The sequence below is a fragment of the Dermacentor silvarum genome, chromosome 5 (assembly GCF_013339745.2).
Source record: "Dermacentor silvarum isolate Dsil-2018 chromosome 5, BIME_Dsil_1.4, whole genome shotgun sequence".
Lineage (NCBI taxonomy): Eukaryota > Metazoa > Arthropoda > Arachnida > Ixodida > Ixodidae > Dermacentor > Dermacentor silvarum.
Genome location: NC_051158.1, coordinates 119,927,428 through 119,999,516, shown reverse-complemented (window position 1 = coordinate 119,999,516; position 72,089 = coordinate 119,927,428).

The following is a 72,089-nucleotide window of genomic DNA, read 5'->3' as shown; positions in this document are numbered from 1 at the left end:
TTTTTCACGTTCTTGGCGCTCACGTTCCTCCTCACGTTCTTGACGCTCACGCTGTACTACCTCGCAAGCAATCTCAATGCTTTCATCATCAAAGCCACTATCTACTATTGCATTTTCGATAGCTGGCCTTTCCATTGTTTCTTCCGCCTCAACTCCCAAATCCTCGCACACCAACAGCAAGTCTGCCCTCGTCCACCTTCTAATGAGATCCATGGTAGCTGCCCCGACTGGTGGTTAGAACTGTTTCCTTAATTTGTGCAAACTCAAAATATGCTACAAATGCCCGATTCCCAGAACAATTAAAATAAACACACAATATTTGAAGTCTGGCGAATCAAAGGAAAAAACCACGCGCTCACCCATGGATGCAGCACCACGCCATCTCGTCCATCCGTCCGTTGTTCCCAGTTCCTCGGGACTCCCTGGGTCGAAGGCTCATTCTTCTTCGATGTTCCCAGTTTCTCCGGACTTTGGTCGAAGGTTCGTCGCTGTCGTTGTACCGAGTTTTTCAGCTGGAATCCCTGGGTCGAAGGCTCATACTTCTTCGTTGCTCCCAGTTCCTTCGCTTTTCGCTCTCAGGACTCCTTTTGTCGAAGGCTCATTCTTTTTCGGTCGAAGGTTCATCCATATCGCTGCCACCAGTTATTGTATCTCGTAGGCGTTGGTTGTGGGAGTTGGGGGACGTTGAGGCGGACTTGGGAGAAACAGGAGGGATTTATTTACATTATGTACAGTGATTAAAATACAAAATACTGAACAGTCATAAAGTGATCGACGGCCGGCAGCATCTCGGACGCTGCGGCCCGTGGCAAGAAGAGCTCTCTTCTCCTCGAGTTGTCGCTCTTTTTAACCCCTTCGGTCTCTCGGGGTCCCGTCATTTTTGGCCAATCGTCGAGCCAGCTCAGGTGTCGTCATTTTCCTCCCCTGGTATTGGCCCGTGCAAGTGCCGTCATATTCGGCCAATGGGGACGCTCCGAGGGCTTCATTGTCCGATGGCTGATTTACCTCCGGTTTTGCCTCCTCGCCTGGAAGCGCTCGGCTGAAGGAGACGGGACGTTCTCGGAACGGCCCTCCAGAGCTGCAAAGCCGCTTTGCACTCGACCAAGGCTTCCTTCCTGAAACCGTGCCAGCCTCCCGTTCCACTTTTGGGAAGAGTCAAGCAGGGGGAGAGACAATAGCTCGACGTGCGGTGCGTGAGGTAGGAGTCGCCAACCTGTCTGACGGGTCAGATAGCGTGGTTGACGCGCCTCGGTGCACCATAATTGGAACGCGACGACCTTTTAAGGTGGTGGGGAAACTTGGGTGATTCCGGGAAAGGGTCCGTATCTAACAACCCTTATACATTGATGTTCTTTCGCATAAACTTAATGAAGGTTGTAGAGTGGGGTTTTCCGCAAGCGTGCAGTAGAATCAACATTCTGTAGCTCACTTTGAATGCAACCAGTGCCAGCTCTAGCCACCCTACCACCGTTGCTGAGGGCTCGTTTCTAAAGAAACCTACGTTTATTAGTGGCATGTTTGTGTTAGATAAATGGTAAGAGCAGTACCTACGTAAAGTACACAAAAAATTGACCTTCCGTATTGCCGAAATCACCTAAAGCCATGCGGCTGAAAGATTAACAGTTTTCAGTCAGTGGTACAGCGTTACACGTGCAGCCTGAGACGATTGCAAGTTGGCTGTTTTGTTAGCGTTTCGTAAACATCACCGATTACAGCACTCTGTTCCTAGGTTCACAGCCAGTTGAGAATTTTTTGTTTCTTTTTTTTCTACTTGACCTACACCTGACAAGGCAAGATGACAGCAAGCAATGCGTCTTCACGACTACCAGATAACCGCATCCATGAGACCATTGGGTCATGCGTTTAGTTAAATTTATTGCTATGCTTTACATGCGGTAGAGAGGGCATGTAAGAACCTTGGAATAAACGTAGTCCTAAAATAGTGCATTACATGCACTGATTTGCATGACTCGACGGGGCAATAGATGTGGCTGTCGAGCGGCTATGAAGACGCGCTGCTTGCTGTTGTTGGCCATTGTCGGGCTTAAGTGCGGAAAAGGTTCTTGCCGCGTCAAAAAATTGTTGCAGTAAATGTATGTATATTATTGTAGCGAACAGAGACGCTAGTGCGTCCGGCTCTAGTCGGTACCAGACGCTTGTGGGTGCAGTGCATTTGCTCGGCAACGGCGCTCGTGCTTGAAAACCGTGTTTCGTTTGATTGTCGCCGCTGCGCTGCTCCGAACTCTAATAAACCCTTTACATTATGCTTTATTATTTTTTCTGTAACGTATTTAACGCCTGAAGCCTTCAGCCACGCTAGCACTGATTGTCGTTGAAGTTGGCTACGGCACGTAGATTCACCCTCTAGTTTTCGCAGGATCCCACGTAGCACATTAGATGACGGGAATGTATGAGTGTATGACAAGCAGCTCGGTATGTATTCTAGCCACTGCACTCTGAAGGTAGCGTGAAGCTTCGCGCAATGCCATTACAGAAGAGCTTGCTCCCCGAATCCGCTGTATCTTTAAAAACACAAACTGGATTGTTCGCACGCGCGTGTGACCTATTTTGAAGCACTTCGTCAAAATGCAACAAGTTTAGAAATCCGTAGCTGTGCATCAAACAAAGATATCGTAGTTCTGTAAGCTGCATGAGTTAGGTCATATAAATCAGCTATTTGTGATAATAAATTTTTCAGCTCCAGGAAATTGTTACAAAGATATGAAAGGGTCACGTAGCTGGATCGAACCAAGGTAATGTGATTCGCCGTCACTTGGAACAAAACTTTGGCCTACTTATATACTTAGTTTTTAGTTAATAGTTAACTATTTGCTCATATATTATATTCAGAGCAAAAGTGTCAGTCAGAAAATTGTAATCATCATAAAAAGTTCCCCATACAGCTAGCTGCGCGGCCGTCTTTCTTAATTCGAGTGCTTTCTTTCAAGTTTGACAAAAAAAAAACGCTTAACCTTGCACTCGGCCGCGCAACGCTTGAAACAGCGAAGCTGGGCGATCGCAGCCCAGCATTTTCCGGAACTGCGCGCGAACTTTTCATCTTATTACTCATGCTGCTGATAATTTCTTTTCGCGCGTATCGGACTTGCGGCCGTCACTGCACGTTGCAGAGCGCAGCTTGCAACACCGACACCTTTCCAATGCCGACAACTTGCAACACCGACCCCGTTCCAATGCCGACAACGCGTTCCAGCAGACCCGCTGCGTGAATGCGCCTCTCTCTCTCTCGCTCTCATTTTATTTATCCCTCTCCCAAGCATAGCGCGCAAAACCTTTTTCACCTTGCAGAGCACAAGCGTGCGAACGCGCCAGCTGTGGACGAAGACGACGACGTTCGAACGCAATCATATGGTTCGCATGTTCTGCAAGCGTGGCTGTATAGCATGTACGTTTTATGGTATGGTATGGTAAAACTTTATTATTGTCCCTCGGAACGCGCGTCAGCACGTTCGTAATAAATACCATCAAAGAAAAAATAAAGTGGCTATATAGCCTAGTGGTTACGACGCTCGCCTCGGAACCGTGGGTACGCGAATGCGAACCCTACCTCGGCAAGAAAGTTTATTTTCTTTAATTTCTGGGTACGAACCACAAATTACGGCTGGCTTAAATAGCTTCGCTGTTAAAACTTATATGTAGCACGTATTGAGCAACAGTAAGCTGGATCGGGAATCTTAAGGATGGCCTACAATTTTGTCACTGACGCTGTTGCTCTGCATATAATATTTAAGCCGCTACAATTATTAATAACTAATGTAATTAGGCAAAATACAAAAATATATATTGAGTAGCGCCAAGTGAGGTAAACAACGTTACCCTGGTCCAGTCCAGCTACGTGGCCGCTTGCATAACTTCAAATGTTCTTTTGGCACAAATATCTCGAGTCACACACTATATATATGCGCTGATGTGTCTTTCTAAAACGATGCTTTCTTTTTTTTTTTGATCCTCAGGACTTCGGTATTCGTCATCGTTACCTCTGCAGATAAACTTGTGAATTTATGTAGACTGTTTTATTAAGTATGCCACCGCATTGCGCACAGAGTGGTGCCAGCATGGCCCTGCCTTTTTTTTTCACTGTCTTAATTTCGGCGAATGCGCTGTGTTGTACAGGTTTGTCAGGTATACCCTCGGCGACAGTTGCTGGTGGTTCTTTTCGTGTTGGCGTGGTCTTCTTAGCAAGAAGTGACGCCTACTACATTGAAAACTATTTTGTGACACGCAATGAACTGATTTAGTACGATATGGTGGGTGTTTCTGCGGCCGGTGAGGTGGACGGAGCACCCAGCACGAAGCGTGCGCCAGCATCTGAGCCTACAATCAGCCTCGAAAATCACTCGTGTATTTATAAGCTCTCGTTTCCAACATCTGCCATTATTCGAAAATTCTCCCCATAGCTCCTTTAGGGTTTGGTTTAGCACCAAGCAGTAGATTAGGTGCCATTCTCATAGGGCATTAGTTCTGGTGTTTACTTTAAAGAGCATTCATACCTATTCTAAGACGCTCCACAACGACCTCGTTAGTTAGACTCTGTTCTGCCCAAGCATAACATTTTTTTTTACTCGTCACATGATTCCGTACCAGCCGCAAAGCAATAAAAACCGTATTTTATTTTCTCTTTTGCGATGTAGTTCGGCCTGTCCTCTACGACGCACTCATCAGTTTTGCAGAAATTGTGTCCTCGCCAGTAGTCCTCGCTTTCATTTTTAGTGTGATATATGTTCGATATTGCTGCTTTACAGAACAATGTAAACAATGAATAATGCTTCGTGCTGAAGCTAGAAGCAAATGTATCATTTTAGCCTACGAACACATGTGGTCTTTGAGTTCTGCCACGCCGTCGGCTTCATACATGAGGCCTAACGCAGACATAACAAAATAGATATATCAAATGCGTAAGAATGATACCGAAGGCTTGCACAAATATTCTAACGATTTGCACTTATAAGTTTCGGCGTTGCTTTGCGTTGCTTTGACCGTACACAAACATTCTTAGGTTCTATTCCCACGCCAAACTGTCCGTAATGAAAACATTTTCCAATTCCGCCTTGTAATTCTTAGACGCTGCTGCTCTTCTTAGAGCGATGTAGCCAAAATATTTCAAACAACACTATCAGAGCAACTGTAAGGCACGTTGCTTGTTTGTGCAGCCGGGAGCTTCCAATTTGTGTAGTTATTACTGCAGCCAAAGAATACGCAGTGGTTCCCCGACGTGCTTGCAAGTGTTGAACAGAACTAGTTATTTCACAGAACCAGTGAAAAAATCTTCAGGTTGTACCACACCACATGACGGCAACCCACCGAGCAGCAACCCGCCGACTCACACAATCCAGAGCGAAGGAAAGGCGCCGTACGATTGTGGCCAGACCTTTCCTCCTTGCGAAGGAGGTGTGTATACAGCTTGCACCATTGAATATGTACCGGCTGCTGTCTTGCGGAGCAGAGAACTTGGGTCAATGGGTAAGTGCCATTGGGAATTGGCGATTCTTGGCCAATCCGCCAAAATGTACGCGCCATTGGGACATAAGCGGAATAAAGCCTAAATAACCATAGATATATGCGCCGTACTTCTCTGGGCCACACACCTCTCAGGAACATTCTTCCCTCTACAGGCATCATACCTTCTATGCATTTTCGTGATGCAGACACCTAAGAGCTACAGGCAACGAGGCTCCTACGGTGTCCTACGTTACAGCTACTAGCTTCGCGTCATTTATATTCGAACATTGTGTTCAATATAAGGGGGTTTCATGTGTCTTTCTTTATATTTTTCATTTTTTTCATCGGTGAATGCCGCATGGTCGACATCAACTGCGTTGTTATTTTTCTTGCAAGTGTGGGGCGTTGAATGTATAAACGATGTTTACGTTACTGCGTGTTCGGTAGTATTCATCTATGTATACTGTGTGCATTCTTCGATGTGAATTATTGTAGTGATTATCCCGAGTAAAATACTGAACTTATCGGCAGTGCACAAGCTCAACGCCTATTTTGATTACAGTGAAGAGGAAGCTGGAATGAAATATCTCTACGGATGAGTCATTTCAGCCTGTAGTGCTGTACTCTTCGAAACACAAAATATGGGGAAATAAAGTGATTGTTGGCGTTTTCTTTAACCTTGTTCGGCCGCTATGTCGCATCCTAATTTCCGTTCCTCCTAGCGCTTTACTATCATTTTGTTCAACTGCCGACTTGTATTTCTCTCAAATGTACGACTAGTAAAGAGGCCACTAAAAACTTAAATTATGGGGTTTTACGTGCCAAAACCATGATCTGATTATGAGGCACACCGTAGTGGGGGACTCCGGAAATTTAGACTACCTGGGGTTCTTTAACGTGCACCTAAATCTAAGTACACGGGTGTTTTCTTAGATTTAGGTGGACGTTAAAGAACCTCAAGTGGTTTAAATTTCCGGCCACGTCCTCCGACTATTATCAGCTGAACATTGTAACTGAGAATGAAGGCCCATATGATCATACGCACAAAAAAGCTGGAGTATAAGCGCACATTTTACCTCGAAATTTTAATGTGAACTTGCTCTAAACCTCTAAAACCTACAGTGACCGCCATTGTGATATGGACAGTGTGACGTCAGGAAATAAGGGACCACCGTTGAGTCATGTTTCAAAGAGTGCGAGACCACATCGGATATTTGGCACCCAACGACGCCAGCAAGGGCATCACCGTTGAATCATGCCCGCAATTCCTTCACTTGCGCGATAAAATGTAGCCGCAAATCGCCGAGACGCACATGCTTAAAGAAGACTACCCAAGGCACCCGTGATGTTTTCGCTGCGGCTGCAATAACTTTCGACGTTTACAGTAAAGTATGCAGAAGGATATGGATTTCGAGATCGGCTTTTGTTATCCGTGAGACGCGTTTCCGAGGACGTGAATTCAGTTGTTCACCACTCAGTGTAGCTAAATTGACGTACTATTTGACTGCGGCATAATAAAATTCAAATACAAATTTTATACACTACGGAATACGTTTAAATTTTGCCAGCTTGCTGCGGGACGCATACGGTTGAACATATAATGCATGATTCAGTCTCGAAAATATGCTGCGATGGCATTTTTACCATTGATATATTACATAACTACTTTGAAATAACCAAACAAAATACGTTGCTGCAGCGTGTGCTAATGAGCTGTTGACTAAGTGCCTAAGTTTTTGATCACTGCTAAAATGAACAAAAGTCCTCGGAAGTGCTTGTCAACTTGCATTCCAACCGGGCGGGCACATTAGGAGCATTACTTCTGTCACCAGAGCTGAGTTTTAAAAATCGGTCGGCTCCAAGTACTGTCATTCTTTTCTGCGTGTATTTTACGATGTGCGAGAAAGTTTCTTACAAAACCCGCACTTTATAACGCTGTAGTGAGTGTAGAAATCAAATAATAGACATCGTGGCCCCATGTGTTCCTATTGGCTGGGAGAAAGCCGTTAACCCCCGTCCGGCTTCGCTACTGTCAATAGCACCATGGCATCATTTTTATGTCGTGAACTGCCCGGGGTCTCTAACTACCAATTATTTCTTACGGCCCTAAGCTTGTAAGCATGAGGGTTTGTCCATTTGTATTCCCTAATGCGTGGTGTTGTAGCGTGGAATAAGGAGGTTAGGTAGGGCAATCGCTGGCTTCCTATCAAACTATTCGAAAATCCCATCAGTACTTATGAAAAGAAAGGTTACATCTGTGGAGGCTTCCTTAAGTACTTCCGTGGCATTCCTGATTAACACGCTTTTCTTGTGACTTTTTTGTTTTCTTGTCTGCCACTTCTGTAATTTCACTTTGCCACGGAAGTATTAGAGGGCGCTTGGACAGAGGGGCTACTTTTCGTTATATGTACTCATGTTCATTGAATAAATTTTAGTTGGAAGTCAACGCTTGCCCTTCGTCCCCACTTATATTTGTGCTACACCCCACACTGTGTATTCAACTTAGTCGTATTAGACACACTACGTTCAAATTTGTAGTGTAATGCCACTGGGATCGCCTCGACGGCAGCCGCACTTGTTTGGGCGAGAGCTACCATGATTATGTTTGAAACTACTTCGATGTCTACGTAATTTGCGTATATTGGTCCGTTGAAGTCACAACTGTGAAGGCTGGGAGAAAACGCTTTCGAAGCAAGAGTGCTCCCTTCTACCAAAGAATGCTGCGCCTCAGGCCAGCTGCTACGTGCTGCAGAGCACTCCACTACTGCGGCGTTGTTCAGTGGTGCTTGCAGACCTCCATCGTCTCACTCCATGTACCTTATTATTCCCTGACAGAAGAAAAAGAATACCTTGTGGAGAACATAGGATGCTGATAGAGTGTCAAGTATGTTGGCAAAGTCAGCAACTGAATTTACCCCAGGATCTTGCACAATTTAATACATTTACATTACCGAAATTTATCGCATTTTATTGAAATCATGCGGTCGAATATCTATCTGTACAGTACATATCGGAGGGAGGCCGTATTTGATGGTTATGCAGTATAGTGACTTACTACATGGCACACGGCATACGGCACACGGGCTTACGTCCACCCCTACTGTATCTGAATGTGGGCACGGTTACCGGGAATCTACAGCAGGACGCTATAGTCACCGCGCCAATGAGGCGGGTTATCGATTACAATGTCGATGGTTCGGCGAGTATCAAAATATTTGAATATAGGTAAACTCTCTACACTGATACCTTTTGCCTATTTCTCCGAAAAAGACTACTTCCACCAACGAGCTATCACTCGAGCATTAATATCTGTTTAACTGTAAAAACACCATATGTGCTATTATTGAAGGCGCAATGCTGTTTCTTTTTTTAAGAACATCATTGTGATAGCTTGTTCTAGCAAATCCTTCTGAGAGAAGTTTTAGAGACGCCATAAGTTTAAAAGAAATGAGCCCACCTCTTGCTGGTTCATGCTTAAAAACGTGCACACCATTGCCATGTGGGTCCGTCCCCCTGCTCTATATATTTTATTGACGCCTCCCCCCTGGAGACCATCATGGATCCGCCTCTGCGTTCAGGCTCACAGCGCAAAAGAGTGACCTCATCAGTTTCAAATAACCTTCCGTCTTACTTTGTTGACAGTGGCTTCGTTCGCCTGCCTTACTGGGTGGTTATTTCACTTGGAACCAGTTTTTGCGACCACCTTAGACCTTCATTCAAAACATTTGAGGGGTAATATTGTAATAGTCCATAAAGAACTGCTTCGACGTTCACTTATTTTTTTTCCGCATGTGCTTTCTCTATATCTATTTTTCTCTGCGCACCTTAAGCAGAGGAGCCTTTCACCATACCGCATATTGTTCACTTTGGAAATGAAAATATATTTTCCACGTAGCATCAGGCATTATTTTACCCTCTGTCGGCAGCGTAGGACGTGGATAGTTCTTTCTTGTCGCGCTTTCGTCATTTATATTTAAATGGGACCATATGCTGCCAATTCTTATTCATATCTAAATTTTTATAGTCCTTGTTCTGTTCATAATTCTGAATGAGCAGTTATCAATCTGCGTTTTGCTTCGCATGACTATTTTAACCATTTGGATGCGGTTACTACCCTGTGGCTCTAGGCCCCCATGTCCGGTCAACTTGTTTGTTGGAAATAAAGTAGACTTTTGTTACAATAATGCCCCTACCGCCACTGTATGCATTGTAAATGAATGAACGCTAGTACGTTACATGGCAGCCTAACTTTAGCCACAGTTCTTTTTGTATCACCAATTGGTGCATGAAATTGTTCTTGCAGGATCTACCATACATAGAAGGCAGAGGAGACCATACAAACAGGCAGCGGGAGGAAACGTTTTATCGCTCAGAAACAACAGCAACAACAAAGATTAATAAAACTGACACTGCTGCGAACGAGGAGATGAGCCTGTTGCAAAAGTAGAGATGAATTACAAGCGCTTTCGCAAAAGTTGTCCTTTCCGTATATACGCATATTTTTCTTTCTCTGGTGTTCTCAACAGTCTGAAAGGCGCTTTTTTCTGTGCCATTACCCCACCTTCATCTTCGTAGCCCAACAAACGTGCGTGTGTAACAGTATACTGCCGCATAACAAACGACGTATCCTCTGAATTCTATCCATGGTGAGCGTTAGCCAGCTTTGACACTCGGCTCTCGCTTTCATTCGCGCATTCTTCCGCCGTACTAGTGCCGCGAAAACATTTCCACTTCAGTCGTCGCACGAAACGAAGAACGATTCTGAATGTGAGACTGAGGCCCTCTCATGTGCCGCTGGAGTAGAACTTTTGTCTGGCCCTTTATACTGTTTTTTTTTCAAGCAACATTGCAAGGCGCATAATGACGCTCGGTATTTCTCCGTCTTCGTGCGCCGCGTATTGCATTCTGCTCTCAGTGATGCACTATAGGCCTCAGTGCCTGTCTAGCACGATGACCCAATTTTTTTTTTTTTGCGTTCGCTTCTTCTTTACCAGATGCAACGATCGCAGCACGCGCCAAAGTTATTTTCTTTCAGAAATAGGTTCAGTGGAGAGAACGTATTTATTGGGAACCAGAATGGGGAGCAAGAAGGGAGGAGGACACAAAAGGAAAAGACAGGGATGTTAACCAGAAGAACGTCTGGTCGGCTACCCTACGCGGGGGGAGGGAAGAAAAGGGCAATAGAAAGAGGGGAGAGAGTGGAAGGAAAGGAGCGGCGAATTGGCACACGCGCACGGTGGACATCACTACGTCAACGGCGTTCGCACAGGCCAGTCGCTTTCAAGAAAGGCAAAAGTGTCTTCTTAGCTTTTTCGGCCGACAAGTGATGGGGACACTGCTCGGGTAGCGCTTGCCCGGACAACGGTCAATCGTCCCGTTCAAAGCAACAAATATTGCGAGCGCACAATGAAAATTTTTAAAGCGACCGCGGCGGAAAAGCTTACTTTCACCTGTACCGGCTTTGAGGGAGCTAGTAACTTTGCTTAGTCGAGCTCAGTATGGATGTGTGCACCGTTAAAAATATGAGATTTTTCTGTCTGTCCCAACGCCACGAAGCAGCATTATACTTCAAAAAAACGTATATATCGCAAATTATTACCAAACTATGTTACGAAAAAATAAGCGAAAATGTGTTTTGATGAGCCGAAACGACGTGGTTACTTTCACCGACCACGAAGAACCTGTGATAAAATAAAAATTAATAAGGGAACACAATAAACAAAAATTTAATTAATTTTATCGAGATGATCGAACAGGCACCGACCTTCCCATTACCATCATTACTTGCTGCTAAATATTCTTCTTCACGCAAGCAACACACCGCGCAGTTTCGGCAATATCCCACGCCACGTTCACTTGAATTTATCAGAAGACCGCCTGCCCGCCGTGGGGGCGTTGTGGCTTTGTGTCGCGCTGCTAAGCCTGAGGGTGCGGGATGGAATGCCGCCACAACCCGATGGGGGCGAAATGCAAATACGCCCGTGTAGCATGCATTGGGTGCGCGGTAAAGAAGCCCATGTTGTCTACATGCTGATAGAAATGTATTTCATGGACAGGTGTTTAGCCACATTCGTACCACCGCTGCAGCAGTTCAGTAGTGATTGCATGGCGTCAGTCCGCGTTCTGTGCACAAGACTTTCTCCTGTAGTTGTTGTCCCCAGTGCCGAAAAATTATTTTTATGTGTAGTAGACGAAAGTTTTTTTCCAGTTATGCAACTCACGAGTATTTTTCGTTCTTTCTTGAAAGCACGGCCTTTAATAATCTTATAACGGCGATGTCACATATTTACCTTGTAATAGGCCAAGTGGCAACCCTCCACAAAGCATAATACAGTAACCTTTGTGACCACTGGATGGTCTGCCAGGGCTACTACTCTTACACTAATACCGTATACAGTGGATGTGAAAACGACGCAGTGGCATCTCAGTTGGTAAGAGCATGACATGTCTCATACCAAGATGGGGGTTCGCTTGCCAACACAGCCAGTGGCTTTATTCGCTCACTCTGAATGCCATTTAATTTAAATAATGAAACTTAAAACCGCAATTTACTATATATTATTTGTTTCAGTTTTTTTTTTGCTTCATGATTCCGGCCAATAATATCGCACCCTCAGGTCTCTCTTCTTCTATTGCATATATATAAAAGATGAGAAGCACAACTTTGAGATTATATTCAGTGTATATACCCAACATTGTCGGTCGGTGGATCGACCTTTTGCACTTGGCCCATTGAAAAATTCAGTTACTATATATATATATATATAAAACCGTTGCTTCACAACTCGTCGTCACAATATATATATATATATATATATATATATATATATATATATATATTGTTACGAAGAGTTCTGAAGAAACGGTTTTATTTACAGGAGATGGAAGATGATCGGAGCGTGATCGTAGCGCTGTCCGGCCTCTCAAGCACTTCGTTCTGTTCGTCTTCTCTCTTTTTGTACCTGTCTTTCGTATCCCTTACATTTCCCCGCAAGCAGACGAAGCCCGTGGGGCGAGTCAGCATAGACAAGCAGGGTAGTAAGGCCTCAGGCGAGCAATATGAGTTAGTTGAGTTCTGCTTGATCGCCGACCATTGCACAGGAGGCGAGCTATTACGTGAGTGAGTTCGCTCAGGCGGTCCACAACTACAAATGGGCCTGAATATTGTTACAAGAGCTTTTGGCACAATCCGCGCTTGCGTTGCGGTGTCCAAAGAAGGACCAAGTCACCTTTTTGAATTATACTTGTACGTGACGGTCGTCGTACCGCTCTTTCGGATGACTTTGCGAGGCCAGAGTACGAAGACGAGCTATTCGACGGGCTTCTTCGGCGAGACACAAAGTCTTCGATACAGAATCGTCATTGTGCAGAACGAAGGGTAAGAAAGTGTTCAGAGGGCTTCAAGGTAACCTTGCATACAAGAGATAAAATGGGCTATAGTTCGTGGTTTCGTGTTCTGCCCTGTTGTATGCATTAGGGATGAAGGGTAGCACGTCGTCCCAGCTCTTATGATTGGAGGAGACGTACGTGGTAAGCATGTTGGTGAGCGTTCTGTTTGTCCTTTCAATGAGGCCATGAGTCTGTGGATGATACGGCGTGGAATGACGGAACTGTGAAGTGCACAAACGAAGTAACTCTTTAATGGCATCAGCAGTGAACTGGCGACCACGGTCGCTGATGATGACACGTGGTGGGCCATGACGAAGGACCACGGAACGCAGCAGGAAGACCGCCACGCAAGCAGCGGTGGAAGAGGGTATGGCTGCAGTTTCTTCATACCGTGTAAGACGGTCTACTCAGACAATTATCCAACAGTTCTTGTTGTTGGATAACGGGAATGGACCCAAAAGGTCAATGCCTACTTGCTCGAACGGCATACTATAACGGCACTCGAACGGCATGCCAATGGCCGAAGGGGACCCGGGACTGCGGTGGTCGGTCGCTTGTGACGTTGGCACGTTTCACAACTAGCGACATAGCGCTTGGTTGTTTCGTACATCTTGGGCCAGCAAAAGCGTTCGTATGAAGCCGAAAGGCCCCGATGTCGCGTCGTCATGCATGGTGCGTAGAACGTCGGAGCGGAGACACTCGAGGTCAACAAGCAGAAAATGCGCTCCATGCCCGGAGTAATTAGTTTTGTAGAGCAACTCATCACGGACAGTAAAGCGACCGCTGCCTTGAGAAGTACGGGCGGCAACAAAACGCGGAGCGAGGGTAAGATCATTCCGTTGTTCTCGCTGAAAGTCTGCCGCGTCAGGGAACGCACAAGTAACAGCAGCGAGACAGTCGTCAAAATTCACAGCATCGTAGTCGGCAGTTTCAAGAGGAATCCGAGAGAGGCAGTCTGCGTCAGCGTGACGACGGCCACTATTGTACGATACCACAAAGTCGTATTCAAGGAGGCGCAGCGCCCAACGTGCTAGTCCACCAGAGGGATCACGCAAACCGACCAGCCAGCATAGAGAATGATGGTCGGTGATAATCTTGAATGGTCTACCGTAAAGATAAAACCGAAACTTTTGTACGGCGAAAACAGCTGCCAGGCATTCTTGTTCCGTAACCGTATAATGGCGTTCATATTTGCTCAGGCAACGGCTGGCATATGCGACAACATGTTCTGCGCCACTGTGACGTTGTACAAGCACCGCTCCTATCCCGATACCACTTGCATCAGTGTGAACTTCAGTCAGGCACGATGGATTGAAGTGACGCAAGAGGGGTGCTGACGTTAGTATAAACTTCAATTGGGAGAATGATGCGTCACACTCTGGTGTGCAGTTGAAGGCCGCATCTTGTCGCCAAACGCTTGTCAATGGGTAAACGATGTTGGCAAATAGGGGAACAAAACTACAAAAATACGAACCTAGACCAATGAATGAGCGAAGTTCTCGTGCCAACTGCGGTGGATTGAAGGAGCTCACCGCTTCAAGCTTACGAGGATTGGGTCTGACGACATTATTGTCGACTAAGTGTCCCAGGACCAGTGTTTGGCGTTCGCCAAACCGACAATTTTTTCTAGTTTAGAACCAGTCCAGCTCTTTCGATGCAGTCGAGAACAAGGCTGAGGCGTTCGTTATGTTCTTCAAACGTGCGGCCAAAGATTACAACATCATCGAGGTAACACATGCATATCTCCCACTTTAGACCACGTAGTACTGTGTCTATGAACCTTTCGAAGGTGCCAGGAGCATTGCAAAGCCCAAAAGGCATAACATTAAATTCGAATAGGCCATTTGGAGTCACGAAAGCGGTCTTTTTCTTGTCGGCAGGGTCCATAGGTATTCGCCAATACACCGATCGCAAATCAAGTGTTGAGAAGTACGAAGCAGCGTGTAAGCAATCAATGACGTCATCGATTCCCGGTAGTGGAGAGACATCCTTCCTTGTCACTGAGTTTAGACGTCTCTAATCTACGCAGAATCTCCAGGAGCCATCTTTTGTTCGGACCAGGATTACTGGGGCTGCCCATGGACTACACAACTCTTGAACGACACCTTTGTTCGTCATCTCCTTGACTTGCTCTGCAATAACTTTGCGCTCGGAGGCTGACACTCGGTAGGGCTTCTGGTGGATAGGGTTTGCTGAGCCGGTATCTATTGTGTGACGAGCGCGGGATGACGGTAAATGAAGGGGTGCATCTCCATGCGTGAAGTCGAATGCAGCCTCATGCCTGGCAAGGACCTGTACCAGTGTTTGCCGTTCCGATATACAGAGGGCCTCGCTGATCATGCCAAGCATTAGCTCTTCAGAATGGCAATTATCGCAAGTAGAACAAGCTGTTGAGACGTCCGCAGTTAGTGCCGCTATTGAGATACATGCGCCTTCATCGAAGAGAACGATTTTCATACCGCGAGGGAGGACAACCGACGTGTATGAACAGTTCAGCGCCCAGAATGTGGCGACTCCTTTCGTCGTGCACACGGCACAGCAGATCACAAGTATACTTTCTAGCAGAGTTTATGCGGAGAGGCCTAACTACAAGGTCAACACAATCAGCGTCAACAGTAGTTGCAAAAACACGAACGGGCGTCAGGCACCACGATGGTGCAATCACTTCATCAAGAACATTCAGTGTGTCTGTGTCCCTGTCTTCGCCACGCGAGCTTTGTTTGGGATGTGCTGATATAAATAACATGTTCAACGATATTTCGCCACAACCACAGTCCACGGAAGCACCGCATTGTTTAAGAAAATCGATACCAAGGATAACATCGTGCGAACAACGAGAAAAAACAAGGAATTCCGACACAAACACTTTACCAGCCAACAAACACGCACAGCACAAACACCCAGGGGATGAAATCACTCGCCGCCTACCCCACGAAAGGTAATACCTTTGTTCCAAGAAAACATAACTCTGTGGCCTAGATGGTTTTTGAAAGCGACGCTCATCACAGACACAGTTGCCCCGGTATGAACTAGCGCCATGGTCGGTATTCCGTCGATCAACACATTCACTTTGTTTTTGCGCATAACAACAGGCAAAGGTGTTTCTTGCAAAGACCGTCCAGCGAGATCACCTCCATTGGCCGCGGATACTAGTTTCCCGGTGGTGGTGAGCAAGAACGGCGCCGACGGGACGGAGAGCGACGGGGACGGTTATTTGGTGGCATCAAACTGTGCTCAGATGCTGGCGAATCGCTGCGTTTGGTCGCTTGGGAGAAGCGGTCCATTGGAAGCAAATCGGTCGTTCAGAAGTCATATGAAGTACGAGTTCCGGGTGGCGAGAACATCGCTGGTGTCCTTCGTGATTGACGGCCTTGGCGACAATACCGAGCTATATGGCCTGTGGAACCGCAGTTGTAGCACACGGGAGGGTTGCGGTTGACAGCATCTTCCTCGAAGCGAATGCTAGCCTGCTGCGGGCGGCGAGAAAGTTCGTTGTCATGTGGATAATGTGTCTGTGCAGCGTCATAAGTAGGGTCTCTGTCGTAGAGACGTGGCTGCTGTCGGGGGGCGAGTTCATAATCCTCAATGCCCCTCTCTGCAGGATACGGGGAGAAGGACGCCACGTTTGGCTCGAAATCTGGTGGTAGGCGGAAGCTACGAGTGCCTGGGTGTGTCACTTGCGCGGGCAGGCTGTGCTCTTCCCGAACTATTTGTCGGATCGTTGACGCAAGATCGAGGGGCTGGTTGCTCTCTATGCTTGCAACTGTAGTCACATTGGCTAGCCTGCCAAACTTCGGCGTGATGCGCCTCGTCTTAAGTTGCTCGAAAGTGAGAGATGTCGAATCATGTCGGCGACGGAAGCCAGGGGGTCTTTTGCGATAAAGAAACTGTAAACATCCTTAGCAATTCCTTCTAGAATGTGCCCGACTTTGTCTTCCTCAGACATCCCAGAATCTACCATCCTACAGTTTTATTACTGCCTCAATGTAGGTCGTGCAGGTTTCGCCTGGCACTTGCGCGCGTCGCAGTAGCGTCTGTTCTGCCCATTTGTTTTCGTCGCGGAGTCGCCGAATCGCTCTTTGATTTCCGAAACAAATCTGCCCCATGTTGTTAACGTTTCCTCCTGATTGTCGAACCACACCAACGCATTATCCGTAGAAACGACACGACGTTCGAAAGCTGAGAAGCGCTGTTCCACTTGTTGGCGGCACTCACCCGGTGATAATGGGTGAGCCAGACCTCGACGTCTTCGTCCGGTCTTCCGGCGAAGGAACGCGCATCTCTCTGTTGTTGAACGGAACCGGTCGGCGCAGTACTTGGAATGGGCCGTTGTTCGTCTGCGTCATAGGACATATTCAACTCCGGTGTATTCGGTGGGAGTCCGGCAAGGCGACGGCTCCGTCGAAGAACTTGTGGTTCAGCCTCCGTCTTCGGGTGTCCATTACCAAGCACCTCCCACCAGAACTGTTACGAAGAGTTGTGAAGAAATGGTGCTGTTCACAGGAGATGGACGATGATCGGAACGCAGTCCGGCCTCTCAAGCTCTTCGTTATCTTCGTCTGCTCTTGTTTTTGTACCTGTCTTTCGCAACCGTTAAATTATATATATATATATATATATATATATATATATATATATTGTGTGAAGAAGAAGACGTGCCTCCGTCCAGCGGCATCGTCAACACTCGGCCCCCTCTGCTCGCGCCGCTGGGGCCTTTGGAGACGGTGCCCCTCGCTACCTCGCCGTTCCTTGAACTCGTAGCGTCCTTGATGGACACCGCCAACAAACCTCTTCTCACTTCGTGGATGTTACTGGAATTCCCCCCTCGCTTGCACCCTGGAGCTTCGAACCCGAACACTTCCACCTATCATGGCCGACAACACAGACCCGCCAGCGCCTGCGCCCCAGTCCACCATCTGCAACGGTGTTCTTCGGCAACGTGATCCGAAGGTCTTCAGCGGTAGAGATGACACCGACGTGAAGGACTGGTTTACGTCGTATGAACGGGTGAGCGCGCATAACAAGTGGGACGACGCCGCGAAGTTGACCAACGTCCTATTTTATCTTACTGGCGTTGCCCAACTGTGGTTCCATAACCACGAAGTCGACATCCGCTCATAGTCAAGTGTTTGGTCGACCTGCTGTCCGCAAACTAGGCACTGAACAGCGCTTGCGAGCCCGTGCACAGCAGACTGTTGAAACTTTCACGAGCTGCATTGAAGAAGTCGTCGACTTTTGTAAACGTGTCAGCGCCATCCTGCCCGAAGCTGATAAAGTTCAGCACATGCTCAAAGGCATCGATAACGGTGCATTTCAAATGATTTTGGCCAGGAATCCGCGCACCGTTTCTGAAGTGGTCATGCTATGTCAGAGCTTCGAAGAGTTGAAAAAGCAACGCACCCTGACTCGGCAGCCTCCGTCGACCGCCGACTCACTATTGAGTCTCGTTGCTGTTTCCCACCACTGTCCACTTTCAGCAGATTCAAGACTTCGTGCGCGAGGAGGTTGCCCGTCCACTTTTCTTGGTCCCCTTCACTCAGGAGCCGTCCTGTCGTATGCCTCCAACGCTCCGCACTGTCATTGCCGAAGAGGTCGCTCAAGCTGTTCCCGTCGCTCACCACCAGCCACTTATGGCCGCGCCAAATACCTATGCGCAGAGAGTGCAGCCTGTAGCCGCGCCTCTTACGTATGCTCAGACAGTGCAGCCTCTTGCGGCGCCTCACACCAATGCACAGGTAGTTATACGACCTCCCCATCCGCCTATTTCGATCCTACAACGGTCTGCACCACCCGCCAGTCCTACTGCTTCTGGGCCGGACCGAGCGTCAGCAACCCATGACGGACGCCTGACAATCGTCCCATTTGTTACGCCTGCTGCACGCCAGGACACGTCGCTCGCCTATTGCCGCCATCGCCTTCTATATTCCGACGACACTGCCCGGCCGTCCCAGTATAGCAGTCAGCCCATGCGCAAAACAGCCCTGAGTCCTTCCCAGCGGTATGTTTCTTCTGACGTCCCTGAATTTCCTTTGCGCCACTCCCCATCTCCTCGTCGACGATCACTCTCCCCAATGCGTCGGAGATCCGCACCCTCCGACCAGGAAAACTAAGCGCCGCGGTTCACGTGGTAAGAACTACGCCATCTTCGAACTGCCCAAGGCCTCGCTCTTCTCCTGCTAACATGGTCGCAATATCTGTCGAAGGTATTTATACTTTTGCGCTTGTGGACACCAGCACCGCCATTTCTGTTATAGCCGCCAAACTCTTCCGTTCGCTGCGCAAGATGACCACGCCGCTGTCTGGATTGTCGCTTCACACGGCAAGCGTGCAGCACGTTATACCTGTCGCAGCCTGTACTGCCCGTGTGCTTTTGCAAGGCGTCTTGTACATCGTCTAGTTTATTTTTCTTCCTGCCTGCTCACATGATGTCATCCTTGGCTGGGACTTATTCTCCCGTCATTATGCCATCATCGACTGCGCGTGAGCTGAAATTGAATTTTCGCCGCTGTGTAACGCACCACCCCACGACGCTCTTGATCAGCCGCCTAAACTGGTCATGCTTGAGGACTCCGACATTCCGCCTGGCTCTTTTGCCCTTGTCCCAGTCGTCTGCTGTGCCATCACCGATGCTACGGTCTTCTTTACACCATCTGACATCTTTATGAGTCACAAAGCCGTTCCACCGTCTTTTGCAACGTTTTACATCGCCGCTGGCACCAGCAATATTTTGTAGCGAGAGCTACATTGTTCGCATTCTCGACGTTTCGCTATGGTCGGTGGCCGCACCGAGAGCTGAGCCAATGCCTAGCAACCGCCGCAGCTGACAGCGCTGCTCGAAGCGCCGTCTGGCATGACGTCAGAGGAGGAGCCGGTGAAACCGCACGCTGAGCCGTTACCTAGCAAGCGCCGGCGTTGCATCGGCGAAGGAGCCGGTGTTGCATTCCATATATAGAAGGGACGGCTTGGTGGAATTCGGCGGCACATATGGAATATGAGTCGGAGAGACTGAAAGAAGCCAGGCTTCGTCGTCGGAACGAATCGAAGAAGAGGCAGCGAGCCGAGGAAACGGAGGAAGAACGATCCGCACGCCTCAAGAAGCGTCGTAAGTACGAAGTGGCCAAGCGAGTGCATTCAGATAAGGATGGTTCGTCGTCTAGTTCGGCATCTCGTACCAGGGCCGCGGATCAACGACGGAATGAAACAGCAACCTAAGCAATAACATTAACCGTACCTCTCACTACACACACCCAGGCATGACTGCGTTAAGCCAGAGCCAGTTATTTGTGTACCATCTCCTTACTGCGTCTCTTACGTTGCTTGTCGGCGAATGTCTCAGCCACGTGGAACGCCTTGACTCTTCGTTCTTTGTTACCGTGCCAGACGAATCTTTTCATCTTGACTCCAACGAGCTCCTCGCCCTTTCAACGCTTGAAGAGTCGTCGCGTGACAAGCTCTCCAGTTCTATCGCCACTACACTCAACCCTGCCGCACACTCCGAGCTCCTTCAGCTTCTACACCACTTCAGAAGTTCTTTCGATGTTTTCAGCCGCAACTGGGCCGAATGTTGGAAATGCAGCACTACATTGATACCGACTTACACCAGCCGTTGCGTCAATGATCGTGCTGTGTCTGCCGACGAGCGTTGCATCATCAACGACCAAGTCGACGATATGCTACGCCGTGGTGTTATTCGACCATCTCACAGTCCCTGGCCCTGGGCATCCCCTGTCGTTCTCGTTCGCAAGAAGGACGTGTCTATTCGCTTTTGCGTTGACTGCCGTCGATTAAGTAAGGTCACGCGCAAGGACGTCTATACTTTGCCGCGCATCTACGACGCCCTTGACAGCCTTCAGGGCGCAGAATTCGTTTCGTCCCTAGACTTGCAATGCGTTCTGGCTACTGGCGGGTACCCATGGCTGAAGCCGATCGCCAGAAAACGGCATTTTTTACACTCGATGGCCTATACGAATTCAACGTGATGCCCTTTGAACTTTGCAACGCGCCTGTAACGTTTTAACGACTCATGGACAATACGCTGCGTGGCCTCGAGTGGTCTATGTGTCTTTGTTACCTCGACGATGTCGTGGATTTCTCCGCCTGATTTTCCGACCCACCTACTTCGAATTAGACATGTTTTGACATGTCTCACCAACGCTGGCCAGTAACTGAACCTCAAGAAGTGCTGCTTCGCCTCGCGGGAGCTGACCATCTTAGGCCACACCGTGTCCAAGCACGGCGTTCTACCGGACCCTGCGAAACTTCGTGCTGTTGCCGAGTTCGCGAAGCCTACTAATGTCAAATAAATTTGCAGTTTTGTGGGCCTGTGCTGATATTTCCGGCGCTTTGTACTCAACTTCGGTTCGATCATGTCACCCTAGACCCAGCTCCTACGCGCTGGCGCGGACCTCTCTTCGTGGTGCCCTGCATGCGCCGTCGCGTTTGCTACACTGCGTCGTCTTCTTACCTCGCCGTGTATTCTTCGACATTTCTACCCGACTGCTCCAACTGAGGTACATACAGACGCCAGCGGAGTCGGTCTTGGTGCCATCCTCGCGCAACGAATGGCCGGCTACTCCGAATACGTGGTCGCCTATGCGAGTCGTACAGTAACAAAAGCAGAGGTCAATTAAAGCGTGACTGAAAAATACTTTTTCGTTCTAGTATGCGCGCTTCGCAAGTTCTGCCCATACTTATACGGCCGCCCATTTGACCTAGTCACGGATCACCACGCGCGTTGTTGGCTCGCCACGTTGAAAGATCCATCTGGCCGCTTAGCTCGCTGGGCACTCCGAATCCAGGAGTACGATATTCGTGTCGTCTACCGCTGCGGACGCAAGCACACTGACGCAGACGCCCTGCCCGTTTAACCTCTATCTCCAGACTCGACCTGCGGAACCACCTGCGCACATCCCCTGTCATCCCTTGACCTTGACCCGATTGGCACCGAACAACGCCGTGACCCGTGGATCGCTTCTCTTTTCGCTTATCGCTCTGGATCATCGATCACCCCGACGCCAAGTTGTTCATTTCGCCATTTGTGATCAGCTGCTCCACCGACGCAACTACGCTCCCGAAGGCCGTAGATAGCTACCAGTCGTTCCCCGCAGCTTACAATCCCAAATTTGTGCCTCCATTCACGACGATCCGCAAAGTGGCCACACCAGAGTATTTAAGACTTACGAACGTATTCGCCATCGCTACTACTAGCGGGGAATGTGCACTTACGTATGAAAGTTTGTAAGTGCTGCCGTGACTGAGAGCGTCGCAAATTACCACCTTTACGCGCGTCTGGTGCCTTGCAGCCGCTTCCGTTCCCTGCCAAGCCCTTCGATTGCATTGACCTCTACGGTCCACTTCCCATGACACCAAGTGGCAATCGGTGGATCATAGTTGCTGTGGACCATTTGACACGCTATACGCCGAAACTGCTGCTTTACCGAATGCTACAGTGCGGGATATAGCCTCTTTCGTCCTACATCGCTTCATCCTTAGACATGGCACACCTCGAGAACTCCTCAGTGATAAAGGTCGCGCCTTCCTCTCCTAATTCGTTGGAGCTCTGCTTTCGGAATGTCTCATTATATATCGAACGAGCACGGCATACCATGGGCAAACTAACGGACTCACAGAAAAGTTTAACCGCACTCTCGGTGATATGCTCGCGATGTACGTGGCATCTGATCATGGGAATTGGGACCGCGTAATTCCTTTTGTAACGTTGGCATACAACATCGCGATCCAAGCTACCACATGATTTTCACCTTTCTTCCTTCTATATGGACGGGAGCCATTGCATACTATCGACACTCTCCGTCCATACCCCTCTGACGCTTCCGAGTGCCCACCTGTGTAGGAAGCTGCCCGACAGGTGAAAGAGTGCCGCCAGCTCGCGCGCACCTTTACATCACTAGAACAACAGCGCCAGAAGGAAGGCCACGCCGACTCACTTTCAAATCCAACGTATGCCCCAGGGTCTCTTGTATGGCTGGCTGCTCCTTGCCAAACTCCTGGGCTTTCCTTGAAACTCGTCTCAAAGTACGAAGGGCCTTACCACGTCTTGGAGCGAACGTCCCCGGTGAATTTTCTCATCGAGCCACTTTCTCCATCTGACGACATGCGCCGGCGTGGACATGACCTCGTCCACGTGGCGCGCATCAAGCCCGACCATGACCCTCTGCCTCCAACCTCTTAGGTCTCCAGGATGGCTCTATTTCTGCAGGGGTGATTGTGAAGAAGGCACGCCTCCGTCCAGCGGCATCGCGAACACTTGGCCCTCTCTGCTCCCGCTGCTTGTCGCTGGTGTCTTTGGAGACGGTGCCCCACGCGGCCTCGCCGTTCCTTGAACTCGTAGCGTCCTTGACGGACACCGCTAATAAACATCTTCTGATTATATATGCTCCTAAGACCCCTTCTACAATACATTACACATTGCCTTGAACGTTGTTTTGGAAATTCACTTGGAAGTGATTACGCAATACATTCAATCTGGGTAGAAAGTACGGTGGATGTGTCACTGTAAAGAAGTGGTTTACTCATATTTTTGTCGTCCGCTTTCGAGGAATTTGACCCTCAGTTGATCTTTGTTTCGTACGAGGTGGCTGAAAGGAGCCTAGAGGGGTGTTTCGAAATCACCGAGATTACATGAAAATTCCGGACGCGTCAGCAACATGTCAATGTACTACACGCAGTTCTATCTTCATCGCTGCGTTTAATCAATCAAATCCAGTTTTTACCACAGGACACAGGAGGAGATGACGGATATAGTTAGCATTTCACGTACATGAAGACGCAGTTTTTGGCATCTGACCGCGACATTTAAATTTTAACATGTGTGCTTCAAGTTCATAACAGTAGACAATAAAAGCCACCTTGAAGAGCCATTATATCACGTAGTTTTGTACGGGTCTCAGAAAGACACACACACACACATAACTATATATATATATATATATATATATATATATATATATATATTGCACGTCAGCTTTCTATACTACCCTTCGCTGAGCTACCCCAACAGCAGCCGCCGCCGCAACAGCCTCCTACACAGCTCGCCCCGACGCTCTGGCGGGTTATTGACGACCACGTTGCTGAGGCACTACCAATTCTGCATCAGCAGTACCCAGCACCTCCACCAATTGTAAAGGGGTGTACTGAACAATTCAGATGGGAGCGTCTATTCGTAATCGAAAAGGCAGGTGACGCAGAGCAGGAACAGCTGGTTGCCCGAACGGCTCACACTCGTGCTAAGCACTGGCGATCCGGCTGGCCCACTGGTTGCACTGCAGGCATTGAACAGTCGATCTGGCTGGCCTTGTCCTTGTGCTTTTCTTCTTCATTACAATATATATATGTATATATATATATTGTCACGTCGCGGTGACGGTGAAGGACGACGAAGTGTCCAAACTGTAACACGTGCACAGGGTTACACAAGCGCGTTGGCTTTTATACATGAGTCGCCGAAGGTTCCAGCGTAATCGCTGGTGTCCGCGTGCTTTCCGCAAGTACTACACAGTTCGCGTCGCACATACAGTCAGATTACACTATCTTAGGTGACAACCGAAACGGAGAAACATCTATAACATTCGAGAAACTTCCCATACAAGCAGGCGCGTCCTGAGCTGAGCGATAACGTTTAATATTTCGTAGCCGAACATGTCAATCAACTACACGTGTCTATATATATATTCAAATCATATAAGTCAACAAACAGTGACACAATGGCACTGGGGCAAATATTTGAGTTCTGTTATTGACATACCAAAAATGATAAATTCATGGCACTGAAAGCCTATGAAAAAACTGGCCGCAGGTGGGATCCGAGCACACGTATTCGCATTACGCGTGCGATGCTCTTACCAATTTTGCTACCGCGGCGCAGCTTTCCTATCCACTTTCCGGGGTATTTATGTTTGACTACGAGATGGAACCCTGGGAGTGTTAGTCAGCGCCACCACTCATTACCATGGCAGTTGAACATCTTCGAAAATTTTACCAATACTAATCGAAAAAAGCACGATTTATTTACGATGTTAAGAGCTTGGAGTCCGCTCCCACAAAGCCTTGCATACATCTCATGCACACTGGCCATAAGAAACAGTTTTGCGGACCATGGGTTGTTGACTTTCCATTACGCCGCCGTGGCAGATGATGTTTGATGCTACAGGTGCGTAATAAAGGAGCGGTGCCAAAGGCTCTGCCCTAAAGTGATGTTAAATAAAAGCATTAAGTCAATTTAGAATGATAACATGTTCTTTCGAAACTCTAATTTCCTTAATTTTGCCAAAGTGCATTCTTTTCTAAAGGATAAAATATAGGTTAAACATTTTCTTTTGCCGCAGGAAGGTTTTTTCTCGAGGAGCTGTCGCGCACTTCATTTTCACGGAGGCTACGTCATCGCCCGAGAAGGATCAATACCGGCTATCACACGCATGAGTCGGCGTATGCGTATACAGCCAGCTGCACAGCTACTTGGCCGGCTCCGTTCCCTACGGAAGTTTGCGTCGAAACAAAAAACTTTACTTCAATATCCTCACTGCAACACATTTACGCCGTCAAGCGCACCCTTCCTTTGACAATCCGAATGAGTTTCCTTGGCTCTCTTTCCCAGTTTCTGTACTCGGACATTTTTCGCTAAGGGCACTTGCGCTTGCGCAACCCAAAATACGGTGTGCGTTCGCCGCCAAACGCAAACCAGCTGTTGCCAGAGCAACTGCTGTCACCCGACAGCTTTGAGCTGTCTGAAAGTTTAGGTGCGGTGGTTGGGCTACGTCGCGTTTCTCCTCCGCCCGGACTGACTGTCCCAGACCACATTTGTTGCCGAAACCCGCTGTGCGTCTTTTGTCGTGATGTGCTCACGTGTGATCTTATTCCATTGGTATAGCGTACATTTCAAGGCCATTGTGATTCCTAACCCATGTGTGGCTACTTTCTCTGTTGCTGTGGCCTTCCGCCGCCGCAGCTTCTGTGGTAATCATGACCTTGGTTGTGAAATCAGACTTTTAAAGGCGAGGCATTTCTTGGCGAGCATTTGACACTTTGACAGCATCTATCTATCTATCTATCTATCTATCTATCTATCTATCTATCTATCTATCTATCTATCTATCTATCTATCTATCTATCTATCTATCTATCTGTCTATCTATCTATCTATCTATCTATCTATCCATCTAACTATCTATCTACTTGACGCCTACGTATTGGTGCTCTCATGGTCGTTTTGTTAACTTGGTATGTACAAAAATTCGCATAGTATGACAAGAGTGTATGGCGAATAAAAATGATAGGTTATGACATGAAAGTCATTCCATGCGTGTCGTTAGGTCATGAAACAGTCGCCTAAAATGACAGTGACCCATAGAAAAAAAAAAAGATTAGCTCCGAAAAACCACTGAAATGGGTTCGGACGTGGCTACTAAGTTAAAGAAACACCAAAGGATGTTGGTAGAAATCATAGTCATGACCATGACTCAGCAAAAGCGGCAATGATTCAGGGAAAAAAACTAACACTAAAAAAACAAATGGAATGGGTTCGGATGTGATACTATGTGAAGTAAAATGCTAAGAGTTGATGGTCGAAGTCAGTAGCATGAATAAGGCTTTCGCCTTCATGTCTCTTAGGTGTAGCTAAAGCGACTCCTGAGGACTCATGACATGAATGTCATGACATGGGTGTCATGTAGATCATGGAACAGACACCTACGTCTTAGTGCTCTCATGGTGGTTTCGTTAACTTGGTAGGCTACCCGAACACTGCTTTTCATACCATTGATTCCGACAGGGCGAGGGATCTGCCGGCTTTCTTTATATATATATATATATATATATATATATATAATCAGAGGGGCTCGATGATTATTAGTGATTTCATAAGAAGCCAAGAAACAATGACTGTAACGACAGCATAGGGGTAAATATCTGGAGTTCTGTATTGACTTAAAGAAATGATAAATGAATGGAAATGAAAGTGGATGAAAAAAAATTCGCGTAGGTTGCACTAGTGGCGCAAGGCTAAAGGAACAGTGGAGCTGATCAGCACCTAGCTGGCCCTGGCCTTACAGGTTATGCTTTTCCGAAATTTGTTGATTATTTATCGATTACCGATTAGCTATTGATTGGCTATTGATTGGCTATGCCAAGGTATTGGCCACGTATTTGGGCTAGGCTAAGCATTGCCAAGTCATTCCCAGCATTTTCCAAAATTTATTGATCATTGATCGATTATTGATAGCTATAGATTGGCTACCGCAAGGCATTGGCTACGTATTCGGGCTAGGCTAAGCACTGCCAAGTCATACCCAGCATTTTCCGGAATTTATTGATTACTGTTCAAATACCGATAGCTATAGATTGGCTATTGAATGGCTATCGCAAGGTATTGGCTATGTATTTGGGCTAGGCTCAGCACTACCAAGTCATCCTCAGCATTTCCCGGAATTTGTTAATTATTGATCGATTATCGATTAGCTATTATTTGTACAACGCAAGGTGAAGCGAGAAGCAGCTGTTCGCAGTGATGTCATCGCTAGGCGATTTTTTGCGAACGCTACGCGGGGAAAGAAAAAGCTTAAACAGCAGCGGTGTTAAAACAACCTACCGTAGGAGGGATACGAACCCGTGTCTTCGCATGACGCGTGCGATGAGCATCACGCGCGTCATGCGAAGACAGGGGTTCGTATCCCACCTGCGGGAAGTTGTTTCTTCACCCACTTTCATTTCCATTCATTTATCATTTTAACATTGCCCATGGAAATCACATAAAACCAAGTAAATCAGAGAGGTTGTTGAAGAGAATGCGCTGCTCCTTTTAGATATCCATATGGTTTAGCGACATCGATGAACAGACAATCTACGTACAGGTCGTGGGCAGCGCAAACTGAGTATACTGCTGTCATGGAATGAAGTAATTTCTTACTCTCTGCTAATCACAGCATAGTGCAGAATATAGAAGTGTTAGCTAGGGTAAAGCGCAGTGACCACAGGTTAGTGAGGCCTAGGATTTCTCTCAGTTTGAACAGTGAAAGAGTAAAATTGGCCAAGAAGAAGCAGGCCAACCTAGACGCAGTAAGAGTAAAAGCAGACCAATTCCGGCTGGTGCTCGCAAACAAATATGCAGCTTTAGAACGCGAAGGTGAAGACAGCATAGAGGTAATGAAGGAAACCGTAACAAGGCTGATCTCAAAAGCAGAAATTTAAGTGGGAGGTAAGGCACCAAGCAACCAGTAGGTAAGCTCTCCCAAGTAACAAAGGAGCTAGTACAGAAACGACAAATCATGAAAGTTTCAAACTCAAGAGATCAGATAGAATTCACTGAACTGTCCAAACTGATCAACAAGAAGAAAGTGAGGGGTGTTCGAAATTATAACGTGAGAAAGATTGAGGAAGACGTAAAATATGGAGGCAGCATGAAATCAGTCAGAAGAAAACTTGGCATTGGAGAAGACACGATGTATGCACTCAAAGATAAGCAGGGTAATATCATCAGCGATATCGATGACAGAGTAAACATAGCGGAAATATTATATACTGATTTGTACAGTACCCAGAGCCGCCAAGCTACTTTCTTTCGAAGTAGCGATGAACAGGATACAGAGGCTCCTTCGATAGCTAGCTACGAAGCTAGAAGAGCCTTGCCAGACATGACCAGGGGGAAAGGTGCTGGAGAAGATGGAATAACAGTCGATTTAATCAAAGGTATAGGAGATATCATGCTTGAAAAGCTTACTGCCATTATACGCAGTGCCTCACGACTTCAAGTCTGCCATAGAACTGGCAAAACGCCAACATTATACTAATCCGTAAGAAGGGAGACGTTAAAGAATTGTAGAATTATAGACCCATTAGCTTGCTTTCGGTATTGTATAAAATTTTCACTAAGATAATTTCCAATAGAATCAGGGCCACACTTGACTTCAGCCAGCCAAGAGAACAGGCTGGCTTCAGAAAGGGATATTCTAGGATAGATCATATCCATGTCATCAATCAGGTAATTGAGAAATATGCAGAGTACAATCAACCTCTATATATGGCTTTCATTGATTATGAAAAGGCATTTGATTCAGGAGAGATACCAGCAGTCATAGATGCATTGCGTAACAAAGGAGTACAGGAGGCATACGTGAATATCTTGCAAATATCTACAAAGATTCGACAGCTACCTTGGTTCTCCCCAAGAAAAGTGGTAAATTACCTATCAAGAAAGGGGTCAGGCAAGGACACAATCTCTGCAATGCTATTCACTGCATGCTTAGAAGAAGTATTAAAGCTCTTAGACTGGGAAGGCTTAGGACTGAGGATCAACAGTGAATATCTCAGCAACCTTCGGTTTGCAGATGACGTTGTTCTATTCAGCAACAATGGGGACGAATTACAACAAATGTTTGAGGACCTTAACCAAGAAAGTGTGAGAGTGGAGTTGAAGGTTAATATGCAGAAGACGAAGGTAATGTTCAATATCCTGGCAAGGAAACAAGAATTCAGGATCACCAGTCGGCCTCTAGAGTCTTTAAAGGAGTACTTTTATCTAGGTGAATTACTCACAGGAGACCCTGATCATAAGAAAAAAATTGCAGAAGAATAAAATTGGGATGGAGTGCATACGGCAGGCATTGCCAAATCTTGACTGGGAGCTTGCCATTGTCGTTAAAAAGAAGTGTACAACCATTGCATTCTACCGGTGCTAACATATAGGGCAGAAACTTGGACGTTAACAAACAAGCTAGAGTACAAGTTAAGGACCGCACAAAGAGCGATGGAACAAAAAATGTTAGGCCTAATGTTAAGAGACAGGAAGAGAGCGGTGTGGATCAGAGAGCAAACGGGAATAGTCGATATTATAATTGACATTAAGAGAAAAAAATGAAGCTGGGCAGGCCAGGTAATGCGTAGGATGGATAACCGGTGGATCATTAGAGTTACAGAATGGATACCAAGAGAAGGGAAGCGCAGTCGAGGACGGCAGAAAACTAGGTGGGGTGATGAAGTTAAGAAATATGCAGGCGCAAGTTGGAATCACCTAGCGCAAGACAGGGGTAATTGGAAATCGGAGAGAGAGGCCTTCGTCCAGCAGTGGACATAAATATAGGCTGATTATAATGATGACGTAGGGACAGCATGTTGTATTTTATTGTGCACACACCTGTCTGTGTGTGTGCGTGCCTGTGTGTGTGTGTGTACAATGGAGTTCTATTTCCAGAAGAGAAAGTTGCATTGTTGAACTAGATCACCCCCGAAGGAGAAAAGAGTGCACAAAGAAGCGACGACTCGCGGCTAAGTTAAATTCATGAAGAGGACCGTGCCCATGTAGACTATGTGACAAGAATAGGACGTTCCGAAACAGTCCTCAATCATTCAAAAAGAATTTATCACGAGGAACAGTTACCAATAAAAGTGTACAGCTGACGTGTGGTTTGGAAAAAGGAGGTCTTTTTATGACTGTATTGCGCACTCATCACCGGCACACACATGACAGTGCTTTCCGATATGAACTGCCTCTCTCACTTTGCGCGTTAGCTTTGTTCCTCTTATCTGCGAAAAGAGAAGCGTCGTAACAAACCAGATGACAAACTGACCCTTCCTTTCTTAGGCACGCTCTAGTTAAACAATGAATCAGCATGAACTGATCCACTTTTTTATGTATGCTGAAAATCTAGCAAAACAAATTGGCAGCTACACCCCAGGTGCGAAGAAATGACAGTGTTATCAATGTTTAGCGGTGTGCTTAAGCTCGTTCGTGGGCGTTCTCGCGGTGCAACACGCTCGAGCGACGCCGCACCCCATGTACCAGCATGCACCTGCTCGGCATTAACACCATCCTGGCAGCTGCCAGTTGTCTCACAACGCTGACGTGATGAGGAGGACCACGAGCAACGTTGAAGTTGACGCACGTCGACGGTGCACGAGATGTATTCTACGGGAAAAAAAGTCACAGGGTCTCTTGTGTTATCCCTAAGACGACTTGAAGGCGAAAGCCCAAGTGCTGATGCATTAATTAGCCACTTTAATTCGCTCAGTTATCCATCGTAAATCACTGAGCCATCTACTTTAATCGTTTTCCATCCCTATTTATTAGCTTTGATACCGCTTAATTCGGTTTGCCATCCCTCTTAATTCACTTGCATTCCTCTTAATTCACTTGTCAGCGTTGTTAATTTGCTTTGATTTCTCCTTATTTGCTTTGATTCCTCTTAATATGATTCGGCCTCCTCCTTTTATTCACTTAGTAATCCACTTATCTCGCTTTCATTACTGGTAAATCACTTTGATTCCATTAATTTACTTTGACTCCACATAAATCGCATTGTCTCATCTTAATTTACTTTGATTTCTCTTAAATCGCTTTGTCCTCCTACCTAGTTTGCTTTGATCACTCTTAATTGACTTTGATTCCTCTTGATTCTCTTTGATTACTCTTTGTTCACTTTGATTACTCTTAATTCACTTTGATTACTCTTAATTCACTTTTATTCTGCTTAAACCATCTTGAGTTATCTTAACTCAGTTTGGCTCCTCTTAAGTCGCTTTGTCCTCCTTTTTAATTAGCCTTCTGGTCCACTCATGCCCCGTCATGCTTTGGCGCGTTTTAACTACATTTAACTCGCTGGAGAGCTCACTAATCATTTTTATACGATACGTGCTTACGGCCTGTTTTCGCTCAAGGACGTTGAAGATCGACTGAACGATGACACATATAACGCTCTCGCCTTAAAAAATGTCGGCATTCGTAGCTTCAAGTTTACGGTTCGCTCCAACCACTTGTATTCCCCGCGGTGTGGCATACAGTGCACATACCTGCAAAGCCGGAACGCTAGTGTTTGTGCTCACGAGAACGAGCTAGTTCATGCTAGCTGCGGCAAGCAGAACTCTGCCCTCGTTATTACAGCGAAACGCACCGCGCGTCTATCGCATGTTCAAAGATCTTCTAAGCCTCCTCCTGCGTGCCCCGCGTGCATCATCGACCGTCACAGCACGACGATGCGAGCGCGTTTCGAGTATGGGCATAATTGGTATCGCTATAGAATGAAGCAGTCGAAGCCCACACATGCCACAACGCACAATGAAAATCTTACAAGCGCCAACAGAAAAAAAAATATGCTACTCAACAAGTGCGCAACTAGCCAAACAGGAACATGTCGTTTAGCCCAGTTGAGTTGACAGACTTCTTTTTTTTTCGTATTTCTCTCAGTGTGCTAGGTGCTACTCGAGGAATGCGATTTCCTGCGTGGTTCCTTTATTCGGGCACGAAGCTGGGAATTCATCGATTGCGTCTTTCGCGTGAGGTCGTCAACCTGGAAAGCAAAATGAGAAGACGTAGGTGAATGATTATAAGGCATGCTATACTTTTTCTCGCATTAGCCCAGCATCTATCAATTTTAGATATTTGGGACATAAAATCGCTATTTTTATGTTAAATATTTCCAAGCAGCGAGGATCAAACGAATGGCGCTTTTGCTCATCCCAAGCCATCCCGCACAATATATTAATTTGCCGTATCACGTAAATGAAGTTCAAGTAAGGAACCTTGTAATGAAATTTCTCAGTCCAAAATGCGCGGCGGCACAAATTTTACGCTCATATTATTTTTATTTTTTATTTTGCAGTACCAACTACACGATTCGTAAAAAACTGCTTGCAAAATAGTTATCAAAAAATCTTCTCTCTGTTTTCCTTTTTTTTTTTCTCCCGAGACTTTATTAGGTGCCGCCGTAGCACTGTTACATCTATAACTTTATATAGGAAGACGGTTAAAAGCCATTCACCCTCAATTAGCGAATATTAGACAACCACTGTGAAACCGCTTTTCTCTATATTAATGTAGAGGCTTCAGGCGCCCATAAAAACAACTGACACGATTGTGTCTGCATAATTAATAAAATAGTTGCCTTATGACAGCTTCTTTCTCTCACACTCTGATCTCAATGAAACATGAAATCAATATGAACTCACATTGAAGCGTAATTGAAATTGGGTAATATATATGTTTGGAAAGATGTCATCAGTAGTGAAAGACGCAGTGTTGGATTTTAAGAACAATATCTTCAAAGGGATCGTAGCATCTCTCGGAGGTCAATAAATCGTGCGGTAAGCATCGGCTTCTAACGAAATGCACTTCAATACATCGGTATACTTTGATGGTGAGTCCGGGCTCTCTCAACTTGTCGCTAGTCTTTCTGAGACAGTTTGTTTTTACGTGTTGTTGTTGTTGTGTTGTTCCTGCGAACGATCCCCGCCTTACCAAAATGGGCCATCTTTAGCAAGAATTGGATCGACGTCACGCAGCATACCGCCGCATTGAGAACGACCGGTTCGAAAACTTTTCTTCCGTTGAGTATACTGTCACGAGCGGCGATCCTGTGGTCGGTGCTTGGACGATGACGACGACGGCGGCGTGATTTTATGTGTGAACGCGCTCTCCTGAACGATTGCTGTAGCGTTGTGCGCCTTACCTTGTAAATCTATCCGTTGTATATATATTCTCCCAGTAACATCTTTGGTGGAGGTGCGGGGTACGCTCGCTACAACACCGGGAACTGGGTCTTCGCAGCGTACGGCGCGTTGCTGCCACCACAATGACCGACCAAGCAACCCAGTGTGAGCAAGGCCCGTCACCTGTCATTATCTTGCACCCTCGTGATCCCGGGACATTCAACGGCACAAGCGGCGTGGACGTCGATGAATGGCTGGCAATGTATGAGCGCGTCAGCCGTACTAACAAGTGGGACCCAACGATAATGCTTGCGAATCTCATCTTCTCTTTGCGGGGGACTGCGCTACTCTGGTTCGAGACGCATGAGGCAGATCTGACAAGTTGGTACGTCTGTAATCAGAAATTACGCGATCTATTTGGGAGACCTATCAGACGACAACTAGCGGCCAAGCAGGAGCTCGCAATTCGTGCTCAGACGTCCACAGAGCCGTACATTTCATATATTCAGGACGTGTTGTCTCTGTGTCACAAGGTCGATAAGGACATGGCTGAAGCGGACAAAGTGGGCCACGTACTGAAAGCATAGCCGATGACGCATTCAATCTGCTACTCTGCAATAACTGCTCTACAGTGGAGTCAGTCCATCGCTGAATGTCGTCGTTTTGAGCTGGTCAAAAGTCAACGTATCACTCACCGCTTCTACCGACTTCCCAATACGGCTGCCACGTCCTCATGCGAAGGTTTAGCCACGCTTCGGCAAGCGCAAGCTCCAGAAAACGTCACCAGGATCGTCCGTCGAGAACTCTAGATCATGGCACCCGTTACCCCTCATGACGGTATGCAAAGCAACAACCTGGCTCCAATTTCGCTTATTCAGGCCGTGGTTCGCCAAGATGTCGCGAATATGGGCATTTTACCCCCCTTTGATAACGGTCATGCTGCTACCAACCCGGTCGCCCCTGTCGTCGCTGCCGCAAGACCGAACACAACCTTCAGGCCACATTATCGAAATCCAGCCGATTGGCGCACACCTGATGACCGGCCCATCTGCTTCACTTGCTCTAGGATTGGACACATCGCCCGCCATTGCCGCAGCCGATGGCCCACGTCCTATCGACCAAACACTTACAATCGCCCAGACCGTGCACCATAAGCCCCGTCGTTCCGTCCTGAGGCATCAAGTGCTAAACGTCCTCCTAGGGAAAACTGGATCAGCCGCTCACCATTGCCCCAGCGCCGTCAGTCCCGTTCGCCCCAACCTCGCCGCTCTCGGTCTCCCTTTGACCGCCTCTCGGAAAACTAGCCAGTGCAGCCCCCGGAGGTGACGCTGCATTTACGACCCGACCTGAAAATCCTGATTGTCCCTCATACCCGATGCAACCTTCTTGAAGTTCTGGTTGATGGTGTGGCAGTTACCGCTCTTGTTGATACCGGCGCACAAATTTCTGTAATGAGCTCAAGCCTCCGGCGCCGCCTCCAGAAATTCCTGACGCCCGCGACTTCACCTACCGTCCGAGTAGCGGACGGGAGTATACCTGCCGTACTTGGAATGTGCACTGCACGCATCACCATTTCTGGTCACCACGCATCTGTTCTTTTTGCTGTTCTAGAACAGTGCCCCATGAGCTCATCGTGGGAATCGACTTTCTGTCCACACACGCTGCCCTTATCGACTGCTCCGCGGGCCTTCTCCGGCTAGAACTTCCTTCGTGCTCCGACAACGTCCATGCCGGCCCACCCCGCCTACGCTCCGTCGAGTTTTTTCGACTGCCTCCGCAAGCCGCAATATACGTCCAGCTTTCAGCCTTTCCGCCCCTACCCGACGGCGACTACGTTGCCTGCCCTATTCCTGAGGTCGCCATGACACTCAACGTCGCACTCCCCTATACGGTGATGACAGTTACAAACAACGGCACCTCTTTTCCCATCCTGAATTTTGGCTACTCGACGCAAGTTCTTCCTCGCGCCGTATCACTCGCTCATCTGACCCCATTGGCCGGCCACACGGTTTCTGCCCTGACCACAGAACCCCCACCGGATTTTTCACCGCCGTCATCGCAGTCAGGATAGGCCTGCGACCACTTCGCCCGCATATCAGGAGACCTCGCCAGGCATAGTCCGCTGCTCTTCGCCGCATGCTGGTTCCCTACCAGGATATCTTTGACTTTGGCGACCGTCCTTTGGGCCAGACTTGCGTCGTCACCCATCGCATTCATACCAGCGATGCGAGTCCTATTCACCGACGGCCTTACCGTGTGTCAGCTCCGGAGCGTGTTGTCATCCAACAGGAAGTGGAGAAAATGCTGGGCAAAGGCATAACTGAGCCCTCATGCCGTCGTTTGGCCTCTCCCGTCGTACTTGTGAAAAAGAAGGACAATAGCTGGAGATTCTGTGTAGACTACCGCCACCTCAACCAGATTACCAAGAAGGATGTGTATCCTCTCCCGCCTATTGAAGACACACTGGACTGCTTGCACGGCGCCAGATATTTCTCTTCCATCGACCTGCGCTCAGGATACTGGCAAATCGCTGTGGACGACCAAGACCGCGAGAAGACGGCCCTCGTGACTCCTGATGGCCTCTATCAACTTAAAGTGATGCCTTTTGGCCTATGTAACGCCCCTGCTACTTTCGAGCGCATGATGGACTCTCTTCTTCGAGGCATCAAGCAGTCCAGATGCCTTTGCTACCTAGACGATGTTATCGTTTTTTCGACGGCGTTTGAAAACCATCTCACTCGCCTGTCCACCGTTCTTCATGTTTTTCGCCGTGCTCGTCTTCAGCTTAACTCGTCGAAATGTCGCCTTGGGCACCGTCAAATCTGCGTACTCGGCCACCTTGTTGACGCTGCAGGCGTGCAGCCAGACCCTCACAAAGTCGGCGCGGTTAGTCAGTTCCCTACTCCATGGTCGGCCAAGGACGACCGCAGTTTTCTTGGCCTGTGCTCGTACTTCCGTCGTTTCGTCCAGAACTTCGCGTAAGTGGCCCGCCCTCTAACGGGGCTACTCAAGAAGGACGTCGTTTTCACTTGGGGTCGTGACCAAGCGGACGCCTTTTCATCGCTCGTTGCCATCCTAACGAACCCACCTGTTCTAGCACATTTAGACCCGTCAGCCAGCACGGACGTTCGTACCGACGCCAGTGGCCACGGTATAGGCCTTGTCCTTGCACAAAGGCAGCACGGCCTCCACCGCGTGGTCGCCTATTCAAGCCGCCTTCTGTCGCCGTCAGAGCAAAATTACTCCATCACAGAACGCGAGTGCTTAGCTCTCATCTGGGCCATCGCAAAATTCCGCCCGTACCTGTATGGCAGGTACTTTTCAGTTATTAGAGACCACCATACGCATTTCTGGCTTTCCTCGCTCAAGGACCCCACTGGTCGCCTTGGCCGTTGGGCACTCCGCTTGCAAGAGTACTCATTTTCTGTTTTCTACAAAGCTGGACGGCTTCACCAAGACGCTGACTGCTTGTCACGATACCCGGTCGATCCCCCTGATACACTGGAAGATGAACCTGACACCTTTGTTCTGGCCTTTACAGACTTCGTCCACATAGCTGACGAACAGGGCCGCGACTCATCATTGCGGCCTTTTATAGCCGGTCTCAACTTACCACACCCTGACCCTTCCCTACGGATGTTTGTGCTCCACAACGACACCTTACACCGCTACAACGCCCGACCCGACGGCCCTGAGCTCTTGCTTGTTGTTCCCGTGCATCTTCGCTCTACCGGTTTGCGCCAGCTTCACGATGCACCGACGGCCGGACACCTAGGCGTGTCACGCACGTATGATCGCATCCGTCGGCGCTTCTTTTAAGCCTGGTCTCTACCGTTCTGTGCGACAGTACGTTGCGGCTTGTGACCTCTGCCAGTGACGCAAGACTCCTGCCCTACTGCCTGCTGGCAGCCTTCAGCCCCTTAATATCCCCGATGAACCATTTTTCCTGGTGGGACTCGATCTTCTAGGGCCTTTTCCAATTTCAACCACTGGCAATAGATGAGTTGCAGTCGCTACTGACCACGCAACGCGGTACGCTGTTACACGAGCACTTCCCACCAGCTGTGCTATTGATGTAGCCGATTTCTTTCTTCACGACGTCATCCTGCGCCACGGTGCTCCTCGTCAGTTAATCACTGACAACTGCCGCTGCTTCCTGTCTAAAGTAGTCGACCACATTCTTCGTTCTTGCTCGACCAATCACAAGTTCACCTCTGCGTACCATCCACAGACAAACGGCCTTACTGAACGCCTCAACCGTACTCTCTCAGATATGCTTGCTATGTACGCGTCTGAGGACCACCGAGACTGGGACATTAACTTGCCTTTTGTGACCTTCGCCTACAACTCTGCTCTCCACGACACAGCTGGCTACTCACCTTTTTATCTACTGTTTGGCTACGACCCACCATTGCCCATGGACACCCTACTTCATCCTCACGCAGACACATCCTCTGCCTATGCTCGTGATGCTCTTGCCCGTGCTGACATCGCCCGTCAGGTTGCCCGCGATCGCTTGTCGGCTGCACAGGTCAATCAAAAATGTCTCTATGACCACCGACACCGGAAGGTGAACTTCCCTCCAGGATCGCTCCTCTTGCTGTGGTTCCCGTCACGTTGCGTTGGCCTATGCGGAAACCTCCTCTCCCGTTATGCTGGCCCTTACCGCGTCGTACGCAAAGTCACTAATGTGACCTATGAAATCGCTCCGCTAAATCCTAAGTCGGCCTCTGCAACAATCGCGAGTGACATAGTCCATGTCTCGCGCCTTAAACCGTACCACTCTCGGGCCCCGGGCCGAAAGTGGTACGGTTTAAGGCGGGAGACATGGACAATTACACCGGGACGGTGCTTCTGCCGCCGGCGGGTAATGTCACGAGCGGCGATCCTGTGGTCGGTGCTAGGACGATGACAACGACGATGGCGTGGCTTTCTGGTGTGCACGCGCTCTCCTGAACGATTGCTGTAGCGTTGTGCGCCTTACCTTGTAAATATATCCATTGTATATATATTCTCCCCGTAGCAATATAAACATTCAGATTGTACAACTTGATGCAGATTCCCCATGCGTACACTGCATTTTCTTCCATCGCACACTCGCCTATAAGCACACTTATCGCATTAGCTTAATCTGGCCGATGCAGCTACGTAAAATAGATTTGCGGCCGTGTTGCTCAGAATATGCCCACGGTATCAGAAACCAAACTAGAGGCCGTGGGTTAAGGTTTATTGATCAATTGCTCTTACCATGACCTTTATGACGGCAAAACACCGTACGATGAAAAGAAAAAATTCAAGATAATAAAATCAATACGTTTAGATGTATTCCATTGCAGTCCCCTTTCTTAAATTGCAAATTCTCATATAGTGGCAGTGCTACAAGTCCCTCACAATGAACTCTCGTTTTGCCGTTAAGCACATACAAAGAAAACGAAACGAAGAGATGTCCGCGAATTATATGAGAGCAGTGCATAGTAGCTGACAAAATAAGTGTGAGCGGTTTTTTTCAATAGTTCCAACTGCAAACGTTAAAACTATAGCATTGTGTCTGGCTCTCAAAATTTAAAATAAAACGCTGCTATTTGTAACAACCGCTTAAGTTTACCACGTCCATTCCTTAAGAGCACCTCATACGTTCGAGAGCGCGAGCTAACAAGATGATGCACTAAAATGAGATTCATGTGCAAGTAACAAGAAAAGTCTGTAAGCAGATTGCAAGTAAAAATATTGAAAAATGTGAGCATTCGTATAGCTATAATTTCCCGTTTATCTCAGCCAAAACCAACTTGTAGGCAGGTTTCCGTAAAATATTTCAAGCAATGGGGACACTCATGAATTCCTTATCATTTCTAAAAAATCTCCCGGAGCACCCCTAGACTAGTTCACTTAATTTCTATGCATACCAACCGATCCGTAAGACTAAAGCAGCGCTGAGCACACCAAAGGTGTACAACTAGATTAGATGAAATGTTAGATGAAATGAAACTAGATGCATGTTTGCCTCAACAATACGCGTGGTAGAATATATAAATGTCCTATCCGAAGTAAAAATTCGCAAAACCAATCTTTGAATATCAAATCCAAGGTCGAATATTTTGTCAATTCTAAGCATATTCCAACGTTGCGTGCCGTCTGATGGTTTAAATGAAACTCATAAAATACTTGACTCATTCACGTGATCTTTCAAAACTGGACTTCGGTCAAATAAGGAGGTCGCAAAAAATAAACCATTGCTCTCATTTATATGACACACCATGACAATTACAACAACAAAACAACCAAGGAGCACGTAAAGATGTATTTGGTGTGCTGTTCTTAATGCGAGAGCATTACATGGCTCATGAAGCGGTAATTCCTGCGGCCTGGCCGGAGATGGTACAAAACGTCACATGGCCACAGAGACAGACCGCGCACCAGGTGTTTCTTCCATTGGTGGAAGTGCACGCAACACCACGTAGGCTTCCGCCAATGAGAGAGGAGTGGCACCGATGGACGAACAAGTCACGTGGTCACAGAGGCAGACCGCGCCGGTGGCCGGTGTGCCTCGCGCGTCGGCGTGCCGCCACTCGGTGCGGTGATTTCGGTGAGTTCTTTCGTGCGCTCCGATAGACTAACCTTCGACTTCGAATTCTCAGTCAGTAGCTGTGCCAAGCTCCCTTGGACGTGCACGCGAGTACGCGATCGAGGCCGCCGTAATGCTTTCGCATTCATCCACGTCGGGATAAGTAAGTGCTCTAGAAATTTTATTGAAGGGGATGCGTGTCATGGTACAGCCATATGAATTGCTTTATTGAAAGTATAGCACGATGAGACTGGCGAAACAGTAAATGTCGTTATTCAAACAGAGCCAACACAAAAAAGTGTTGCGTTCGTATTTAACTACTTCAAATAATTGAGCAACAGTTGTCTGAGGTGTTTTCGCCCACGAACTGCTGCCTCTTGCCAACACCGTAACCGTGTCTCTATTGTAACAGTGGCTCTTGGACTCGTCCGTACTGGCACCGGTGCTTTTCACTTGACATCCAAATCACTTTTTTTATCCATTATATTTGAAAAGGAACAAATATTAGATAGTTTCCAACAGTGAATTCTTTAACAGAATAGCCACAAAGGACAATATATACCACTCGTATTTAAAATTTGGACACTTCTTATACGCTTGAGGATCAAGGTAAAGAGACTTGAAGAAGTAGGTTTTATTCGTGTTATTTCATTTATATACTATCTAATATATTGTTACCATGCGGAAATCATATAAAAATGTATTGACACTATTTACAAGAGACACATCGCTACATAACCAAGATGGCTGTCGAGACCGAGTCCACCTCTACATGTCCAATCGCCTTCTTCTGACTGACGCCACTCTTGGTTGTGCCGGAACAGTATTGCTGGTTTCTCAGTGATTTATGTCACAAGGTTTTTTTTCTTTATTGCGTAGCCCTTTTATGTTTCACCTGTATACCGCGTTCATTTACTTATTTACTGTAGTGATACAGTGGACTCCAGACCAAGTAATCTTGCACAAACGGATATGCCAGAGAAACGGAAAAATTATATGCACTTTGGTTGGCCGCCCATCGGCGCAATGTTAACAAACGTGTGTTACACGGAACACATATTTTGATGCGAAAGCATCAAATAGCTCATTTATCGAAAAAACCGGTCTCCGTTTGTCTGGACAAGTGAAAAACGGCACCTAAATTACCACTGGATGCGACGCCACGTCACGAGTGTGCCTCGACGGTGCAGAGCGGGCGGAGGGGATCACCTGCTGCATCGATAGCGCGCCATATATTGCGTGAGGGGAGAGGGCATCGCCGCTACGCCATGGCACATTCGCTTGCGCTCTCGGAAGCCCGTGTTGTGCGCGCGTTCTTCCCGCGCAAGCTCTCTCCTGCGTTCTAACTGCGCCTCGGTAATCGATACAAATAATTATTGTATAACAAAACAGCATAAATTCGAAAGGAAACACCTGGCCGTAGTGAGCTTCGAACCTACGACCTGACGCTAAAAAGCCAAGTGTTTTACCTACTCGGCTGAAACAGCGTCTCCTAGATAGCAGGCCTTTGCACTCTGCTTTAAGAGTCATGCTAATTGGCCAGAAATTTCCATTGCCCAGCCCGGCGTGACGAAAGCGTTTGCGTCAAATTCCCTGCGGCTTACTCGAGAGTGCCCCATCAGATTCTATGGCAGTCGGGCAAGGTATTATAACGTCACGGATCGAAGTGCACCGGTCTTGTGCAATCTAGGAGACGTGGGCCAAGCGTCTCAACACGCTCGCTTGCCCGCGAGGAGTTCATAACTCGAAGGACCACTGAGCGGTGGTCACTTGGACAACAACGCTTTAACATTCACAGCTCATAAGAAGTGCATAGGTGTTCTTCGATTTTTTGTGAACTCTCCTTAAGCGGAACTTGGACCAAAACTACCACCCAGCTCATCGGCGTCCGACAAAAATGTGCAATGGTGATGATATAAATAGTAAAGAAAATTGCATCCACGAGGAAGTTGTGGCAAATTTAGCGCTAATTAGAGATGTCAACTTCCAATGCTGCTCCCATGATAAGGAATTCGCTGGGCAAGTAACGATCCCTTATAGAAAGAAGCGAGCACTACGAGCACTTGAAGTCATGCTGCATCTACTGCTTCGCTCACACCACCAGAAATGAGAGACCTCAGATGATGTCCTTGCAGCCTGTTCTGAGGATGCCATTGAAGATGTTATTGGAGAAGCTCGTCCTGAAGACCACCATTCTGTTCTCAAAAACTGAAAAATAACATACTGTACCATTCCAGGCTCCTATTTCGGACCTGACGGCGGGAGAGGTAGCTGAAAGCCAGCAGTGCTAATGTGACATTCAAGATTGCGTAGACGATCTGAGAATTATTGCGAACATGAACACAACGTTACCCAATAGAAGCTACAATTTTAAAAATAAAACGCGTTAAAGTCTGTTCATCTTTTTTTCACAATAGTAATATCAAAAATAAAAGGACACTTATCGAATAAAAGTATTGTTGGCGTTCTAGATGTATTTGCCTAAATGGGCGGGGGGGGGGGGGGGACTTCGGATAAACGGAACACATTTTACTGTCCCTTCTAGTTTCGTTTAAGCGACGTCTACTCCATTTTGTTTGCTGTTTCGTGTGAAGAACTGCAAGTCAAGCCCGCTGTGCGTTTAGTTGGTCCTTATTTCATGGTAATGTTTATTGACTAAAATGTATCATAGGTCCATCAATGTTAAAAATAAAAATGCCTAATATAGCAAACCCTACACGTTGCTTGATATTTTGTAAAAGCATGTGGTGCTCTGTAAAAAAACTGTTGCAATACTTTCTTTCTAACCATAACCTTTAAATGTTTGGTTTCACAAAAGCTTTCTTGGGCCTCATTGACTGAACAGTTAACCTTGGCAGTCATGCGTAAAAAAATACAGTCAAGTAGTGATGAGTCAATGTTTGGAGCCGCAATTGTTCTCCTCATTGAGAGCATATCTCATTATTCGCTTCTGCGCTATACGACTACTTGGCTTGATAAATGTGCTCACTTATTGCTTCTTTTGATCGGCTGCTAACAATGAACAACTGCCGCAATTTGTGTTCCCATTGACATGCACAGAAGTGTCAAATCGGCAAATTCCAAACCATTTGGTACGATAATCGACGCGGAATACCTCTTGTTGTATTCTGACGTAGTTTTGAAGAAAATATGTGATTTCGGAAAGACGGAATGTTTATAACCCGGCTGGAAATATTGTACCTTGCGATTCACACTAACACTGTAAAGACAGGCAGGGATGAAGCAGGTTTTCATTAATATCAGTCGATCATCAGAAGCAGTAGCTGAGCACATTTATCAAGGCCAAGTAGTCGTAGAGTTTAGTTCCTTTTTGTGACAAAATCAAAAACTACCTTGCTTATCAAATAACGCGAAGTTCATGTGACGTAGCGATAACGCTGTGCAAAGCCATGCACACGCTCAAGTGCAGCAACATACGCCCCCTTGCTCGGGGCTATATAATCTACGGCTTTCTGGAATAAACGTTCTTTCCCACACCCGCACCCGTCTCGAGCGTGCTACAGTTAAAACAAAGCAAATCAAGTGTTGCGCGGAAAAGGGGCTCTTACGCCCCATTTCGGCGCAAAAAAGTAATTACTGCTCCGTGCTAAATTTGATCCCGCCGTATTATGAAGAAGCTGACTCTAACTTGTGTGCAGCGAAACAATAACTGCAATGTTCTAGCTGTTACATTCGCCGATATTTATTAGCTCAATTTCCGTTGTAGACGAGAAACGCAGGCAGCCGTGCAAAGTCTCCGCTGCCTATGCTAGCGGGAAGCAATACAACGCTTTGTATGAAAAAAAATTATTCAGCTGTGAGCCTTTTGAATGAACTGGTGCCACCGCGATTCCTGGCATCCCTGCCTACGGCATCCTAGGATATAACTTCACACGCTAATTTTGAGCTGGGCCCTGTGTAATCACTAAACTTATGCAGTAGTCGCACTCTACACACGTGAAGCTATACTCCGAAACTTTCAGGGATCGTTCTGCGTTTATATGTGTAGACATTTGGTAAAGTTATGCAATTCACCTATAGCATTTAGACTATTATTGGTTGTGATAAAAATCGTTGAACGAGCAGATTATGGTATTCCCTTCTCGTGAAGAGGAGAGAGCTGATCCTGACAATTTCCCAAGTGGTGCTTCTTTCGTACCAGCGTTTACTGACGGTCATTTGATGTCCCGTCAAGCAATTTTATTTCGATTATTGTAATTTTCATTGTCCCATTCAATATCGACTGTGTCAGTGCACAAAGAGATTTCCTGGCATAGAACGGTGCCAGTGTATCAGAAAAGAGCGTACTTGTTTTTCATGTTGTCTCACGCTAGATTTATGCTCTCAAATCTGCAACAGATACAGGCGAGCAGCTTAGACCTGCACGATCATTAAAATTTAAGCAAATTGAGCTTCCACGCATGAAGATTTAGCATAGTAATGTAATTTCTTTTGTTGCCGTGTTTCAGTTTTTCCAGCATACGTTTGTTTTCAGAAATATTCCCCGCGAGCAAGTTTCTTCATTAATTGTGTGGCTTGCAGCCTTCCTAGCTAAAACAATAATGCCCTTAGAGCGAGCAATATTTTTCCGGATGCGGGCGTTCAGAATAAGAATACAAAGTGCGCTTAACTGATCGAGAGATACCACATAACAGGCGCGCAGTTTTCAAAGTTTAACGTGAGTTCTCTAGCGAGCTCAGATCTCTCTCTTAAGCTCCTTTTGCGGGCAAAAAAGTTATTGCTGCTCCATGGTAAACTCGTTCCCGCCATAATATTAACATTATGTTTTGTCGGCTGCAGTGCGAAAAAAAAAAAACTGAGTCTGCCGGGTGGCGCGGGGTTTTCCCTGCGTCTTCTCTGGACCTCAATAAAGTTATTTCACGCACTCACTCTACTGAAAATGTTCTGAAAATTCTATGCGCAAGAGTTATTGTATTATCATTCTTTAGGCTTAATAATTTATACATGATTAACGTACGATCAGCCCACTGCTAGGTTTTGCCGAACATAACATTCTAATTTTCATTCAATGATTTTCTGAACCCCATCTAATGTCCCAGTTTTCTTCTTCAGTTTCTCTCAACAAAAAGAGACAGCGAAACAACAAATGCAGTCTTAGTTGCATGGTGTATCAGAGCAAAGATTTTCATTGATGATATAATCAGACAAAAAAGAAACGCAACAGCATTCTTCTGAAAAAGGGTGGAAGCAAAAATTATTTAAAGGAACGCTCACAGGCTGGTAATTGTTATCGCAATTTCATCAATTTGATTTCCTTCATTTTAACTTTCTGTTATTTTATACTCAAGGTTGTTTTTGGTTTTGTGACAAAAAGGCACTAAACTAGGATTAACGTTGAACATTGCCACGACAAAGTATACACACCATTGGCGCAAGCGTCATTTCTCTGAACAATATGTGAATGTATTTTTGTCGTAATTTATTATATTATTACGCAGGACAATGATACACTGTATCGCACTAGACTTTCTGATTCGAAAAGTATTATATAAACATGGGCTGTAGGGCTCCGACTGTCAGCAGCGCCATAAACGCAGTGCATTGCTGCATTTTTATGTCACTATAATGCCATACGGCTAGGATACAGCATTGTCGGTCTTCATTTTACCGATATTCGGAGTACTCTTCCGTTTGTTTTTTTTTTACAACTGGCCGACAATTTTTCTAGATGAACCCTTCCGTACATCATTTTGGCGCAAAGGTTACATGCGCCGGACTAACTGGTGATATTCATTCTGCAGGGGCCTTGCATCGTACTACTGCACAGGCGCCGTAGCACGGCAATTATCGTCTTAGCCTCTGGCAAAAATTCCTTTCGATGACAGTCTGTGGCTAAAACCAAATACGTGAAAAGAAAAGTTACGCATATTTTTATCATTTTCTGGTGTTTTTTTTTGGATCCAAACCGACAACGGTGAAACCTACGTATGGCGTTGTGGGAACGAAAATAGAAACAAAATAAAAACTACATCGAGCTATTGTTGTAATTTCCCCCCACAATAAACTTGTTGGCAGCGATATAGTCGCTATCGTGCAGCCTTCCTAAAAAAACTTTCTGCGGCAAGAGCAGCCATGTAAGTAAGGCAAGAACTTGCCTTGAGCGTCCTAGTTGTTCCAAGCATCACAAGATGCCGCCACTAGAATTGCTGCGATGGTGCACGTCTCCGTAGTACCCCAGTTTTATTTAAAGGGTATCACGTTTAATTACAAGCGAAAATCTATAATACAAACAGTCAACTCGAATACGCTACGTTTAGGATGTTCTCACACTGCCGCATGAACCATTCAATGCGACCTCCGTCATCACCACCTGTAGATTTCGAAGTTCCGACAAAACGGCGGACTGGTGCACAGATGCAGCCAAGTGCAAACGATGTAGCTGGGCGCAACTCTAAGAAATTAGGGCATTCACTATTGAAAAAAGTAAAACCAAACACTTTATATGCAATATTGCCATATGTACGTATGGGGTTTTATATGAGATCCAAGTATAACAATAAAATGAATTATTGAAAAGGCGGAATATTGCTATTTGATTCTGTAGGTATAGGTTAAGTACGCCTCCGCTTCAGGACCATTAGACCTACTAACATCAAACCGCTCTATTTTTCTTATTTAACTTATTGTTAAAAGTGAAAGATTGCGTGTGCAGAACAACTACAACAAGACTAGACAGAATAAAAAAGGGTAAATAATCATTCTGTTATAGGCATAAATACACTCACTGCATTCACTAGGGTTATAGCTATAAGTGGAAAACTTTCCCTAACATTTTCAACTTATACCAAAATCGAAGGGCATTCCATATACTGGGTTCTTACTCCTGAAAGCGCATAATAAGAAGGCATTGTGTTCTAGGGAGATAATCACTGTTATCCGGAACAGTGCACCACATAATTGTACCTCTTATCCGAAGAAAAAATTTGACCATCTTCGCGTAGGGGAACAATGAGTAGTATGCGAAGCAGCCATGGGGTCCACCACGGCGCTGACACTGGCGTAGACGCTGGCGCTGTCCGTGGCACTCATCGCGGCGTTCCGTGGGTAAGAATTCCGACGCTGCTCGACGAGTAATGGCTGATCTTGTCGAAAGCCTCAGAGCCGCCCCCAGAGGCACCGGTAACAGTCACGAACGCCACGCGCGTTCGGTGCGAACGTGGATAAAACGCCGACGGCGTCGACAACAGTTCCGCGCGTTGTGGCGCCCCCCAGCGGAGTATGCAGTGCCTACCGTCGCGCCTCTAACCTAAGCTGCTTCGCATTATCGCGCGCGGAGCCACAGGTTTTGCCATTCGTTGCGCAATCCGGAGAGGAGACGAGCGTCGGAGAGGATAGGAGACAAAGAGAGGAGGGGGAGGAGGATGGGCATGCGCAGTGCGGGTGCGGACGCACGGCAGATGGATAGAGGGAGGGAGTGACATAGCCCGGACGCATATTTAGAATATGCAGTGGGTACAACGCGTGGCAACCGCAGAGCCACGCTATTGGCTTACACGCCTGTGGGACACTGTGATGTCACTCCTAGCAACGGCGCCAAGAGACTACTCTCGTTCTCAGTGCTTTATCGCCTGGCTCTTCTTCGCCAGCGACACGGCTGTGCCAACGGCCGCTCGATCGAGGCCGTCCGTGGCTTGTGTTCGGACTGATCGGACGGTTTTTCTCCAAATGATTTGTTTTTAACAGCTGTACGCACGTGTTCTGCGGCAAATGCCACGCCTGACTTTTTTTTTTTTTCCTCCGGCTGTGCGCACGTTGGTGTTCGGACTGTTTTTTTTTTTCCTCGCTCTCTCCAAGTGTTTTGTGTTTAACGGCTGTACGCACGTGCTCTGCGACCAGTGGTAGGCCTGACTTTTCTTTTTTTTTTTTGCGGCTGTGCGCACGTGATATTTGGACAGTTTTTTTTTAACGCCTATACGCCAGTGTTTTGCGGCTAGTGTTCCGGCTGACTTTCTTTTTTCTCTCTCTCTCCGGAGTGTTTTGCACTACCGGCTGTGCCAACGCGGTTGTGCGGCTATGGCCGCTGCGGACAGTGATTGTCGGACGTCGACGCACTTCGCGATGGAATGCGTGAAGGACCACGTCAATTCATGCGCTGGTGTTGAAGTCCTTCGTTCCAACATCACGAATGACGATGACGCTTCTCGATGGATTATATTCTCCAAGATTTATCTCTAATTCATGCCCAATAATTCTGTGCTCCTAACTCCTTGTGTGTATATTGTGTAAAGCGAAAACTGTATAAATTGAAAGCTATGCCATGGTTGTGTCCTTATTGCGTCCTTCGTTCCAACATCACGAATGACAATGACGCTTCTCGATGGATTCTATTCTCCAAGATTTATCTCTAATTCATGCATAATAATTCGGTGCTCCTAACTCCTTGTGTGTATATTGTGTAAAGCGAAAACTGTATAAATTGAAAACTGTATGCCATGGTTGTGTCCTTATTGCGGTGTGAATTGCACACAGTTTTTTAGATATGGTAATGTTTGTATAGTATGTATCGCAACAAATTAAATGTTTCCCTCTCCTGCTTGGTGTTGACGTGATCTAGTGGTCGCAGAAAACATTGTCTAATTGCAACAGTATATACCCTCTGAACAATCCGCAGGCCAGAAGCAAGCTATACATGGAACGTTATGAATAAGGATGGAGACCAAATCATTTAGAAGGGGTGCTTTATTGATCATGACACTTATTATCTACTAAAGTGTTCCGATAATGCAGTTTCAGCCAGTATATTGAAAAAAAGTGTCCCCAGTCAGTGTCCACTATTTCGAATTGCTGTGCTTTAGAAATTCATATGAAGCAGTGCTCTTAAATTACAGTTTTTAGCTTGTACCATTTCCAATGCTATTAATGGCAGTTCGCCTTTAAAAATTTTTAGCCCCGTTGTAGAATAATGGGCATTGCTTTTTGCAAAGCACTTTTTAAACAGTATTTAACATGCACACCACTTACGTCATAAAACTGAAATTGTGCATCTGGAACAACTCCAAAGTACCTTACATAAAGGATATCGCGGCATGGAGAAAACCAGAAAAACAAAATAAAACCCGAGAGTTCTTTTCAACGTGAAGAAATTGGCACATACCTGCGACATTTATTGAGAGAACTTTGTAACATCCAAACAAAATAGGCTCTTTCTAGGACTGTTTATTACGTTTTGTGCAAATGCACCTAGAGGTTAAAACAATATCCAGTGCTTTGATGCCGTGTCGATGTCGAATTGCATTGATAGGACGTAAGCTGCAGAATAATCGCAAGGGTGCTTTGCTTCACTTTGAGGGCGTCGCGCTACTTGTCATTAGTAGTAGTGGTGGAATACGACATCTCATTCTCACAGGTTCCGATCTTGTCGGGATGAATTTCACGCATCGATCCTCGCAGCGTAAGCTCCTGCACCGGCGTATCGAGCCTCGCAGCGTAAGCTCCCGCACCGGCGTATATAGGTCTCGATTATATCAGTCAGCAGGGCACGAGGGCACTTTGGTGGTTGGGACGGAAAGTATCGCTCTAGAAAACGTGAGGGCGTCGAAGCGCGAAGCCCAGCCACGACGCACAAGAGACGCGAAGGGCGCTGGTGATGAGAGCACTTTGCAATGCATGACACCACGGCGGCGTCCCCACAGCCGGCAGCCAATAGCATAAACAGTCCGAATATCGCATGTGAACACAGCCGGAGAAAAAAAAAAGTCAGGCCTAGCACTAGCCGCAGAACACGTGCGTACAGCCGTTAAAAACAAAACACTTGGAGCGAGCGAGAAAAAAAAAAAAAACAGTCCGAACATCCACCTGCGCACAGCCGGAGGAAAGAAAAAAAAAGTCAGGCGTGACACTAGCAGCAGAACACGTCCGTACAGCGGTTAAAAACAACACACTTGGAGAAAACAGTGCGATCAGTCGGAACGCAGCACGTTGGAACAGCCATGGCCTCTCGATCAAGCGGCCGCGGCACAGCCGTGGCGTTGGCGAAGAAGAGCCAGGCGATAAAGCACTGAGAACGAGAGTAGTCTCTTGGCGCCGTTGCTAGAAGTGACATCACAGCGTCCCACAGGCGTGTAAGCCAATCGCGTGGCTCTGCGGTTGCCACGCGTTGTACCTACTGCATATTCTAAATATGCAGCCCGGACCATAAGCTGCTTCGCATCTAAAATCACCGACCTTTTCATCGGGCGAGGAGGAAAGGGCGCGCGACGAGCCTTTCCTCCTCTCTGGCTTGTGCGAGCCGGCGCGGCCCGGCTTGAATGTGTTGGCGGTCGCGCGCTGCGGAACGATTTGGAGGTGTTTTAGCTAGTTCCGAGTGCAATTTACGGTATGTCAGTTCTTACGAGGTCATCCGACAACCACTGTGTAGCCTTTAGGTGCAGCAGTAGCTACAGCATCTCGAAAGTTCTCTTGGATGTGCAAAAATGCGACGCGCATCATCAGGCGCGGTGTGTGTATGTGTTGTGAACTATGTTTGATGTATCGGTTTTCACTCGACGAAGAGTTGTTATAAAACATTTCCATCAGCCACCGGCATCGTTCTCACGCATTTTAAGTCTAGTAGACTTCAAATCACTATGTCTACGTTAGCCTCCTGCAAGAGGCCGAAGGCTTTGCTCAACACAGCGAGCACTGTGGTTGGCAAACCAACATGATACACAATTGCTTCGTGCTTAGGTCGGCATTGCCATTTTGGCCCTTTAAATCACAATATACAAAGGGGATCGCATAAAGAGAATCCAACATCTATTTGTAAGTACACAATTTCCGTAACGTGGGTGAATGCGTCGTAAATGACTGAACTTAGGAGACTGAAAAAGAAAAAGAGTTCATATGTCCTCTTTTTGCGGCAAAATAAAACAGAACACGGGATAACGACGCAATAAGACTCCACATGGTCGGGCCGCATGCTTGGACCACTTGGACCATACGCTATATAGAACAAACAGATCTATAACACAGAATTTAGTACTGCCTCGGGCGCCCGCACAGTCTGCAGCTGGTCGTTCGACCACTCGAAAAGTCTGTACGGTATGCGGTTATTACTAACCAAACTATTTTATTTGTAGACGGAAACCTTGCCTAGCAAACAAGGCAGTCACCCAATGTATCTACAGATAACAACTTGATAAACAGCACGACTTATTCTCCAGCACAACGGTACCCGTGCACGCTGTTAGGATCGTCAATTGTTTCGTAGCTACTCGTTGTAGCTAAACCAGAGCTTAGAATTACTGTGCTGAGAATGCTGCAGTAACTTAACATTCGCGAAACGAATTTTCAGAAATACATAACTGATATCCGACGCTGAATGTAAGCTCAAACAAACGCGCGCACCTTGCGGTGGGTGCTCCGTCCGGCCTAACTCCAGCAGTTACTCCAGCCGCTTAATTACTTCAGACTTAAGTTCCTTCACTACGCCTCACAGGACCGTCGCCCACGTAGAAGATGCCATTTCATGCTAAATATACCGCGCGAGTGCGAAAAAATCCACCAGAAACTGCCGCCGAACGTATACCACAGCATATAACACGGGCGTTCGCCCAAGCCAGCATGCCAACTGCCCATAGATGGCGCCACTGCCTACGCAATGGCGGCGCCCATGAAAAAATGGTCTGATGATGAGTGGGCGAAGCACCGGGGGATCAGTCGGGTACACCAGAGCTACGGACGAGAGAGAAAGGGAGCGCGCGTCGGGAACGAACACCCTTGTGCACGGCAGCGCCCCTAGCTACGGACGAGAGAGAGGGTGCGCGTCGGGAACGAGAGAGAAAGAGTAACGAAAACATTCGGGTAAACCAGAGCTACGGACGAGAGAGAAAGAGAGCGCGCGTCGAACGCTCTTGTGCACCGTAGCGCTCCTAGCTACGGACGAGAGAGAGAGAGAGAGCGCGCGCGTCGGGAATGAACGCCCTTGTAAAACCCCTCAATAAAGAAAAGTAGCGCCATGTTTTGAAGATCGCCGATTTCCTCCTCTCCTGCCCGTTCTCTCGGCGCTCGGACCTCCGATTGGCCGAATGCTGTCACGTGCTCTCGGGCGCTTTTTTTCTTGCTTGTTTTTTGCTCCCCCCGCCATCACGGTGCCAGACGATTGCGAGCGGTGTATGGAGGCACCACGCATCGCATCTCCTTTGCGCTTTTAAGGCGTAGTGTTCGCGATGCCGTGTTGCTCGGCATTCGGATGCAGAACACGCGAAACAGACGGCAAGCGACTCTTCCGGATTCCATCTGCGAAGCTAGACGCGGCGCAGAGGAAGGTGTGGCTTCAAAGAATCAGCCGGGCTGATTTCAACCCAACACAATGGTCCCGGCTGTGTGAGGTAAGCGAGCGATTCTTCAATGATCCCTAATCTCACATGCTGCCACTTGCTGTGTGAGGCTTCGTTAGTTTTTCTCCCTGCTAAGTGCCGCATTGGTCGCGCAGCATGTTCGCGCCGCATTTGCAACTTTCACGACCGGATTTCATCATGTCTTCAAACACACCTGGTTTTTGTTGACTCGGTTATACAATCCATGGCGTTGTGTTTGTGTGGCCTGTGTGGCAATATGATCCGCAAAAGCAGCCTCGCATACACCTGTAAGATGACCGCTGCCGCGCTACTCAAATCAGCAAAAAAAAAAGAAAAAAATGTGTGTGGGTAAGGCTTCCTGCAAGCGAGCGAAGCCACTAGCCTCATTATCGATGGACCGCTTCCGCCGATCGAATGATCGGTAGCTCACTTGTCAGTGAAATCTGTAAGACAACTGCATATATACAGCTGTTGGATCATTCACTCCCGCAGCGTAGTCATTATTAGAGACCCGCTGTGCACGTTAGCCGCTGGCCAACGAGGGACTGGAGCTACTGAAACGCGGAGGTGACGGCGCTAAGTCAACCAACGCTGAGGTCGCGCGTGGCATGGCTCAGTTAAAGCGCGACTTGGAGGCTTTAGGCTCACTGTATCACCGCTAATAGTACAGCCATCTAAGCGCAACGGCATTTATGCGTCCTCTCGTTGTTTCGGCAGCCAGTCATATTATAACGCGAAAAATTCCGATCAAAATACGAGATCAAGAGCGCGAGCGACACGTAGCCACAGCGTTTCATTCGGAAAGCGTCTGCCAGTTCAGCACCGCGTAGGGGGAGCCACGGTCGACAGAAGAGAGAGTGAACGCCGGCGCAGGAGGAGGAGAGAGGAGATGGCGCTACTTTTTTATTGAGGGGTTTTACGCCCTTGTGCACCGCAGCGCCCCTAGCTACGGATGAGAGAGAGAGCGCGCGCGTCGGGAACGGGAGAGAAAAGAGAAACGAACGCCCTTGTGTACCGCAGCGCCCCTAGCTACGGACGAGAGAGAGAGAGAGCGCGCGCGTCGGGAACGAGAGGGAAAGATAAAGAGAAAGAGCACAGCTGCACCTCTAGCGGAAGCCGCGAGTACTAGCATGGCTACGACGGCGCGAGGAGGGACAAGGCTCGACCCTAAGGAGCTTCGCCCCTACAAATGCTTCACGAGCCTCTCTTCAGTACCACGTTTAATTAGGCGGTAAACTCTGCCCCATAATTTGTACCAGGAAACATTTACCGGAAAGGCGTTCCCGCGGTGCTCCACTCTACATCGTGGCTATGTCCTTTATGATTGGGTTGGCCTACAGAATGGAAGATACCGATCTTGTTATCAGGCGACATGGAACATCCTCGTATACGCATCGTACGCAACTCGCCAAAACGTACATTCGATTCTACGTATATATGTATATGCAACATCGATGGACTACAGGTTCGGCGGTCTCGGAATGTGATCCGCCGCCGTCGTGCCACCTGCGTTGTTTTTTACAGTGTAAGCTGTTATGGGCTCATTCCAATCGCCGTTTCGGGTGGTGATGATGCCGCCGCCGCCCCGTAGCCGCTATCGCATGCGAAAAAAAAAAAACACTACCCGCTCTCCGCCGGGATCGAACACAGGCCCGCTGCGTGGGAGGCGGGTACTCTACCACTGAGCCACGCGAGCATTTTTTTTCTTCACAGTCGGCACTTTCAGTTTGTGGACACCAATTGCAACAACCTTTGTCAAAGACAACAATACATAACTATACTGAAACACATATTTTCAAAGTAGCATGCATACATGTTGTGCGGTCAGCCACATTTTGGTTGACACAGTCATGTCAGGTTTAAAATTCTTTTAAAGTTGCTTTATCGCCAGCCGCCGTTCATCAAAACTACAGCCGCTGCACGGGCTTCGCCGTCAGCTGGCAACGGGGATTGAAGTTAATCGCGCTTGCTCTAAACGCGTGCGCGGATTATAAAATATTTTGGTCTATGGAAATGCCTAAATTGGACTGATCACACCGTGTGTTCGTGGTACAGCTCCTTTCTTATAGGGAGACATTCGTATTGTATAAAAGAGTAAGGTGGATTGCTTTAAAAGGCATAGTTGTCCCAAGTGTCTGATGTATATCCTTTACCATGCCGGTGTTTTTGCACCACCTCCTTCACCCTGATTCGAAAGAAAAAAAAATCCCTCTAGCTAACTTGATGCCTCCTACGCCTATACGTTATCGGTAAGCCGAGACCACTTTCACTCACGCGTGCGTTTTTGAAGGCGTGACCTTCCAGATTGCAACGGCACACGCCCTCGAAATCTCGTAGGCCACATTGAAGGCAACCTAGTACAGTGCTGAGCGATCCCAAACGCGATAATTGGTATGCACGGCGGTCGTCGCTTTTCGCGCCACCGGCAACCGCCGGAAGGCAAGTGCTAGTTTCCTTTTCAAGGAACTTGCGCGCTCCTAGTGGTTGCCGGATTTCCTAAGTTATCTTTAAATTTTGTTTTTGTGAAGTTTAAATCGGGCGAAGCGCGGGAAGTGATCGTCTTCTTTCGTTCACATACAGCGCCACTTTTCAAAATGCATGGACTGCTAATAATTAATAATATTCGATTTTAAAAATTAGCTATGGTTGTATACCAAAAGGTAAATCTAACTCTACTGAATTTTCAAACAAACTTCTAGATAAAGATCACAGCTACAACTTACGACATATGATTTACAAGAAAGACACGCTTCGTACTAACTAGGCAAAAACTAACTTACCAAATTTCTGATTTCCTTAACGAGCACCCTACGGTAATGACAATAATTGAAGAAAACTCTTCCATTCATGTCTTCAAAAAGAATATGCATTCCTATCTTCTAAAAATACCAAGCTAACTTCACACCACTTTATAACTTCCTTCTCTTATGTTATGTAACTTGCACATGCTACACCTATCTGTTTCATTTTTTTCTCATCTATAGTTGTGTATAAGGTATTTTTGTGTTTGCGTATGTGTTTGCGCTGCCGCTGCGTATCGGCTAAAACCCCTCTACCTTCGCAAAAGCACCGCCATCCTTTGAACAACGCCGCTTGTCTCTCGCCTGTATCTCAGATTGGACGATGAAAGCGCGCGCTTTCACTTCGTGATATTTTTTTCCGCCTCAGCGCCATGTCCCTCTGCGCAGCCGCCGTCGCCCCCGGGCCCCCGGCCGGAAAGCTTCAACTGGAAATTTCGAGGGGGCGCCACCGTCGACTTGCTTTCGCAAGCAAAAAGTAAAGAAAACAACAAGCGGTTTAGGAGAGGAAATGGCGGGGGAGAGAGGAGAGCGCGGTACTTTTGCGAAGGTATATAGGGGCTTTAGTATCGGCATGGGACCGAGTGTCTCGGTGGAGGTATAGGGAGTTAGCGACCCTGCCAGCGGTGGACGCTGGGGACACCGAGATGATGCATTGTGCAGTACAATAGTTGGCGGGGCAAGTTCGTAGATCTTTACAGGGAATGTGTAATTAGTGCAAATGACGAGGGACAGTGGAAGTGCGCTTGTTTTCGTCATTTTCCACAGTCTGCTGTCGTTCGCGCTGATTAATTTCCTGAAATGATGGATTGTGGTATAAATGAACGCGTGGGCTTTGTGGCACGTTGTGAATGCATTTATATCCCCAGTGATGTTCCAGTGCCCACTGTCGATGCCAAAAGCGACGGCGGCCATTCTCGCCGATGATCACGTTTGAATCGCTGAGCAGTACGCCTATACATGTGTGCGTCAGTGCGTTGGTACAATTTTAGACAATGCGTCATTATTACATGACACACACACTTATCTATTTTTATCTATTTATTTCAAGAGTACTTCCAGTCTCTGATGAGAGGCCTTAAGCAGGAGTGGTTACAGACATGAGGAACCATACATCGAGTAAAAGGCTCGAAGCCTGAGCGAAATGAAATAGTACTGAAACAGCATGTCATTGGCGAACACGTATCATTTAGCGCTAACATTGTGAAACCATTCCAAAAGAAGAAAATGCAAACTGCTCTTAGCGCTAAGTTGACGAAGATTTAGGAGACAGAAAAATAGAAAACTATAAGGATATATGTATACAACGCGCGGCAAATGATTTCAGAACATACATCCTATCAGACAAACATAATGAAATAGACTGTGTAAAAATGTAAAATACGTAGCAGTGGCAGACGCATCCGAAAACACATGCGTTCAATTACGCGCTAGGGCAGGCCTAAAAAAACGAGGGAGGGCAGTCGATGTACCCCGCTCAATTATACAATTTCTTTAAATAGTACTAAGAATGATTCAATGGTGTCGCAGGTAACCACCACAGCAGGAAGTACATTCCATTCCCTAATCGTTCGGAGAAAGTATTGTTATGGTGAAGGGAAAGAAGGTGACGCGAACGAGAGAGAGACGAAGACTCTGGCAGTTGCCTGAACGCCATATACTTCGCTTGTAAATATACATTCTTCTACATTCGTGGGCCTGCTTTCTTTGATGTTACGATGAAGGGAAAGAAGAGGGTGACGCGAACGAGAGGAAGACGATGACTCTGGCCGTTGCCTGAACGCCATATACTTCGCTTGTAAATATACATTCTTCTACACTCGTGGGCCTGCTTTCTGTTGCGGAGACACGATATGGCCACCTAAGAATGGGGCTGGCGTCACTGGTGTTGATGCGATGCGTGACAACAGATGTCTGACCAAGTGGACGGTCGTCCAAATCCAAAGATATCCCGATAAGATGACAGGAGGTGACGAAGAGCTGTTGTTTGCTCGGAAGGAAGGTCAGGGGCGATTATCTTACAAACATCGTCCGCAGGCGTCGAGCACGAAGGAAATGGGTGACAAAGGTGCGTTGGTACTCAGGAAGGATTCGGAGGCCAAAGAAGAAATCTCAAATTTTTCCAAAGGAGTGATAATTGCGACGGCAATACCGTGTGGCAGCACATGCGTCGAAAATCCAAAATTGAGGATGGGCGCCCGAGCGCGGTTTTCGAGGATCCGGATTAAGGTGCTCGGTAGGGCAATACGGCGTGACAAAACCACGTCAGTAAGCGGGGACACGACGTGCTCGCCATCAGATAGCGGGAGGACAGGGCGTCAGGAGGACATTGGCAGCCGCCTGTGGAGACAGCCTTGCAAACTCAGCAGAACATAAGCGGGGTGAAGCACAAGTTGTTGCGTCTGCGTCGGCAGGAAGCGGCAGATCCAGCTGTACAACACCTGCGGAGCAGTCAATTTGGGCAGAGTGTTTCGAAAGGAAGTCGAGGCCGAGAATTAGGTGATGTGGACAGTGCTCAAGGACGATAAATAAAACAACGCTATAATGGCCCGCAATGGTCACACGTGCTGTGCACATTCCAAGAACAGGTGAAGTACTCCCATCGGCGACTCGCACAGTGCACGGTACGGCGGGCGTCAGAACCTTTTTGAGCCTTCGGCGGATAGCAGCGCTCATAACTGAAAGCTGCGCTCCTGTGTCAACGAGAGATGTAACAGGAACACCATCAACTTCAATGTGCAGTAGGTTTACACGTGTAGGCAGGGTCAACAGAGGATTTGTGGGCCGGGTCGGAGTTGCAGCTTCACCTCCGGGAGCTGCACCAGCTAGTTTCCCGAAGGGAAGTGACCGGTTGCAGATGGGGACGAAGAGCGGTGAACGAGAGGCGAACGGGACCGACGGCCTTGCGGAGACGGGGAGCGGCTGGATCTTGGTGGAGCACTCTCGGCATTGATGTTCCTAGGCGGCGTGTAGGGCTAGAAAGTGCGATTGTCTGGTACTTGACGGTAGTGACTCGGAGACGACCACCGAGGAGACGACGACCAGCGGTTACCGCAATGACGGGTGATGTGTCCACTACCGGAACAATTAAAACAGATGGGTCTGTCATCCGCTGTGCGCCAGTCAGCGGGGTTGCGGCGGAGTGGCGGAAAGCTTTGCGTCTGGGAGCGAGCGGCCGGAGAAATCTGGTAGGTGTTCGTATGGCGGACCGAGCAGAGAGATGGAATGCCCAAACTCGCTATCTCCTCCCGAACGACCACTTGTATAAGCGAGATAGCGGGCACACTTTCCCGACAGTCGGAACGAATTGGAGCCGGAGCCATGGCCTCAAGCTCACGGCGAATGATACGCGTTATATGTTCTGATCCTGTCGGCTGAACGAACCGCGGCGGGTCTTCGCACGAAGATGTCGTGGCGGTATTGGACAGTCTGTCGAAATGTTGAGGGACGCGGCGGCCTTTCGCTTGTTCGAAGCGCCGCGGCACTCCTTTATAATTGCATCCACAGTGGCACAATCCTATACGCTTCTGTTTTGCAGTAGTAATCTTTAAGCTGCTTACCGTGGCTAGACCGAGTTGAACGACGAGGGAGAGGCTCGGTAAACGTGTCCTTGTCTATGCCTAATGTTCCATGATAGAGCAGATCTACCACAAAAGCAACGAGCTAGAGATAATGAGAATTCATTGAGAGTTCATGAGAACTTACCGAACTTGTTTTAGAGCAGTCTCATCGCTGCGAGTGGGCGCATACACAGTTTTGAAGCGAAAGCTTCATTACGCTACCTCGGGCAGCCGTCAGTGACTCAACAGTTTTCACCTTGAGAGCTAGAGGTCAAAACACAAGATAGCATTAAGGCGTGTTTATAGTCCGACGTTATCGGTGTGCGTGTGTGCGTGCGTGCATGCGTCTAAGCGAGTGTGTGTGTGTGTGTGTGTGTGTGTGTGTGTGTGTGTGTGTGTGTGTGTGTGTGTGTGTGTGTGTGTGTGTGTGTGTGTGTGTGTGTGTGTGTGTGTGTGTGTGTGTGTGTGTGTGTGTGTGTGTGTGTGTGTGTGTGGATGGGGGAGTGGGGCTCTTTGTTGAAGTCCCCCTGATCCAACACATTCTTGATTTGGGGCTACGGATGTAGCCACCATACTTTTTGGAGATTTCGTGCAGGAGCATCCCCATCCTAGAAGCTGCTGGGATGCAGGCTTGGCGACAATCAGACCAGACACTACACTAGTGGGCGAAACACATCGCTTATAGAAAAAAATCACAGCATATTCACGGGGTGAATGATGATGAGTGGGCGAAGCTCCGGAGGGAATCATCGGATCTCCCGCTTAAGGGGACGCTAGCACAAACGCGTTAGAAACGTGCAGTACTCTCTAGTAAGGGGGAGCGGCCACAGCGTCTTACGCAGCCATTTACACATGCCGGAACGTGCACCGCGTTTGCCGACGCCATCACATGACTGCTGAGTGAGTATATCCCCCGTATTCATAAACGCTCCTCGACTTGAACTTGACTTGCCACCGCTTTGGGCAGCGCGTTCGAAACGCGTTGAAGGTAAGGCGGAGAGGCCACAGCGTCTTACACCAGCTTCTTACACGGGCCGTAACGCGCTAGCACAAACGCTTTAGAAACGTGCTAGAAACGCGGCCTTTCGTTAATGTTGGGTATTTATTGCCATCGTGGTGCGTGTGTCCATGTCCGCTTCGTGGCGTAGTCACTCCGCGTTCAACTTTCGAGAAGGACGGACGTGTGATGGCTCGCTCCGTGCGAGGTTCTTCGGCGGCCGCTGCTGGCCGCGGTGACATGTTTTCTTCTGCACCCCCGGATTACAGGATTTTGCTCCCGGCATTGCCTTCGGGAGAGAGCATGCAGCAGTGTGTGTTTTTGCACGGTGATCTGGCAAAAAGACCATATCGTCTGGAAGATTTTCGAGAGCCACTGGAAGAAGCGGGCATCATCAAGAACATCACCGGTATAGGAGCCTTCCAGATGAACCACATCTGGCTGATCAAGCTGCGCACCAAGGCTGACAAGGATGCTCTGGTGAAAACGGGTGGACTTCAGGTCAAAGGCGGCTTCTGCGCTGTCATTGACCCCATCCAGCAAGACGTCACCGTGAAAGTCCACTGGGTCGACTTTGCTGTCCAAAACGAGAGCTTTCGGCAAGTGTTGAGCAACTTTGGTGACGTCCTTGAGGTTTCTAACGACAACTGGTCCGTCGCTGGCTTTGAACATGCGACGTCCACGACGAGGGTGGTGCGAATGAGACTTAAGGAAGGTGTTGTGCTTGCCGACCTGCCGCATCTTTTCAAGTTTGGAAGTGGCACCGTCCTTCTTGTGGCCCCGGGTCGGTCACCGCTTTGTTTGAGATGCCGCAGGCAAGGACACATACGACGGGACTGTCAGACGCCACGCTGTGGAGTGTGTCGGGTGTTTGGACATGAAAGCCAAGATTGTGCAAGAAGTTACGCTACAGTAACTAAAACGGTTATCCCAACAGACGACGTACAAGAGAACATAATGGACGCGGAGGAAGCTGAAAAGTCTGCTCCCAACAGCGACATCAAGGAACACGTAGGCGAGGTCCAGGAGACGGACGCCAAGAAAGCTGGAGGGACAATGCCTGACAGCCAGGACTTGACGAAGGCAACTGAAGTGCGTGCGGAAACAGTCTGCGCGCCGGAGGCACCGCTCTTAAGTCAAGCAAGTGAAGAGGAAGACGTGAGCGATTGTACCGAGACCACTACCGAAGAAGAGAAAGCAGACGCTACGGGGGCGACCGCGGCGCGCGGGAAGCGTCTCAGAACGGGCATTCCGAAGTTGAAGGAGGACAGCACCGAACGCAAGGTTAAACGCCTGGAGCGTCAGTGGCAACGCGTTGCTGGCGCCAAGGGTAAAAAAATATGTCCCCGAAGTCCGGTCGGCGTCAGCGTCGCCGGTGCGGGGTCAGAGACGCGACAAGTAACACCCTGGTATTCCCACTGCAGGGTAGAGCCACGGTAAGCGTTGTACTGTTGGTTCGCGCTTACAATCAGTATGATTAGTATACCTGCACCTTTACGCGTCGGTACGCTCAATCTACGGGGTCTGGGGTCTAGTCGCAAGCAATATCAGGTCAAACGAATCATGCAAGAAAGAGACCTAGACCTGCTTGCGGTCCAGGAGACTAAGGTTAGCAGAGAGGAAGCGACCGACAGATTGGTAGCACAATTTTCCTTACGGTACAATGTATGCGTGAGCCATGCGGTGGGAACATCAGCTGGATGTATCTTGTTTGTTAAAAAGTTGTCGCAGTTTCACCTGAAAGGCGAAGCATCAATCGCGATAGCAAATTTGTAGAGAGCTATACGGAGTAATGATAGTGGCTTTATCAGCTGTGTAAACTTGGAGATGCAGCAGCACCGGCAACACGCCGAACTGTTGTCGACGCCGTCGGCGTTTTGCCCGCGTTCGCACAAAATGCGTGCGGCGTTGGTGACTGTTACTGGAGCCTCTGATATAAATAGGCACTTGGTGCCGCAGCTAAACGTCGCCTCCCTTCCCTCCCCCTCCCCCCCACGGCCTTTCGCGCGTCGGAAGAAGGCGCGTTTGCTCTACATATATGGTGATTGCAAAGGAGGAAAAAGACGCCTACTTCTGCAGCCCTTAAGGGCGCACGGCGCAGAACGCGCGTTTGTTCTCCGCCGTGGGTTCACTCCCCGTGAAAGCGCGCGTCCCTCGCACCCTTTCACTCGCACATAGCGTTCGGCGGCGCGCGGCGATGATTTCATCCCCATTGACGTCATACGGAACCTCATGGCGATGGCGACGGCAACGGCGACGGCGACGCCAACGGCAGAAATCTGCTTTTGAGTGTCCATATAATTGCTATCGCAATAAAGTTCTATTGGCATTGTTGTGGAAACGGTTACAAGCTGCTTGCAAGGGCGTTTTGTTTTATGTGACCTTACTTACGAGGAGGCAAATTTAGATTTATTTGTGTCTACGCACCTACAAAGTCGCATGAAAGATGTTTGTTCTTTCGCGAACTGAGTATGTATTTTGATTGTGAAAGGTGTGTGATTGTGTTGGGTGACTTCAACTGTGTGCTTAATGAAGAAGACCGTTCAACCACTGCTAGTATAAATGATGAAAGTGCGGCTTTTCTTAAAGAATGCGTGAGAAAATTTTCTTTAAGGGATGTGGCACAGTTCGCAAGGGGTGGAAGTCGCCAACACTTCACACACTTTCAAGGTACCAGTCATGCACGACTAGATCGTGCGTACGTATGTTCAGAGATTGCGCCTCTGTGTCAGAATTACGATGTTGATGCTGTCTCTTTTAGTGATCATTGTATAGTGATGTTTGAGATAGGCCAAAAGCAAAAAAGAAAACTTGAATGGGAAAGGTGGAAATTGAACACTAAGCTAATCAGCGATGAAGTGTTCTTAGATAAAACAAAGAAAGAAATTGAGCAGTTTTTTAGTGACACACTACGCAGTGCCGCAGAAAAATGGGAGTTGTTTAAACAAAGGGTAAAATTGAACGCAATAGAAAGAGGTGGACACATGAAGTATCAAGTTCACAACAGGAACAGCACCTGCGGCAAGAGCTGGAAGACTTGGTGCGAATCGAAACAGCTCATCCGGGTGTTATGACACAAGAACTGCAAGACGTTAGAAGAAAACTGGAAAGCTTAGAAGAAGATAAATACAGAGGTGCAATTATACGTGCACGAGCTGAAAAATATCTCACGGGGGAAGTACCAACAAAGCGAGCTTTGTCAGATGAAAAGGCGTACGCTCGAGGAAATGAAATATTAGAAATAGAACATGATGGTAAGATATCGAGAGTACAGAAAGTTACCATGACAGCATTTGAAAGTTACTATCGAGACTTGTTTGCTTGTCGTGAGCCAAAAGTTCCGGGCTACGAGGATGAGTTTCTGGGAGAGATGCCGACACTAGACGAAGAGGAAACAATTTTATTAGAAAAGGATATTAGTATGCTTGAAACTGAGAGGGCTATTGAGGGACTAAGCTCGGGCAAATCTCCTGGTCCGGATGGGATTACCGCAGCGTTTTACAAGGCGTTTAAGACGGATATGGCAACAGCATTGCACGAAGTATTTGCAGAGGCGCTTGAGCGGGGGACTTTACCGCCATCGTTCAATCGTACGCACACAGTACTAATCCCAAAGGGCAAAGATAGTAATATATTACGTAAGGTAACAGGATACAGGCCAATTACGTTGATAAATGTTGATTACAAGATTTTAATGAAAGTTCTTGCAGCAAGGCTACAGGGAGTTATACGGAAGTTAGTTGGGCCGCACCAGACATGCGGCATTAGGGGTAGGAAAATATTTACAAACATTCATGTAGCTAGAAGCATTTTAGAATATTGTGATAGCGCTCTCCTCAAAGTAGCGATGCTTCAAATAGATCTAGCTAAGGCTTTTGACATGGTACCACCTAGTATTCGCTTCTTGTTAATGAATTACGTTGGACTCGGTTCCATCATATGTAAAGGCATCAAAATGGCATATCAAAGTTCATGTACCAATTTAATTGTAAATGGTGAACTTTCACAACGCATACAAGTACTCTCTTCCGTTCGACAGGGTTGTCCGTTAAGTCCTTTACGTTTTGCTTTATTCTTAGAACCGCTCTGTAGAAAAATACTTAATAGTACAGGAATCAGGGGGTTTAAGATACAATCGTGTGAAGTCCGTGTTTTAGCTTATGCCGATGACGTTGCCCTGTTTGCTGTAGATAGGGAGAGTGTTAGTTCATTATTAAGAATTACTGACAAGTTTTACGAGAAAAGCGGCAGTCAAATTAATAAGCAAAAGAGTATTGGTCTGTGGCATGGCCAGTGGAATGCCACGCCCGGTGTTTTTGAAAATATTAAGTGGCTCACAACACCTAGCACTTATCTGGGGGTACCTTTGGATAGGTATCGTGAGAACGAGTCACTCTGGCTCGAAAAAACAGATGAAATGCGTGCGATGGCCGAAGCATGGGGCGGCCGTGAATTGTCCATTTTTGCACGTGCCACTATTTGTAACGTTTTTCTCGCCGCGAAAATTATGTATCTTCTGCAGGCACTGCATTGCACACGTAAGCACATTCAAAAATTTCACCGCATCTTTGCCACGTTTATCTGGTGCTCTACGTGGGAGCGAACATCAAGGACAAATTTGTTTCGTCGAGTAAAGAGAGGTGGTCTATCGTTGTGCCACTTGTTTCTTCAGCAAGTTGTATCGCGTTTCATATTGCTAAGAGACGAAAGAGACCCGTTTCTGTGTTGTTGTTTTTTCAAACCATGTTAGCAGGTGTTATACCCGATTTTTTGTATCATCGGCCATTGGCCCTCGTTACACAATGTCACGGTTCTTGCGCGAAGTTATTACGTCCTATCGGTTCCTCAGAGCAAGATTTTCACTTGAGTACTTCTCCAATGTAAAAAGAAAGCGTCTTATGAAGGATCTTGTGGAGAGTGTGTTCCCTGTACCATTGTATCGGTTAATGTTTCACGAAGGGCGTGGGCAAGACGTACTCAAGAGGGTTAAAAATATGCAGATACCAGCCAACGTTAAAACTTTTTTCTTCAAGCTTCACACGGGAACCTTGCTGGTTAAAACGTGGTTAGAAGAAAAAGGCATTTATGTGCCGTGGGGTAGCAGATGCTTTCTGTGCAACAAAGCTGAAACTATTGAACATGTTTTTATTGACTGTAATAATGCTATATTCTTTTGGGATATATTACAGAGAACTTTAAAGATAGACCTACCCCTCAATCCACATGGCATTCGTTTTCTGCCGCCTGAACGCGATTTTGAACAGATGGAAGTTATCTTCTTACTCGGGCTGCATGCAGTCTGGCATTCTCTGTTGGCATATAGACACTGTGATGTTAAAGGCCGATCTGTGCATGATTATTTTGTTGAAATGGTTGTGAAAGTACGTGATGTGTACAAAACGACTGACTGTCATGAAGATGTGATATCAATGTGGGATGCTTTAGCACATATAAAACGAGTGTGATCTGACAAACTCCTGTTCAGGCTTGTAGCCAAGCTGGAAATAAAGAAAAAAAAATTGCCGCGTATCTGCGTGCTTCGATGCAAATGTCGTCGAAAGACGATAGTCTTCTGCCGGCCGTACTACATGAGTGCTGGTCTGATCCGCGGCCACCCGTGATGCTGTTCTCGTACCATTTCCGTCCTGGCATGAAGGTTTGTTTGAACAGATGTCATTTTACCGCATTATTTCATCAAGCGGCCATTTATGTTTTGCCCTGCCTCAGACAGCGCTTCCTTTATGTTGAATCGGCCGCATCTGGCTGGCATTGATAAAATTGAGGAGGCGCTGCGTGAGACATGGACGCCATCTGGCAATACATCGGGAAACATGAGCTTGTGCAGAGGGTTTCCTTCCTCCATGGCAGAGGGCGCTCGTCGGCGCGCAGTCGGGGAACGTCGTTCGTCGGCGCGCATAGCATGTCATTTTCAGCGCAGCTTAAGAAACTAGGGTCTTTAGAGGTACGTATCTATGTATTTTCTATTAAAGGAACACACCTCCTAATACCTACCTAGTGATGTTGCGCCTCAGATATGCGTGATATTTACTTTGTGATCGATAACGTTCACAAGTATGAACAGCCGTACCAGTTTAAGTAATGTGGGCGGTAAGCAAGTGGTCCAACTTTGGCCGGGTGGCTGAATCGGGTGACAGACAGACAAACAGACAGACAGACAGACAGACAGACCAAATTTTCAGCGTTTAAGTTCCCGAAGAAAGACTACCGTCTTTAAAAAAAAGCTTAGTGGCGTAGTGGGCTAACGCCGCGCGCTCGGAAGCGAGGGGTCCCTGGTTCGATTCCGCGCTACGGGCACAACTTCGGAATTTTTTCTCTCATTTTTCTCAGACTGGTTACACACTACTACTACGACGACGGGGACGGAACGGGTGCCGCTATAAGGAGCTTCGCCCCCTAAAAAAACATCAGGCTTGTTTTTTAAGCGTGTCCTCAACAGTTTTCCTAGCTGTGATAGTGGCGTGTCTTGTTGATTAGGGTTCTTGTCTGTGACTAATTATTATGTATACGTGCTACACACTTACGGTGACCATAATGTAGAAAATTCATCTTATAGCACGCTATGCACTGATACCGCACACTGACTAGATGGCAGCTAAAGTTAGTCACGTTCATCAAATTATAACTCGATGCAATAGAACACAAGTTCCTAAACAGAAGCTTTTTTTGCCTAGGTTCCCTGGTTTGGCGTGGCTGATGTCAACTATAGATCGGTCGGCTCTCAATATACTTGTGAGTCTATATACTTATCTATCTATCTATCTATCTATCTATCTATCTATCTATCTATCTATCTATCTATCTATCAAGTGCTTCGTGAAGCCCTCCAGGCCTCTGACACCGCCTATAAGACCACAGATAGAAAATACCGAATGAAGGTAGCCAGTAGACATGAAGTCAATACAGTTTTTTCGGCTCCCTGTAAGTTGTCAAGGATGTGTCCTACCATAAGGAGAAAACTTGGGCCGGGGGGGGGGGGTAAAATATGTCGCAGTTTCACCCGAAAGGCGAAGCATCAATAGCGATAGCAACTTAGTACTATACGGAGTAAGGATAGTAGTTTTATCAGCTGTATAAACTTGGACATGCAGCAGCACCAGGAACGCGCAGAACTGTTGTCGACGCCCTCTCCGTTTCCCGCGTTCGCGCCGAACGCGCGCGGCGTTGGTGACTGTTGCCAGGGCCTCTGGGGGCGGCTCGGAGGTTTTCGGCGAGAACAGAACGGGAAACTCGTTGAGCAGCGTCGGACGTCTTTACCACCTTCTCGCCTCGCAACGTTTTTTATAAATACGCATTTGGTGGCGCAGCTAAACGTCCTTTCCCCTCCCTCCCGTCTCCCCACGGCCTTTCGCGCGACGGAAGAAGTCGCGTTTGCTCTATATATATGGTGATTGTAAAGGAGGAAAGAGACGCTTAATTATGCAGCCATTCAGGGAGCACGGCGCAGAACGCGCGTTTGTTCTCCGCCGTGCATTCGCTCCCCGTGAAAGCGCTTGTCCCTTGCGCCCTTTCACTCGCACATACAGCGTCCGGCGCGCGGCGACGCTTTCATCGCCGTTGACGTCATACGGAACCTCACGGCGACGGCGACGACGACGCCGACGGCAGAAATCCTCTTTGAGTGTCCATATAATTGCTATCGCAATAAAAAGTGATTGTGCTGCTAGGCACGTGTCCCCTTTAGCACATTTTGACACAGGCTTTGTTTATCACATTCCACTCAAGTGAGGTCAAGCTTATATTGGACAGAGCGGCAGGTGCCTCAATATTAGACTAACCGAACATGAGCATTACCTTAACAATCCCAATGCTTCTCACCTTCTCATCTCATCTTGTTACGTGCGGTTGTAAACCATTGTTTGAAGACACGAAAGTCCTTTCTAGGCACAAATATATATGCCAAACTAGACGCGAAATAATTGACGCATTTCACCTAAAAAGACTAGGAAAAACTTGTGTTAGCCAGGCATCATTATCGTTGTTAGACAGTGAATTTCAATATTAGCTCAGACGTGCGTCAATGCGAAGTAGTGCTTTTTCTTGTTTCAATTTTGGCGGCTTCACCTTTTTTTGATTGCTTTTATCTGGCAACTGTTATTCTTTAGACAATGTGATGTTTCTATGCTACGGTTTTTGCAATCACTCATATGTGTTGTTGTTTCCAATAAATATTTAGTTGTGAGTTAGCGCTTGTCCTGTCTTGTTCTGCCACCATCCGTGTTTTTTTGCGCTTAAGCCAAGAATAACTCTTGTAGGCTGACCAACAATGTAGGGCGATTAAGTACCTTTCTGTTCTGCCTAACAAAATAAAAAAAACATCGTCAGTAACTGGTGATACGACATCCCGGAGAGCCAAGCGAGGGCTGGGATGCTCCCTCCCAAAGAAAGTTCGTGGGGCCGCAACATTCATATGGGAACGGATTACCAGCGAAGTTGTTTAGGCTGCATACATTATGAAATCAAACATTGTTTTTTTTTCATACAGCACCGTACTACGCCGAAACAAGTGCCGCCGCGGTCACCGCACCTCCCATGCATGTGCCGAAACCGATGTTGCATCCGCGCCGGCACCTACACGTCTCCATTGCTACAGCGCTGTCGCCGCTCTTTCCTCTTCTTCTCCTCCCTGTCTCCATTGCTGCAGCGCTGTCCCCAAACTCTTTACTCCTCTTTACCGCCTCCATTCAAACTCTTTACCAGCCTCCATTCCCTTCGACGCGCCGTGAATACGGACGTACGCCGCCCAGGGTACCGCTCCCCTCCCTGGGAACGCATGCGGTGTATCCATGCGGTGGCTAGAGGTAAACAGCTTCGCTGTAAAAACAAATTCCTATATAAAACCTGAGCAAATAATTTCGGATTACAGATATGACTAAAAAACGTCGACCTGGTTAAGAAATGGAGCGTAATGATCGATGTATTCTTTGAGATTTACTTTTTTGATTTACGTCATTGTCACAGGTTTATCAATTCGGCACCGGCCAATGAGTGTGTGACCGGCCTTGCCAATCCTCCAGAATGGGTTTGTGCCACTGTGACATAAGTACAGAATACCTAATTGTAGCTACATATGTGACGTACCGTTTTTCCCCGGATCATATGTGTCTTGCAAGGCCCATCTATTTTCATCGCTAGTTATAGAAGGAGTCTCTGTATGCTGTTCATCACTACTTCGAATAAAGGTACCGTGACTGCTCTGGGGACTGTACAGGTCAGTATAGAATTCTTCATCTGCTTTGACTATGCCATCGAAATTGCTAATGATATTACCCTGCTTATCTTTCAGTGCATGCATCTTGCCTTGTCCTATGAGATGTGTTCTTCTCACTAATTTCATGCTGCGTCCATTTTTACTGCTTCCTCAATCTTTCACACGTTATAATTTCGAATATCCTTTACTTTCTTCTTGTTCAACACTTTTTACAGTTTAACGGATCCTATCTGATCTTTTGAGTTGGACATTTTCATCCTTTGTGGTTTCTTTATTAGGTGCTTTGTTACTTAGGAGAGCTTACCTACTGGTTGCCTTGGTGCCTTGGCTCTCACTTCAATTGCTGCTTCTGAAATCAGCCTAGTTACGGATTCATTCATTACTTCTATGTTATCCTCGTCTTCCTTTCCTAAAGCTACATATTTGCTTGCCAGCACTAGCCTGCATTGGTCTGTTCTTACCTAAAAGGTAAGAACAGACCCAGATGTCTATGCGTCTATGTCTATGCGTCTATGTTGGCCTGTTTCTTCTACACTAATACACCCAATACACACAATAATTATTTCTGTAGCATTCAGCAATGTTGCCCGCTATCTTTTTAAGTATTGGAAATCCAACCTCGTATTCTCTCTTATCTGGAAGACCTCTGTAGCCGAGTACGTGGCCGTTAGTCAGGACTGTATAGGCCTCACCAGTTGATCTAACCTCACTGATGCCAATAATATCTCATACAATGCCTGATAGTTCCTCAGGAGCTGATGGAATAATAGTCGATTTAATCAAAGATGGAGGAGAAAACTGGAAAGAAAACTAGGTGGGGTGATGAAATTAGGAAATTTGTAGGTGCAAATTGGAATCACCTAGCGCAAGACAGGGCTAATTGGATATCACAGTGAGATACTTTCGTCCTGCAGTGGACATAAATGCAGGCTGGTGACGATGATGTGACGTACGTTGGTGTGCTACCATCACCAAGTTCCCTGAACATGCTTTAGAAATCGCCTTCGTCCTCATGACATAGCTACGTAAACATCTCACGATGTGAATCCACCCGATTTGCTATTCTCATTTCGGCATGATCTGTGTACGGTTGACTGCATAAACATAAGAATTGCTCAATAATAAAGTTATTACGTTTGTTAGGGATAAACATACACTTTGCGTGAGAGTGCACGCTACATCGATGAGAGTAAACACAATTCTATGCATCGCCGTTAGATATACAGGGTTTCTTTAACTGATAAACAAAGCATCGCTTCGCATAAATTTGAACACATGTGTTGGATCTGCATATTTTTTTCGGTGCAACACGGCGGGTGAGAGAAGACTTGCGGCAGAACCCATCTCGCAATTACTGTCTATGGTAAGGCGTTAGCATTGAATCAATATAGCGACTCAAGGTACCACCACCATCGAAACGAGTTATCTATGAGGCCTGTACTGCAGGGAACTCCTCTTTCGCGCCTCCCAAAAAGAACAATCGGTGCCATCTAGCGCCGACACCGCGCTGCGTGCGCTTGACTTACGAAATGTATAGTCCGTCATTGCGCGCGAACGCTCATAAACGCGTCATGCGACAACCTGGCTCCACTCTCGCGCTTCTTTCTGGACACGCTGCGCCATCTAGTAGCGCTGCCGAGAAGTCAGGGCGTGGCCTCCGAGACGAGAAGCGTGGCGCGCCGGTGCCAGCGAACGCTGACACTTGTTTCCTCGCTTGTCGCAAGTAGTGTTGCCAGGTTTGGCTATATATAGGCAAATTGGGCTACAGGAAAAAATTTTTGGCGTCGACTTGGACGAGTTGGCTATGTGGCTGTATTTGGGCTACTGAAAATCTGTGACTTGGCTTTGTCTGGGCTATAACTGGCGCCCTAATCCACGCTCCAGTGGTGACTCTGATCGTGTAGAAGCAAATATCGAAGGCTATGTTTTAGCTGGCTGAGCCGGCCGCGTGTCTGTGCGTGTGTGCGTGAGTGAAATGACCGCCCCTTCCCTTCCCTCTCGGCGCTGTTGTTTGAGCCGGTGGCTATGATCTTTGATGCACTTAAACTTACACCCCGCTTGACCGTTATGCACCCGATTCCCGGGCATCGGGATGAACCTGGGAGTAGTGGGTTTTTCACAGTACACTGTACTAACAATGCTATGCTCAGGAAGGGGGAGCAATAACATAGGGTCAGGGCCGTCGGGCGATCATGGCGCCTACATGAAAGAAGGGAAGGACGGGTGGATGACACGCTCCAGTGTGTTCATGGCCATGTCTTCTGGGTGAAGTATCGCGCCGGGCACAGCTTTCGACTTACTCCACGTACGTTTCTGGCGTGAAGCTTTACTGCCATTTTCCTCTTCCTGCTAGATGGATTTTTATTCGTGCGTAGATTCGAGATTAATTTCGATAGGTTGGACGTAAGATCGGATCCTCCTCAGAGAGGAGAATCCAAACATGGGGAAGTGGGCCAAGTATGCAAGAACGTATAAAAAAGAATGGGAGCCAGACCTCGAGCCAAAGGTGGGTTCGGGTGCTTTTACTTCTAGATGGTTTGCCCGTAACGTCACGAATGCAGATACTCATTCTGCTAATATCAAAACGTGGTTGCCACAATGACATCAGTGCACCACGTCACATGAACTTCACGCCCCGTATTAGCTTAGCTTGTTAGGTGTCGCGCTGCTGGCTCAAGGACGCGGGTTTGATTCCCGGCCACGGCGGCCACATTTCGATCAAGGCGAAATGCAGGAACACCCGTGTACTTAGATTTAGGTGTACGTTAAAGAACCTAAGGTGGGCAAAGTTAATCCTGAGTCCCCCACTTCGTCATGCCTCCCAATCATATCGTGGTTTTGACACGTAAAACCACAGCAATTATTAGAGAGATTTAGAATAGGGGCCTCAAACGTTTTGGGGCCCCAAAGAAATAGCGTTGAAGTCATTGTGCTTGTGCAAGACGCGTACTGTTTTTGATTTTGCGTCGGGCACGCTATTTCATCGATTTAGCAGGAGCCCCAAAAGCTGCCCCAAAAGCTTTCGTCAACGAACATGGCGGCGCCCCTCGATGCGACGGCTCTAACCCAGCACCAAAGGGGGCTCGATTCGTCGTAACGCGTGAAGTTCGTAAGCAAGGATAAGTGATTGCGGTTATCGCTTTCTCTCAACTGACATGTGTAATGAAGATTGATTCATTAGACGCCGCTGATTCCGAATTCAATTGTCGATTTCATGGCTCGTAGGCCTAACACGGGTTGACATGGCTGCGTGAAAGTACGTAAAGTTGGTTACTCAAAACTAAGCGCAACAAGTTGCTTGCTGCTAATAAAATAAATTGTAAATTGTAATTAAACGCGAAAACACGAAAATCTAAATTACTCTTGTT